Here is a 72,089-nt window from a genome sequence, read left to right as displayed (position 1 = left end):
TATAGTAGTTATATTCTTGTACATAGAAGCAGTATTATAGTAGTTATATTCTTGTACATAGGAGGCAGTATTATAGTAGTTATATTCTTGTACATAGGAGCAGTATTATAGTAGTTACATTCTTGTACATAGGAGCAGCATTATAGTAGTTATATTTTTGTACATAGGAGCAGTATTATAGTAGTTATATTCTTGTACATAGAAGGCAGTATTATAGTAGTTATATTTTTGTACATAGGAGCAGTATTATAGTAGTTATATTATAATACATAGGAAGAAGTATTATAGTAGTTATATTCCTGTACATAGGAGCAGTATTATAGTAGTTATATTCTTGTACATAGGAGGCAGTATTATAGTAGTTATATTCTTGTACATAGGAGCAATATTATAGTAGTTATATTCTTGCACATAGGAGCAGTATTATAGTGGTTATATTCTTGTACATAGGAGCAGTATTATAGTAGTTATATTCCTGTACATAGGAGCAGTATTATAGTAGTTATATTCCTGTACATAGGAGCAGTATTATAGTAGTTATATTCTTGTACATAGGAGCAGTATTATAGTAGTTATATTCTTGTACATAGGAGCAGTATTATAGTAGTTATATTCTTGTACATAGGAGCAGTATTATAGTAGTTATATTCTTGTACATAGGAGCAGTATTATAGTAGTTATATTCTTGTACATAGGAGCAGTATTATAGTAGTTATATTCTTGTACATAGGAGCAGTATTATAGTAGTTATATTCTTGTACATAGGAGCAGTATTATAGTAGTTATATTCTTGTACATAGGAGCAGTATTATAGTAGTTATATTCTTGTACATAGGAGCAGTATTATAGTAGTTATATTCCTGTACATAGGAGCAGTATTATAGTAGTTATATTCTTGTACATAGGAGCAATATTATAGTAGTTATATTCGTGCACATAGGAGCAGTATTATAGTAGTTATATTCCTGTACATAGGAGCAGCATTATAGTAGTTATATTCTTGTACATAGGAGCAGTATTATAGTAGTTATATTATAATACATAGGAGCAGTATTATAGTAGTTATATTCTTGTACATAGGAGCAGTATTATAGTAGTTATATTATAATACATAGGAGGCAGTATTATAGTAGTTATATTCTTGTATATAGGAGCAGTATTATAGTAGTTATATTCTTGTACATAGGAGCAGTAATATAGTAGTTATATTCCTGTACATAGGAGCAGTATTATAGTAGTTATATTCATGAACATAGGAGCAGTATTATAGTAGTTATATTCCTGTACATAGGAGCAGTATTATAGTAGTTATATTCATGTACATAGGAGCAATATTATAGTAGTTATATTCTTGTACATAGGAGCAGTATTATAGTAGTTATATTCTTGTACATAGGAGCAGTATTATAGTAGTTATATTCTTGTACATAGAATCAGTATTATAGTAGTTATATTCTTGTACATAGGAGGCAGTATTATAGTAGTTATATTCTTGTACATAGGAGCAGTATTATATTAGTTATATTCTTGTACATAGGAGGCAGTATTATAGTAGTTATATTCCTGTACATAGGAGGCAGTATTATAGTAGTTATATTCTTGTACATAGGAGGCAGTATTATAGTAGTTATATTCTTGTACATAGGAGCAGTATTATAGTAGTTATATTCTTGTACATAGGAGCAGTATTATAGTAGTTATATTCCTGTACATAGGAGGCAGTATTATAGTAGTTATATTCTTGTACATAGGAGGCAGTATTATAGTAGTTATATTCTTGTACATAGGAGCAGTATTATAGTAGTTATATTCTTGTATACAGGAGTAGTATTATAGTAGTTATATTCTTGTACACAGGAGCAGTATTATAGTAGTTATATTCTTGTATACAGGAGTAGTATTATAGTAGTTATATTCTTGTACATAGGTGGCAGTATTATAGTAGTTATATTCCTGTACATAGGAGCAGTATTATAGTAGTTATATTCTTGTACATAGGAGCAGTATTATAGTAGTTATATTATTGTACATAGGAGCAGTATTATAGTAGTTATATTCTTGTACAGAAGATTCTAGATTTTAAAACCAGGTCATTTACAGTATATTTATAGTCTGAAATGTTACTGTATTGTGACCTGCCAACCTCACCTAATTCATAATTCATTATCACGCAAGCACAAAACTGCAGCACATTTTATGTTACACGCAAACAGTGAACTGAGGTGAAAGTTGTTTTCTCTTCTTATGGGAGCTAAGAATATCTACACTTAGATTTCAACAGTAAAAAAAAACCTCACATTTATATCCATTTTATGACAGCAGTTTTTGTAGAACCATTTTCTATAGACCACCCAGGCATGGAAATCATACTTACCTAATCCCCTCTGCTGGCTCCTGGCTCCATTGCTGCCCCTCAAGCTCTATTGTTCTCCCTGCGCCAATGACTGGCTGCAGCGACGTAACCAGAGGATCTGGTAACTATGATTACCCCCGCGGGTTCGGCCACACTGAATAGGTCCTCCGGATAGCTGTAGCAAGTCTGGGCATGCTGGGAGTTGTAGTTTTACAACTGCTGGAGAGCCACAGGTTGGCCATCCTTTCTCTAGAGAGTAACAGAGCTATAAACGTCTATGAATTTAGAAATATGAATGAATAAATTAAAGGTGTCTGCACCGCCTCACTGCTTCTCTATGAGATCTCCACTGAAATGAGGAACAGAGCAGGGGAGCGAGTGAGCATGTCAGTCCACCACTGAATGCAGTAGAAGGTGGACCAGAAAGATAAACAGCAGGGGGCACCACCAGAGAGGTAAATGTAATGTGTATTGTGGGGATTCGCTCTGGTAGTTAGGATTAGCGGGTGCAGCACAGAGCGAAAGTAAAAGTTCTTGGTTCAAAACATCAGTGTTTATTTACACGTGAAAGCAAAACAAAAACGCAAGTTGCTTGGTGATCGTTCACACACATGAATAGTTCACCTTTTCTCCTGGGTGTTACTTCACACCCTGTTGGAAGTTCTGCCTTGTCAAGTCCACAGGCAGGCCAAGTCCACAGGCAGGCGTTAGGCGGCCTGTTCGCCCTCACAGGGGTCTGAGCCTTCCAGCCCGGCTCAAGCCGCGGATCCAAACACAGCCCTGAGATCACAGCACACAGACCTCCTGAGCTCCACTGTCAAATGGAGGTAATCCTCCTCACCTGGCAGTGCTGGCTGGTTTTTATGCCTGGCAAAATGTGGCCTGGCACATGGGGAGTAGTCACCCACCCAGCACTTTGACTACTCCCAGTAAGAGCCGTTCTGAATCGGCTATTACAGCCATACTAAGTATCAAGGTATCAAACAGCAACTGCTGCTGACACATAAAAACCGGCTCTTACTTCACCGAGGAACCTCGGTGACCCGAACCTATCATCCACGATGATTCCTTGTATCTTCTTACATACCACCCCCCTTTGTTCAACACATGCCATACAGTATACTCGGGACATGGCATCCACGTTTCCCTGCAATCTCTTCCGCCTGGTCATTCCAGTGAACCATCACTGACTTGCGTCCCTTCAATAACCCCATCAATGGCACAGCTAGCGTAGCAAAGTGGGGAATAAATCTCATGTAATAGCCTATCATTCCTAGGAATGACTTTACTTGTTTAGTGGTGACAGGTCGGGGCCAATTCCTTATCGCCTCTATTTTGTTTACTTGGGGTTTGATCACTCCGCGCCCAATGACATACCCCCGGTATTTTGTCTCCTCTAACCCTATCGCACATTTTTTTGGGTTAGCGGTTAGTCCAGCTTTCCGAAGGGAGTCCACTACAGCCTGCACTTTGGGCAGGTGACTTTCCCAGTCGGTACTGTGGATGACAATATCGTCCAGGTAAGCCGTAGCGTACCGATGATGTGGTTGCAACACAATGTCCATTAGCCTTTGGAAATTGGCAGGGGCGCCATGCCGACCAAAGGGTAACACCTTATACTGGTACAGCCCCTGTGGTGTAATGAAGGCCGTTTTCTCTTTGGCAGCATCCGTTAAGGGTAACTGCCAGTACCCTTTGGTGAGGTACAAAGCAGAAAAATACCAGGATTGTCCTAACTTCTCAATCAGCTCGTCGATCCGGGGCATGGGATATGCATTGAACTTGGAGATTTAGTTTAGTTTCCAGAAATCGTTACAGAATCGTAACGACCCGTCCGGCTTTGGTATTAAGACTATCGGACTGGCCCACTCACTTTTGGACTCCTCAATGTTGTCTAGTTTCAGCATTAGCTGCACTTCCTCCGAGATGGCTTGTCGCCGAGCTTCAGATACCCAGTATGGTTTCAACCAGATTTTGGCCTGAGGCTCAGTGACAATGTCATGCTAGATTATGAAAGTGCGTCCAGGGAGGTCTGAGAACACGTCCGTGTTCTTGCTGATGAACTCCCTGGCCCGAAGGCTGAGACCCTTGTGCTGCACAGCACGGCGCCCTCCGATGGATGCAGGAGGAAAGCATGGTAATTTACCTACCGGCGGGCATGACTAAACCGCCACACCTTACCTGTTATCATCCTAAAAAACAAGAATAACTGTATGGGTGTGTGGCACAGGGTAGCCTGCGGTGCAGCACAACAGCTTACAATCTTACAAAGTTCTACAGGATTACCCCTCCCATAACTGGTCTTGTAGCACGTGCCTGAGTATTCCTCCTGAGCAAAATGTCAGCCTGGCTTAAGTTTGTGGGAAGTTTATCAGCTCTCCAATGTGAAATGTCACTTTAAATTATGGAGTCTTTGCAATGAACAATAGCAACACTTGTGGCCTGACACAAACAGAGACCCTATCTGACTAACTATAGGCCTGGTCTCAGTCTCTAGGAGCCAACACTGTAATGAGGTGCGTGCACGATCTTACCGACCCGGGTCTGCTCTGCATCCGCTGGTGACTGAACAGAACAATTGCCTCTTCAACAAGCATATGGTCCCGCAGTGTATGTAGCTTTGCTCCTCAGCTCTCATCAGCGTTCCTGAAAGCAATCCTCGTTCCTCTGGACAGGATCAGGGTCTTGGACACGATCAGCTTCACTTAGCTGCAGCCCTGGTCACTGAGGGATGCTCTCACACCTGGATGCTGTCGGATCCTCTGCTGACACAGTTCCTTAGTCTCAGGTCCCTCTAAGATGGCTGCTCCCTTTCTCTTCCTCTCTAGGCTCTGTGTAACTCTACCTCTCATAAATATGGAAATATATGCAGTCTGTAGCTGTGTTTAGGAAACAGCAGCATTGTGTGGCCAAACAGCAGAATGTCAGACAAGATCATTTAATTTAATCTACACAGTGTTCAGACAAGGCGAGCTGTTTCCCCATCTCACATTTCACCCCACTAGAGGTTGTAGTCCTCGGAAAGCCTCCCTATACAAACTCATCCTGGGCATAGCGCTGTGGGGGCACACCAGCATTGGGCCTGGTTGACCTTCGCATAGTGATAGGGTCAGAAGCACTGGGGACGTCAGGCACATCTAATGGGGAGGAGCTGCTGACTACTCAACACTTTCCCTGGGTGGCAAACTTGCCACGGCCGGAGCCTCTGTGGGTACCGGGGCAGGCACAACCCACCATTTCTCCTCCTCTAAGGGGATTTCCTCTGTACTCTGAGCAGGAGGAGGCACACGGGCTTATCAAAATTACAACACCTCAACATGTTACGGTGCAAGTTTCATGAGGGCTCCCCAGTCCCTACTGGCTCTACCTCATAGATTGGCATGGCAGGGTCTATCCTCCTCTTCACCGTGTATGGGACCTCTTCCCACCGCCCATCCAGCTTCCCAGACAGCCGTTTGGCTTTGATCATCATTCGATTACTCGAGGCATGCCCATCTGTCTGCACTGGTCTTGAGTTAGGGTGTACCACTTGTCCCAGGCACTCCCCCACAACCTTGTGTATCACTCTCAGCCGGCGGCAGTGCTATTGCACCCATGTGGTGGTACTTCTCGGTGGTTGCTCCATTGGATTGGGCATGTGGAGGTCTTCAATCTCCCATCTGCTCTCCCAAACATGATATAAGCATATGTGGGGAGTATCCGGTGGTACTGTGTACCCTGTTGTTATAGGCCCACATCGGTTCGGGTAGGAACTTGGGCCATGTAGCCTTTTGGCTGTCCTCCAGAGTCCGCAGCATCTGGAGCAAAGTGCGGTTGAACCGCTTGCATGCCCCATTTCCCTGGGGGTGATACGGGGTGGTGTGTATCCTCTGTGGACACCTGGTCAACTGTATAAAGTGCTTGCAGACCGCTTCAGCAGCCTACTCTGTCGTCTGGTCTCTGGTGGGTACAACCACCGCATACTTTGTGAAATGATCTGTCATGACTAGACAGTACGAGTGTCCCGAGGTAGAGTAACCAATCTGTACATAATCGATCATAAGAAGCTCTAGAGGCGCTGAGGTCCAGATGGCCTGGACAGGATCCCACTGTTCAGTACTCTTACTCAGCACGTAGGGTCTCCACTTAAGACATGCCTCGGCCACCATATCTGCCAGATCTGGACAGTAAACCAGCCGTTGGAGCCACTTCAACGTTTTGTCGCTCCCGAAATGGGCACCCCTCTCATGGGCTTCCTGGGCGGCCTCCGGTCCCAATGACATGGGGATGACAATCTGTTGCCGGTACTGCAGCTCTGACTGTAAGTATATGGTCAGAAACAGGAGGCCATGGGTAACAGTCAGCTTATACCACTGCCTCAACAACTTTTGGCTCCCTGGAATCAGATGAGCCCGCTCTTCTGGCCGAAGCCAGATCTCGCAGCCATGTAGGACCTGTTGCAGCTTCTGGAGGTGATCCTCAAAGGAGGCCCCAAACACTACTATGTTGTCCAGGTATATCAATACCGACTCGAAGTTGAGATCCCCAGACAGTGCTCCATCAACCGCTGTAATGTTTCCGGGGCATTGGACAGGCCAAAGGGCATCTGAATGAACTTGTAGAGTCCCATAGGTAGGATGAAGGCCGTCTTTGCTTTGTCCTTCTTGGCCACCGGAACCTTCCAATACCCACTGGCCAGGTCAAGAGTCGAGAAGAACTTCGCAGGGTGGACAACAACTTCTCAATCCGCGGAAGGGGGTAAGCATCCTGGACGGTCTGGGCATTCAGCTTCCGATAATCCACGCAGAACCGGGGATTCCCATCTTTCTTCTGCACCAAGACTACTGGAGCAGCCCAAGGACTTTGACTCTCCTGGATCACCCGGTTTTCCAACATACTGGCGACCATATCCTTCACCTCCTGGTACATTTTAGGTGGGATTTGCTAGTAACGTTCCCTGATCAGTGCTGCATCGCCGCTGGAGATTTCGTGCTCGATGGCGGAAGCACACCCAAAGTCCTTATCATGTCTCGAGAATGACTCCTGAAATTTCCAAAGGGTGTCTTCATGCAACTTCTGTTGTCCTGGAGTCAGAGTCTTGCAGTCCACCCAAATCCAGGCCATGATCACTCGACCATTCCACTCCGCTGTCGGGGTCTCCCTTTGATGGACCTCTACAGCATAGGTCCAGGCTGATCTCCTATCTGGCTGTAGTGTAAAGCTCCTTCATCGAGGGATATCCCCTTCGGCCACATAAACTTTGGCCAGCAAAGTATTCCCAGGAACTGTTAACTCGCAGTCTTCAACATTGAGGCAGTGTATAGGCGCACATCCATGCTTCACAATAGCGAGGGCCCAGGCTACCAGTGGGCGGGTCTGCGTTTCCTCTTGGTAAGCAGGCTCGATCAGGACCTCCAGTCCATTCAGTTGTCATCCATCCCCCACTGGCAGCATCAATATTTGCTCTTGTCGAGATGGGATCTTTACCGGGGTCCTCCGCGGCACCTTCACGTGTGCAATGGGTCGACCGGACATGTTGCTCCAGCTCCTCACCATCTTCTGTAGAACCTTCTGGGTTGGCCGGTGTGTGGTGGCCCATTGCCAATACTTCGGCCCTTCTTTGGCATAGAATTTATGGTCTAGGTCTCTCAGCATATTCATACCTAACGTCACATCCATCCCTCTCCGGGACAAATGGTCCACCAGCATGACCCTCTTCTTGCCGACGTCTTGCCCAAACAGTCGGACTAGCATCGAGACTATCCCTCGGATGTCTATCTCTCTGTTACTGGCAGCTGTCAGCCTGATGACGCTCCCATCTTCCGGCTCCATCATATGTCCAAAGTGTCTTTCGAAGAACTCCAGAGGCATAAGGATGCACTGTGACCCTGTATCAACTAGGCAGCATACCTTCTGGCCTTCCAACTTGGCTTCCATAATGGGGCTGCTGGCATATAGGTTGTGTTCCTCATGCATAGGCCTTAGCTTCTGGTGTACCGCCGCAGGACGCCCAACTACTGCGGCGATCGGAAGTTTAACGTCGACTCAGACTTCATTTGTTCACGGCACTCTCTGGCCATATGGCTGTACTGTCGAGAAGCCCAGCAGAGGGGCCCTCTTTTGACGAGCCCCAACCTGAGTTATCCTGGGTGAAGTGGTACGGGGCACTGGGGTCATTTCCCGAGGCCAGGGAGATCCTGCCTTCATCTGGGACACTTCCAGCTGAAGTTCTCTCAATTCTGTCCTTAGGGTCTGGTCCACATCCTTTAAGGACTCTGAGTCTTCAGATGCAGACTGACCTCCTGTAGCATGGGTGCTACTCACTACTCTTGCCGCCACAGGCATGTGTGCAATGACCAGGAACGGGGTGCGCTGACGCCACTTATGCAGTGGGTCAGGATATGGGTGGATAATAGTTTGTAGTTTGTTCGTGACGCCAATTGCAGCTTGCGCAGGGTACTATCACAGGACCCTCCCAAGGTGTTATAACGCACGTCCCAGGTTAGGAATGCCAGAGTGGTGTAATGGCCTATAATGTCTTTAAAGGTGGTGATAATTGTGTCAACGGTGTCTCCTACCTGGGTACGGCTGGACTCCTGGCTCACTTGCAATAAATTTGAGTGTAGTTATAGTAGGAGTAATGGAGGAATTTTTCAGCAGAAATTATGTCCAGACCTTTAGATGAAGTTCAAACTTTTCTTTACTGACGATAACTTGTATCCAAGCAGTATACAGCTTTGGTCTTTGGTTCCAGCAGGTTTTAGCAATGATTGGCAGAAATAAATGCTTCTGCTTGATATGTTGGGAGCTTGCAGGATAAGGCTACTTTCACACTTGCGTTATTCTTTTCCGGCATAGAGTTCCGTCACAGGGGCTCTATACCGGAAAAGAACTGATCAGGCATATCCCCATGCATTCTGAATGGAGAGTAATCCGTTCAGTTTGCATCAGGATGTCTTCAGTTCAGTCGTTTTGACTGATCAGGCAAAAGAGAAAACCGTAGCATGCTACGGTTTTATCTCCGGTTTTATCTCCGGCTAAAAAAACTGAAGACTTGCCTGAATGCCGGATCCGGTATTTTTTCCCATAGGAATGTATTAGTGCCGGACCCGGCATTCAGAATACCGGAATGCCGGATCCGTCCTTCCGGTATGCGCATGCGCAGACTGAAAAAAAGGTGAAAAAATAAATGCCGGATCCGTTTTTGACGGATGACACCGGAAAGACGGATCCGGCATTTCAATGCATTTTTTCGACTAATCAGGCATTTTTAAGACTGATCAGGATCCTGATCAGTCTTACTAATGCCATCAGTTAGCATACATTTTGCCTGATCCGGCAGGCAGTTCCGGCGACGGAACTGCTTGCCGGATCTCTCTGCCGCAAGTGTGAAAGTAGCCTCAGTCGTCTGCTTGGTAGCTCTATAACTGTGGCAGGAATTAATCTTCTGCACTTTTCTGTACCTCTGCTGTATAGGGACAGACTAGCTGAGGAGGAATGGTTTATTCTAGGTCTCTGGACTTATCTCACAGATGATTTCTCAGGGGATGCTTTCTTCCTGGAATTCTGGAGGTGGCCTGCAGTTTCTGCTTTCTTTTCATCCAGTTGAGCTGCAGGGCTCAGACTGGGAATTTGATCAAGTCTCAGACCGAGACTTGGTCCTTGCTGTCTTCTCTATACAGGGGCCAACTAGAACTGGTTCTAACAGTTTTTTTCCTCCCTTGCTGCAGGAAGCTGGAAACCTCCACTAATCTTCAGCAGGGGGGCAGAATAGAACAGGATCGTTCCACTCTGAACAGCCATAACATTAAAACTATCTCTACCAATGATGCTGCCACCTGCTGGTGGACCTGTAAAATTGCAGGAAACATTGTATTTAACATAGGTTTTACTTGCACATTTGTGAAGACATAATCAAAATCACATCAGATGACAATATAACGGCTCCTAGAAGATAGTAGTGGGGTAGAGGAGTGTAGTAACACAACTCTGGGGTGTTACATGTTCTTTTCCTCTCTCTCCACGGCAGCTAGGTAGATGCTGTAGAATGTCATGTCGGGCGTCGTCCGGGTCATCTCTTGCAATTTTTCCTTTAAGAACTTGTTGGAGAGCCCCACTGTGAACTGGTCTCTTAGTAGCCGGTCCACCTTCCGAAAGGCTCCCATGGCCTCTGGGTCTCGCCGCTGTATTTCATTTAACGTCACCTGTAGGGCATTGGAGTACTGCATCAGGGTCTCTCCCTCTCGCTGTGGTCGGTTGAAGAAGTGGCTCTGCAGCTGCACTACTTTAGCATGCCCCCCTGGGCTCTCTCCAGCAGGGAGAATATTTTCTCTAAGGTGTCTCTCTCGGATTCGGGCCTTACCATCACTGTCCGTCTGACATCACCCTCTAGAGCCCCCAACACAACCTCTGCCCGCAGCTCGGGGGTCAGGGTACACATTCTAACCGCACTTAGCACCCTTTCAGTCCAGTCCTGCAACGTCATATTTTTACTGTCAAATTTTGGCAGATGATGCAACAGCGCCCCCACGGGAATGTACCCTACTGGTATGGGCATGGTGGGGGCAAGCTGTATCAGCGATGTTGGGGCAAGTTGGCCTTGCACTGGCGCACTGGGTTCTGGACTGGTACCATTGGCACCGGGGGAAGGTCTCCCACAGCGTTCCTGTCCATAATGGTGACTTTATCCTGCTGTCTACGCCAAGATGTAAGCCATGTACCGGGGTGGGCTCCCCAGGATACAGCGAAGTCACAAACGAGGAAAACAACTCCACCACCAGCTTTTGCCAAAACAGAATTTTTCCTAAATGTGGTAATGAACACAACCACAAATGCTGGAAACCTCCAATACATTTACATACACCCAGCCTGAAGGCTGAGATCCTTGTGCTGCACTGCACGGCGCCCTCCGATGGATGCAGGAGGTCATTTACCTACTGGAGGGCATGACTAAACCGCCACACCTTACCTGTTATTACCCTAAAAAAACAAGAATAACTGTATGGGTGTGTGGCACAGGGTAGCCTGCGGTGCAGCACAACAGCTTACAATCTTACAATCAGGGCCGTCTTTGCCGCAGGGCAAAAGGGGCAGCTGCCCCGGGCCCAGTTGCTCCTGGGGGCCCAAGGGAGCTCCGTTTCCCGACTCCCATTCACTAGTGCCAGGGGCGTTGCTAGGTTAAAACATTCGGGGCCTGGGCCCCGGATGTTTTGTCCCATGCCCCGAATGTCCTGCCTGCCTGCTAGGTGAAGGACCTGTGGGGACATAACAGGTCATGTGATCAGAAAAACAGGCTGTGATAGGATGACCTGGATGATGTCACCATCATGTGACCAGTGCAGGATTGGACCGGAGTGAAGAGGAGAAGGAGCCTAATGCTGATGTCTGTATATGAGGACTGGAGAGGTAAGTTAAGGGAGAGGCAGAGCAATGCTGGGAGTTGTAGTTATTTAACTAGGATGTATGTTGGGGCTGAAGGGAGTGATGTTATTTACATGGGACTGTATGTTGAAAGTGGATGGTGGGGGCGAATGATGTTTATGTACATGGGACTTAATGTTTGGGCTACGTTCACACTTGCGTTTAGGGATCCGCTTGTGAGATCCGTTTCAAGGCTCTCACAAGCAGCCCCAAATGCATCAGTTTAACCCCAATGCATTCTGAATGGATGCGGATCCATTCAGAATACATTCAATCGGCTCCGTATGGCCTCCCGTTCCGTTTTGGAGGCGGACCCCAAAATGCTGCAAGCAGCGTTTTTGTGTCCGCATGGCCTTGCGGAGCCAAACGGATCCGTCCTGACTTACAATGTAAGTAAATGGGGACGGATCCCTTTGCATTGACACAAAATGGTGCAATTGTAAACGGATCCGTCCCCCATTGACTTTCAATGTAAGTCAGGACGGATCCGTATTGGGACTTAGAAATTAAAATCTAATACAAACGAATCGGTCCTGAACGGATGCATTCGTTTGTATTATCGGTGCGGATCCGTCCTGTACAAGCACAGCAAGCAGCAGGATAACACTGTGGGGACTCCAGTTGGGGGATAATGATAGAATGTAAGGAAGCTAAGATGTCTGTGTGTCACACTCTGCAAAGACGAGGTGGCTGAGAGAAGTTGTCCAGACCGAGTGGAGAAGATGATGAGAGAGAAGATCTACAGAGAAGATGATGACAGAGAGGAGACGTCACCTGGAGGCCCTGGACGTGACAGGTAAGTGCTGCTGTATAGCAAGTACAGCAAAGTGCGGGGAGGGGGGGGGGGGGCGGGATCCAGGAGGGCCCAAGTAAATTCTTGCCCAGGGTCCAATCAATATTAAAGACGGCCCTGCTTACAATGCTCTACAGGATTCCCCCTCCCATAACTGGTCTTGTAGCACGTGTCTGAGTATTCCTCCTGAGCAAAACGCCAGCCTGACTTGAGTTTGTGGGAAGTTTATCAGCTCTCCAATGTGAAATGTCGTTTTAAATTATGGAGTCTTTGCAATGAACAATAGCAACACTTGTGGCCCGACACAAACAGAGACCCTATCTGACTAACTATAGGCCTGGTCTCAGTCTCTAGGAGCCAACACTGTAATGAGGTGCGTGCACGATCTTATAGACCCTGGTCTGCTCTGCATCCGCTGGTGACTCTGAACAGAACAAATGCCTCTCCAACAAGCATGCGGTACCGCAGTGTATGTAGCTCCTCAGGGATCCTGAAAGCAATCCTCATTCCTCTGGACAGGATCAGGGTCTTGGACACGATCAGCTTCACTTTGCTGCAGCTCTTGTCACTGAGAGATGCTCTCACACCTGGATGCCGTCGGATCCTCGGCCGTCGAATCCTCAGTCTCGGCTCCCTTTTTCTTCCTCTCCAGGCTCTGTGTAACTCCACCTCTCATGAATATGGAAATATATGCAGTCTGTAGCTGTGTTTAGGAAACAGCGGCATCTTGTGGCCAAACAGCAGAATGTCAGTCCAGATCATTTAATTCAGGGATGCCCAACCTGTGGCCCTCCAGCTGTTGCAAAACGACAACTCCCAGCATGCCCAGACAGCAGGGCATGATGGGAGTTGTCGTTTTACAACAGCTGGAGGGCCACAGGTTGAGAATCACTGATTTAATTGAATCTACACAAACAGTGTTCAGACAAGGGGAGCTGTTTCCCCATCTCACACAAACTGATGTTGTCCTTGGGCAGATTTTAACCCAGGACCTCAGCACTGCAAGGTAACAGTGCTAGCCACTGAGCCACCGTGCTGCCCCTAACCCTATGAGTGATTTTTTTTTTATATGCCTAGAAGCATTTTAGCTTCTATTTATGTGATTATTTATGTGATTATATCTATTTTCACTGTGTATTATAATATGTTAATTGGAATCAACACCAGACCATTGGTATAATGAATAAACATTATATGATATGGGTGAGTGACGCTTTGATGCTTATTCTTTCATTCACTCCATGTTTTAGTTTATTACTTCACTTCTGCATTAATGGGGTTGTCCAGGTTCTGTCCACCATTCACCATGAATGAGTGGAGCATCAGGCCTTTTTATGCTTGCCCTGCGCTGAATTGTGCAGGGTAAGGGTATTTTCTTGAGATCCAGTGACGTACCGGGGTCTCCATGGGTAAGCTTGGTGGAGGCTTCCGCCTAGCAGAGAGCCCGGTGACATCACCGGCACAAATGGGCGGGCTTTAGAGCTGCCCTAGCCTGTTTTTACAGGCTAGGACAGCGCTAAATCCTGCCCATTAGAGCCGATGACCTCACCGGGAACCTCCACCAAGCTTACCCTTTGCCCTGTGCTATACATAGAGCATAGGAGCATGAAATGAATGAGTGCAGATCGGCTTGTGTCCAGGTTCAGCTCTGAACCCGGACCACCCCGCTAAGCAGGCAGGTACAGATAAAGCCTGACAATGCGGAGCTGTTATTATTAGAGATGAGCGAACTTCTGTTTTAAGTTCGGCGTCTAAAGTTCGGCTTCCGGTTAGCGGAGAATCCCGATATGGATTCCGAATTCCGTTGTGGTCCGTGGTAGCGGAATCAATAATGACCGATTATTGATTCCGCTACCACGGACCACAACGGAATTCGGAATCCATATCGGGATTCTCCGCTAACCGGAAGCCGAACTTTAGACGCCGAACTTAAAACAGAAGTTCGCTCATCTCTAGTTATTAAGCAACACGTGCCAAAAACATTTCCACATGTGCCACCGCTGTAACAAGACGTGTGCCGTCGTTGCTTTATACAGTCACCGCTGACATTTTCAGTGAGGAATTGGGAAATTGTCCTTTAAGCAATTCTTCTTACAGACCTTCAAAGGTAGAGCAAAAATAACTATAGTCAACCATCATTTTACTCCGAGGCGTCATTATCCATACGTATGACGGCTGTTTTGGCTTCTGGTGGACCAAAGCATTAGACGGGAGGGGGAGCTGTGGGATCTGTTGGTGTAACTATGTATCAAAAGCGTCACTTGACACAAACACAGCAAACTTGTTACATATTTTTAGACCGAGCGCAAGAACAAGCGATGGCGACTGATGAATGACAACAGATTGATGGGTGTAGAGGTAAAGAACCGCTCCGGACTATCATTAAATCACCTCTCGGCAGAATTTCTGCTCTGAAGTATCGAGCTGCGCTTTGTAATTATATAGTAGGTATAACACAGACACCCACACACCTGGCGTGTCGGGCTCCCCAGGGGGACATGTCTCCTGTGCACGGTGAAAAGAAAAAAACTGAAACACTAAAAGCAAAATCTAATGCTGTCTATATCCAAGATCAGAGTCATGCGGAGGATGCGGCCACGCTGGCAGAATTGTGACACCAGCAGGATACACGAGATTTCTGCCATAGTAGTAGCTTTCTATACAAACTATTTGTACCCTGTCATGCTATAAAATGTAGCAGATTGCAAGTACATAATGTGTATATATACAAAATTGGAGAGATGAGAGGCCACTAGGCCACCAGGGATAATAATATACCCAGACTTGGGTAGCTAACTAGCTTTAGGTTACCAGGGATAATCTTGGCAAATTAGTAGGCACTAGACACCAGGATAACCTTGACAGATAAGAACCCACTAGGCCACCAGGGATAATATTATACACAATCCTGGACAGATAACTAGCTACTGAGCCACCAGGGATAATAGTATACTCAATCCTGGACAGATAACTAGCTACTGAGCCACCAGGGATAATATTATACACAATCCTGGACAGATAACTAACTACTGAGCCACCAGGGATAATATTATACACAATCCTGGACAGATAACTAACTACTGAGCCACCAGGGATAATGGTATACACAATCCTGGACAGATAACTAGCTACTAAGCCACCAGGGATAATATTATACACAATCCTGGACAGATAACTAGCTACTAAGCCACCAGGGATAATAGTATACACAATCCTGGACAGATAACTAGCTACTGAGCCACCAGGGATAATAGTATACACAATCCTGGACAGATAACTAGCCACTGAGCAACCAGGGATAATATTATACACAATCCTGGACAGACAACTAGACACTAAGCTACCAGGGATAACATTATACTCAATCTTGGACAGATAACTAGCTACTGAGCAACCAGGGATAATATTATACACAATCCTGGACAGATAACTAACTACTGAGCCACCAGGGATAATGGTATACACAATCCTGGACAGATAACTAGCTACTAAGCCACCAGGGATAATATTATACACAATCCTGGACGGCTAACTAGCCACTGAGCCACCAGGGATAATATTATACACAATCCTGGACAGATAACTAGCCACTAAGACACCAGGGATAATATTATACACAATCCTGGACAGATAACTAGCTACTGAGCCACCAGGGATAATAGTATACACAATCCTGGACAGACAACTAGACACTAAGCTACCAGGGATAACATTATACTCAATCCTGGACAGACAACTAGACACTAAGCTACCAGGGATAACATTATACTCAATCCTGGACAGATAACTAGCCACTAAGCCACCAGGGTTAATATTATACACAATTCTGGACTGATAACAAGCCACTAGGCCAACAGGGAAAATATTATAACCAAACCTAGCAGTTTAAATGTTACCAGATCCATGCAGTTTGATACACAGTGAATAGTTGCATGGAAGGATGGACCAGTATCCACACCACAGTGTAATAACCGGCATTTATTTTCAGCAATGGGGTTAGTCCTTCCATCTTCACTTGAATCTTAAACTCACAAGACACAAAAAAATTATAAAAAATTCCTCCAGACCCCCTGACCTGGGATTCGCATAGCTTCATCAGGGGCTTCTACGTGAAGCCCAGGTCTGTCGGGCTACAGGAATTTTTTATGATATGCAATTTTATAACCGTGTTTGTATAAATGCAAAAAAGTGGAGTATATTTGGAATATTTGGAGTGGAGAAAGGAGGTGAATGGCCACTTAAGAGCGTCCATGGCAGTGAATGATTCCGATATGTGCTCCCATGACTACTTTCTCGTAAGTAGGATACAGTGTGTGTCTGTGACCCCTCTGTGATAGTTCTGCACCACTGGAGGTTTTTTGTGTGTAGTCACTGGACCACCAGGGATAATATAATACCCAAACCATGACAGATAAGTAGACACTACACCACCAAGGAAAATATTATACACAATATCATATTAATAATAATAATATAAATATGCTATGATTAAGACCATTCACAGTCGAAATGCGTAAGCCATTTTACCGTAAAGTTTTCCATGTGTGTAGGCACTGATAAAGTATTTAAGAGTTTTAATTCATCTACCGGAGGAGGATTTTATGTTAATATTATATATGAACCTGGGCAACTGAGCAGCCACCAGGAATAAATAATATTATACACATCTATTCATGTATGGCGTTAAATCATATGGGGAACTCACTGCATACAGATGTATTATGAGAGCTGTATAAATCCCCATACTATGAGCTCCCCCTAGTGGTGGCTGCAGGTGAACAGAATGTTATCATTTCACTCTGTATGAAGGGAATCGGGGGATTTGGAGCTTGTCATCAATACAAAAAGCTCTCCTCAATTAACCCCTTTAAATCCAAATAAAGAGAGTGTAGAGGGAATATTTTGTCATCTCCAATGTGAGCACCAACATGCTTTGAAACCCCCTTTGACCCCTTAATGACCACCCACTGTCTTTTGTTTTTTGTCGCTGTTTTAGAGGGAGCTGAGCGCTCCTGCTCTACGAATGAAATGCAACTAATGGCTCAGGTTTTTAGAGGCTCTACAGCCACGATCGGAGGTAGCTCCAATCCCAAATGTTAACATTTTGATTGCTGTGACCGCGGTCTGATTGGGTCCCAGTGATCTGATTGAAGGCTGTATAAACCCTCTGCAGTCAGCCCTGGGGACCTAGAAAGGACCACAGGACTTGTAAATTCAGCAGGCCTGCTGTGAGGGCCCGCTAGTGTTACCTTAACCGCAGCCTGTACCATAGAGACACAGAGCATAATGTCTTGGCATACGGGAGTATGCTGATACATTGTAAGTATAGACAGTGTGGCGAAACTAACCTCGCCACTGGGTTTTGGAGGGGCCTGGTTGCCAGCCTCTTGCCCCAGGATTATGGGCCCTCTCATCAGCCATGCTTCCTTTGTTCACAAAGGACTTTTACTAACTTTTGAACCCCTGGTTTTATTCGTGCCATTTTGGGATATGTTAAATGTCTATGTGTACTGTAAAGGGTGGGACATTGTATGTTTGAGTGGTGATGTCTGTCCTATTGTCTCCACATGTATATTGGCGATTTCCCTTTGTCCTGAGAGATAATTGACTTACTCCTCGGTTAACTCCAGGACAGAGGACATTGTGTATTCTCCTGCCCGTGATAATTACATCAACCCATTGTACCATAATTATATCACAGGCAGTGGGGAGGATTTTGTGTGGGAGTGTTTTACTGTATTGTACGTGGTTATTGGTTGTTTTTACAAAACCCTGTGGGTGGTACTGATGTGTACCAATGTTATATAAGATCAATAAAACGCACAGCTCTGGGTGACCACTGCTTGACCCTCAACATGGAGCCTCGTCTCGTTCTTGGGGGGATTCACTGTATGCTGTTAGAGACTGATTGCTAGGAGTGTAAGCCCCTTGGGTGCGTTTCCTATTCGTCTGCTAGCAGCTATTTGTGAGGTTCCGTTCGGAGTTTGGAGCATTGCCTTGTATGCCGTTGCAATTGGTGGCAAGCGGCGGGATCGTTCTCACAGCCCGGAGGGACAGCTACAAAGAAACATCATTCCCTGGAATTACAATTTGAGGGCAACGCATGTCCCAGTACAGCGTCCCTGACAGCAGCAGGATGGAACCAGCAGTGGCATACGATGAGGAAGACCTGGATGGCCGGGATGCATTAAGGAAAGGCATCTGGTACCAGGCCCTGGATAATGTGCAATACCAGCGAGGCGAGAGTCTCCCCAGTGAAGAGCAGCGATTGCAGAAGCAAGTGGCCCTGCGGATGCCCTTCCTGGGAGAGAAGCCCCTGGAGGAATGGGTGAAGGAACTAGAGCACCGGGTATGGCAGGAGCTATGGCTGGAGGATGCCTACCAGGCGCTCTGGTGGTATATGGCACAGTATATACCCTGGACAGCTGAGCATGACAAGCCAGAGGGAGAGGAGTTTGATGGTCCTGGCTTGTTATGGGAGTCCTTTGCAGAGCCTGACTTTGGGAGCCCTGCACAGTCCAGACTTCAGGACATTTTCTACGAGAGGGAGGCTAGGCATGAGTGGGATGACCCCCATGAGGTAGAGAAATAACTGGCTCACCTAGCAACCCTGTAGTAGGAACTGGAGCAGGACTACAAAGATCTCTTCCACTCCATTGGGAAAGCTCAGCAGGACAGCAAGATGACAGACCCAGGTCCAGAGCCCTTCAGCTGGGAGGATACTGTGGAGGTTTACTGGGAAGAACCCCAGGTGGCCGGTGGAGATGGGACCGAGGTCTCTCCACCAGTCCTGCAGGGAATTGGGAGCCCAGTCTCCATTCCCCAGCGGCAGTGTGATATGCAGGGAATTGGGAGCCCAGTCTCCATTCCCCAGCGGCAGCTTAACGCACCAGGGGGAGACAGTAAGCCCCACAACCGTGCAGATGGGACCGTGGTCTCTGCACTCACAGCACAGATGGTAGGGACAGTCGGTCCTGTCCCCCAGCAACAGGGCTGTTTAGCCAAAACAGCAGCATGGTGGTCTATCTAAAGGGGAGACAGTCGGTCTCCCCCTCCAACAACCAGGCTACTTCCGTGGTAGCGCTGGCACCAGGGCAGAGTACCGCTGGTCTCTGCCCACTCAGCAACCCACCAAGGCAGTCTACCAGTCCCCCAAACAGCCATGGTGAGGCACCTGGACATGGACAAGTTTATCCCTTGCTCAAGTGTAGTAACCATTTATTGTGGGTGGGCTGTACTGCTGTTTCTATTTTGTGGGTGGGCTGCTGGATTAACAAGGGCACTGACCGGCAGAAGGTCAGATAACCTGTTAGTCTGTTTGGAAAAGGGGAGATGTGTGGCGAAACTAACCTCGCCACTAGGTTTTGGAGGGGCCTGGTTGCCAGCCTCTTGCCCCAGGATTATGGGCCCTCTCATCAGCCATGCTTCCTTTGTTCACAAAGGACTTTTACTAACTTTTGAACCCCTGGTCTAATTCATGCCATTTTGGGATATGTTAAATGTCTATGTGTACTGTAAAGGGTGGGACATTGTATATTTGAGTAGTGATATCTGTCCTATTGTCCCCGCGTGTGTATTAGCGATTTCCCTTTGTCCTGAGAGATAATTGACTTACTCCTCGGTTGTCTCCAGGACAGAGGACATTGTGTATTCTCCTGCCCGTGATAATTACATCAACCCATTGTACCATAATTATATCACAGGCAGAGGGGAGGATTTTGTGTGGGAGTGTTTTACTGTATTGTACGTGGTTATTGGTTGTTTTTACAAAACCCTGTGGGTGGTACTGATGTGTACCAATGTTATATAAGATCAATAAAACGCACAGCTCTGGGTGACCACTGCTTGACCCTCAACACGGAGCCTCGTCTCGTTCTTGGGGGGATTCACTGTATGCTGTAAGAGACTGATTGCTAGGAGTGTAAGCCGCTTGGGTGCGTTTCCTATTCGTCTGCTAGCAGCTATTCGTGAGGTTCCGTTCGGAGTTTGGAGCATTCCCTTGTATGCAGTTACAGACAGTAATCCCGTAATGAGATTATTTTATTTTAAAAAAATGCAATAAAAATTGTAATCAATTTTTTTAATTAAAAAAAGCTTGCAAAAAAAAATTTGTGATTTAAAAAAAAAAAAAAATCTCTTTTATTGCCCATACTTTACAAAATAGCAAAAAGATTACACTTATTAGGTATCCACACGGCCGTAATAACCTGAAAATTAATTTACCGGATTATTCGGTGTGAAATATGTACAGTATAAAGTAACGTGTGCAAGAAAAATAAAAAAAGCAATGTCCAAAAAACAAAATTACTTTTCTATATTTGGAACACAGAACAGATGTCTATAAATTATAAGTATTTTGTATGCACCCTCAAACAGCACCAAAAACATGGAATCTCTCTCGCCTAAAACTAGGCCTTATACAGACATGTCAGTGGAAAAAAAAAAGAACAAAAAAGTGTACGGCTGCTTAAAGATGGAGATGAAAAAAAAAATAAAAAATCAGGGGGTCATTAAAGGGATGCCATGATTGATGTAAAAACATGAAATAGAACACGGCAATCTCTTTCTAACAAAGCTAGAGCCAGCCCTGTACCTCACATGGATCCAGAGATCTCCCCATTCACTGCTCCTATTGCTCTGCTAGATTATCTTCAGCCTGGCAGCTCAGGGGGCGTGTCCTTTCTGCTGCAACTCAGGGGGCGTGTCCTTTCTGCTGCAGCTCATGGGCGTGTCCTTTCTGCTGCAGCTCATGGGTGTGACCTTTCTGCTGCAGCTCAAGGGGCGTGTCCTTTCTGCTGCAGCTCAATGGGCGTGTCCTTTCTGCTGCAGCTCAGGGGGTGTGTCCTTTCTGCTGCAGCTCTCTTCCTGTAACTGCCACAGCTCCTAACAGAATGTATGGCTTCTGGCAGTTGAAGATTTAAACTGAGCGCGTGCGGCCATCTCATTGAGTCCAACAAATAAATAAGAAAAGAACAAACAGCAGTTGACGCTATACAGATACAATTTATTGGCTATACAAATTTTTTTATTCCATGCAATTACAGAGGTATTCAGATCCAGGTGCTGTTTTGAAAAATGTAGAATATTTTTTTGTGAAAGGGGCTAAAAATCGGCCTTTGTTCCTGTGTGAAACTCTCTTTGGATCTCCTCCCTCTGCTCTATGCGCCCCCTTGTTGGGATTGTCATCTAAATATAGCCGTCGCCTGTAAAGTTGCTCTCTGACCTCGATTCTTCTGCTCAGAAACATATGGTAACACCCTATACCATACGTGGCATTTCTGTAGGCAACTGTCATAATACTCATAAAGTCTTATTTGTTATTGAGGACAGGTCGCAACGGGAAAGAGGAAAGTAAATATCCCTCCCAAAAATAAGTCACTAAGGTCTGACGCTCTCAGCCTGGAGAACATGGGTGGTGTAGACGCGCTCTACAGGCAATACTACTTTATGTGGCCCTACTGTGGGGCTCATGTATCAATAGGGTTCTTTATGGAAGCCATGCTGTACAGTTATCTCAGCATCCAGTATGGCAGTGGCTTGCTCAGAGTGGCTGCAAATGTTGCTTTCGCCCGTTGACCCAAGGGACACTCGGACATGTACAGAGGGAAAGTTGGAAAGGGGAGAAGCTCCAAACCAACCCATTGTCGCATGTCATTTTTGGGGAGGGATGGCAGTCGTTTTTTCCCCACAAAATGCAGAAGGCTTTCTTCTTCTCCATAGAACATGTCGTAGTGAGAGGCAGGGGTGACAAAAAACTGTCAATCCTGCCAACAAATTAAAAACTTTCCTTACCAGGCCAAGGTATCTGGAGACAGTGGACCATTTGTGCCACACTTATCTCAACAGAGGAAATCATGGAAGGCTGGCCATAGCGCTCTGTTCGGCCAATCTCTCCCGTCCTCTCCAGAAACATGCATACTCGCTTTGCCTTAGCATACATGTGTTCTCAATGGAAAGGATGGAGGAAGCTGCTGCCAAACTCCTCTGAATCCAATAGCTTGATCCTTCTCTCCCTGGACATCTGTTTATGGGGAGAGTCAGGAGGCCCCCATATTAGATGGTTGGCCATTTTCACCTAAAATTGGAGGGTTTGACAGAATTAGTCCAATGTGTATGGCTTGCTTAAAGGGTTGTCCGACCGACCACCCAAAATACATTTTAAAGAGGGTTGGGAAAGTGGTTAAATTTAAGAAACAAGGACACCTACTGGTGGGCCAGGAGAGTGACGCCCCATCCTTGGTCACATGCACCGCTGCATCCATTCATTGCCCTCAGTGGGGATGTGTATTTGAGAGGCATAGTATATTTTTATATATTTTATTATATTGCATTATATTCATTTTAGACATTATAATATTTTATTATATTATTTTTATATATTTAATTTTTTAGTATATTATTATATTATATTCATTTTAGATATTATTTTAGACATCACTATATTCCATGACATTATTTTAAATTGTACATTATGAAGTATGATATTATTTTTAGATATTTAATTTTTTAGTATATAAGATATTTTATACATTAGTACAGTCGTGGCCAAAAGTTTTGAGAATGACACAAATATTAGTTTTCACAAAGTTTGCTGCTAAACTGCTTTTAGATCTTTGTTTCAGTTGTTTCTGTGATGTAGTGAAATATAATTACACGCACTTCATACGTTTCAAAGGCTTTTATCGACAATTACATGACATTTATGCAAAGAGTCAGTATTTGCAGTGTTGGCCCTTCTTTTTCTGGACCTCTGCAATTCGACTGGGCATGCTCTCAATCAACTTCTGGGCCAATTCCTGACTGATAGCAACCCATTCTTTCATAATCACTTCTTGGAGTTTGTCAGAATTAGTGGGTTTTTGTTTGTCCACCCGCCTCTTGAGGATTGACCACAAGTTCTCAATGGGATTAAGATCTGGGGAGTTTCCAGGCCATGGACCCAAAATGTCAACGTTCTGGTCCCCGAGCCACTTAGTTATCACTTTTGCCTTATGGCACGGTGCTCCATCGTGCTGGAAAATGCATTGTTCTTCACTAAACTGTTGTTGGATTGTTGGAAGAAGTTGCTGTTGGAGGGTGTTTTGGTACCATTCTTTATTCATGGCTGTGTTTTTGGGCAAAATTGTGAGTGAGCCCACTCCCTTGGATGAGAAGCAACCCCACACATGAATGGTCTCAGGATGCTTTACTGTTGGCATGACACAGGACTGATGGTAGCGTTCACCTTTTCTTCTCCGGACAAGCCTTTTTCCAGATGCCCCAAACAATCGGAAAGAGGCTTCATCGGGGAACATGACTTTGCCCCAGTCCTCAGCAGTCCATTCACCATAGTTTCTGCAGAAGATTAATCTGTCCCTGATTGTTTTTTTTGGAGAGAAGTGGCTTCTCTGCTGCCCTTCTTGACACCAGGCCATCTTCCAAAAGTCTTCGCCTCACTGTGCGTGCAGATGCGCTCACACCTGCCTGCTGCCATTCCTGAGCAAGCTCTGCACTGGTGGCACTCCGATCCCGCAGCTGAATCCTCTTTAGGAGACGATCCTGGCGCTTGCTGGACTTTCTTGGACGCCCTGAAGCCTTCTTAACAAGAATTGAACCTCTTTCCTTGAAGTTCTTGATGATCCTATAAATTGTTGATTGAGGTGCAATCTTAGTAGCCACAATATCCTTGCCTGTGAAGCCATTTTTATGCAACGCAATGATGGCTGCACGCGTTTCTTTGCAGGTCACCATGGTTAACAATGGAAGAACAATGAGTTCAAGCATCACCCTCCTTTTAATATGTCAAGTCTGCCATTTTAACCCAATCAGCCTGACATAATGATCTCCAGCCTTGTGCTCGTCAACATTCTCACCTGAGTTAACAAGACGATTACTGAAATTATCTCAGCAGGTCCTTTAATGACAGCAATGAAATGCAGTGGAAAGTTTTTTTGGGGGATTAAGTTAATTTTCATGGCAAAGAAGGACTATGCAATTCATCTGATCACTCTTCATAACATTCTGGAGTATATGCAAATTGCTATTATAAAAACTTAAGCAGCAACTTTTCCAATTTCCAATATTTATGTAATTCTCAAAACTTTTGGCCACGACTGTATATTACATTATATTATTTAATACTCCATTATGTTAAATTTTACCTTACGGTGTATTATATTATTTTTTATGCTGTTTATTTTAGTAGATTATTAGATATTTTATTATATTCATTTAGATGTTATTTTATGCATTATTTTATATTATATTTTTTGATATTTCATCATGTTAAATTGTACATTACAATGTATTGTATATATTTCTGTATACTATTTTAATACATTGTACTACAGTATATTAATTTTGTGTTATTTTACACACACACACACATATATATATATATATATAACATTATATTATTTGGTATTTCAGTATGTTAAATTGTACATTATTGCATTGTATTATTTTATGTTATACTATTTTTTTGAGTATAGTATATATTTTCTTACATTGTGTTTATATTAATTTTATGATATAATTCTACTGTACTGTATTACATTATTTTATGTTATTTGATTCCTTTTTTTGTTTTATACTTATATTTTGTACAATACCATTTTTCTCTCATTAAAGTCGCTGACATGAGCTACGTATATATTTCATCTATTTCATCGGGAAGATTTACCATAACCTTTGGACTGTTATATGATCACTCATTCACATTGAAGCTTGAAAGCAAATTCCTGAGTCAGTGTCCGAGGTTTCTATTGACTGCAGCTCCACTTATCGAGGACTGGTCCTTATTTCTTGAATATTACTAAGCGGTGAAATACACGAGCAGAAAATGGAAAGAACACCTGGAAAACATAATGTGATTGAACTGAGACTGACAAAGTATAACCCGCTACTGGTGCTCGGTCAGTGATCACACCAGGTGGGGCCCCCTTTATTTTGGACTCTGCAGCCTGGTATATGATGAGGCAGGGTGACATTAATACTGGGTGGCACTGGCATCTCCCCTTACTGCAATACAGGCGGCCACTCTGGTAAAGTGACGGTCATACAGATGCTGGATATCCTCCTGTGGTCATTCCAAGCTCTTTCCACTCGGACCCATAGTTCAGACAAGGTGGTTGTCATCTGCTGTACATGGGAGATCCGTCACCCCATCCAGTCCCAGACATTTTCCATTGGGGAGAGATCTGGTGATGGAGCTGGCCAGGGGAGCTTCTGGAGAACCTGATGGAGCTGGCCAGGGGAGCTTCTGGAGACCCTGATGGAGCTGGCCAGGGGAGCTTCTGGAGAACCTGATGGGGCTGGCCAGGGGAGCTTCTGGAGACCCTGATGGAGCTGGCCAGGGGAGCTTCTGGAGAACCTGATGGGGCTGGCCAGGGGAGCTTCTGGAGAACCTGATGGAGCTGGCCAGGGGAGCTTCTGGAGACCCTGATGGGGCTGGCCAGGGGAGCTGCTGGAGACCCTGATGGAGCTGGCCAGAGGAGCTGCTGGAGACCCTGATGGGGCTGGCCAGGGGAGCTGCTGGAGACCCTGATGTAGCTGGCCAGGGGAGCTGCTGGAGACCCTGATGTAGCTGGCCAGGGGAGCTGCTGGAGACCCTGATGTAGCTGGCCAGGGGAGCTGCTGGAGACCCTGATGGAGCTGGCCAGGGGAGCTTCTGGAGACCCTGATGGAGCTGGCCAGGGGAGCTGCTGGAGACCCTAATGGAGCAGGCCGGGGAGCTTCTGGAGACCCTGATGGAGCTGGCTAGGGGAGCTGCTGGAGATCCTGATGGAGCTGGACAGGGGAGCTTCTGGAGACCCTGATGGAGCTGCTGGAGACCCTGATGGAGCTGACCAGGGGAGCTGCTGGAGACCCTGATGGAGCTGACCAGGGGAGCTGCTGGAGACCCTGATGGAACTGGCCAGGGGAGCTTCTGGAGACCCTGATGGAGCTGGCCAGGGGAGCTGCTGGAGACCCTGATGGATCTGGCCAGGGGAGCTGCTGGAGACCCTGATGGAGCTGACCAGGGGAGCTGCTGGAGACCCTGATGGAACTGGCCAGGGGAGCTTCTGGAGACCCTGATGGAGCTGGCAAGGGGAGCTGCTGGAGACCTTGAAGAACACGTTGTGTAGTGTGTGCAGTGTGTGGGTGTTATCTTGTAGGAACACAACATCTCCTAAGTCAACAAAGGCAGTAAGACTGGTTCTATGGGTTCTATGATGTTCTGGACATACAGAAGCCTGGTCAATGTTCCCTCTACAAATACAAGATGGGAACGGCCATGGTAGCGAATTGCGCCCCCCACAACATGACACCCGGTGTTGGTCCTGTCTCTACTCTATGTATGATAGCATTAGGCGCTCTCCACTCTCCTGAGAACTCTGATGCTGCCAGCATTAGCACCAAGGCAGAACCTGCTTTTATCACTGAACACAATTGCTTGCCATTCATGTCTCCAGTGGGCTCTCTCGTGGCACCAGTGCGGGCGCTCTTGGCGATGATGAGAAATCAGTGGAAAAGCTACTAAAGTGCAGCTTACCAAGCACAGCGCCACCCATTGGATAGTGGCAGTGCTTGGTATTGCAGCTTAGCTCCAGTCACTTGAATGGGGCTGAGCTGCGGCTAGTCCATGTGACCTATAAATGTGATGTCACATGGCCTAAACTCTCACTGTTCGCATAGCCGATCTCATATTGATGACCTATCACAAGGTTAAGCCATCAATATCAATATCCCAGAGAACCCCTTTATCGGACCTAAAGAAGATATTGTCTTTTTTCTGTCTGTAAGTCTTTGTGCAAAGTCCAGAAACAAATCGGCTAGAGAAGACATGGACATGTTGCTACTTGATTCTCTCCATCTTACTCTGGAGACCTTATAAGGGGTGGGCCTTAGCTTGTTCATCCTCCAGACTTCCTGTTTTGGGGAGAGCAGTACAAGCATACCTTATGTGGAGCTTTTATTATAGGGGGTAGTGTGAATATGAAGTTTTATTCTGCCAGATTCTGCTCCTGCAAGTGCCCAGGAGGCGGAGCTTTACTGTGAAGTGCTCTCTTTATTGAGATGCTTGACAGCCCCTCCCCTCTGCTCTGAGTGGTTGTGAAGCAGCTCAATGCAGAGAACACTTCACAGTGAAGCTCCGCCACATGCAGGAGCAGAACCTGCAGAATAAAACTTCACATTCACACTGCTCCTGAGAATAAAAGCTGCAGAAAAAGCACATTTCTTCTGCACTCCCCAGCTCCTACTTAGTGGAGCCAGATGCAGAGCAAGTTTAAAATTGCTGACAGCTTCCCCTTTAAGGTTAAAGTTTGTTGAGTTTTTATTTTATGCTTCACCATGTATAACTCTGGGCTTTCATGGGTCTATTGTCAAAGGGCTTTTAAAGCCAAGCAGTGTAGCTGTTATTGAGTAGAGTTACCCTTTAAATGCGATATCTTGCTTCAGTCCATGTAAAAGTTCTGTATGCAAGTGACTTTTCCAGCATAGAGATCAATGGAAGTTGCACGTGACAATGACTAACGACAAAAATTAGGTTGTTAGTGCTCCGGAAGCCTCCCCTGCCATCCGTCACATTGTTCCTGTACCTGCAGAGCTGTAGCACTAGAGAACAGTCGAGACAGTTACCGCGGATTGCCAGCGGTGCCTGCAATAAATAATACCGCCATATGGTGCCATAGAATTCAATGACAGATTTCTCTCATCTGCCGCCACTAGGGGGCGCTCACTGCAAACATGTTTTAGCATCTCCAATATAAGTACTGTATATAGGCATCCGGCTCCCCCTAGTGGCAGCTGCCAGCATCCTTGTACCTGTTTAGCTGACGGTACATGAGGGCCACAGCGGTTTTGCCTTTTATGTCACGACCGTCGCCAAACAGAGGTGGAAGTGATTTTTAATCTTTGTCAGCAATCCGGTCACATATGAGGAGCGCTGCTCCGGGAGACATTATACCGCAGCCTTTATCTATGCTAATGGATCCGCTCATTAAATTGATGCACTTTCTGAGACATATTCAGACGTAAATGCCATTTATAGAGCTAAAGTGCAGTCCCTGGGGGACGGGGACTGATTATCTTCTAACACCCCTCTTCTGTAATTGGATTTGAGTTCCAGTTCTCCATCACTGTCACTTCTGTGGATTTCCTGCACTTTTTGGTTCTCTTTAGTAATGTATAGTCATAGAGCATTGAGTACTCTGCTAATGGGGTGAATGCACTAATGGGGCACTACAGTCTATAGAATGGAGAACAGCGCCCCCTTTTGACTATTTTCTCATAAAACATTTTTTTTTGGGGGGGTTTGTGTGTTTAGGGCCATAGAGTCCTACAGGCACATCAATATCTTATGGCACGCCATCTAGTGCACGCAACCCAAGGTTTCGTCGCTCCGGCTTCTTCTTGGGCATATTGGGCAGGTCCTTGTATTCCAATTTTAAATAGACGCTCAATCCACGCCTAATATGTGCACAAAAAAAAAACCCCATCAAAACAGTGAAGCACTCTTATCATTATATTACTGATATCGGATGACGACAGCGACAATCACAAGACAGCGAGGTCCAGATGCAGAGCAGTTGTCGGACGGCAGCTCAATTCTCTGCTGGATCATAGACTTCAGTGCAGGTGGTGGAAGATGTATGTGGGCGCCCTCTGGTGGCCGCTCTTCTGTAGCGTCCAAGTATGGCTCACCATATAGCGTCATGAATGTCCTCTTAACATATGCAGCAAATTCGCCTCCCATAGGTGTCTTTGGTAAAAAAAAAAAAAAAGTATACCGCCTGTACGTGTTACTTTTTTTTTTACGAGATGCTTTTGTCATCGGTGCTGTAATGGCGGCCTGTGGGTCAGATGAATGGATGCGCCGAGCGCTTTCCTGGAGCATACGGTAAACAGGAACTCATGACTCAATGGAAAAAAAGAGCCAGGCAGAGCAGGAATAGGGCAAGAAAGGGCTAACAGGGCACTGTGTGACTGGCACTGTTATGGGGGCACCATGTGATTGGCACTGTTATGGGGGCACTATTATGGCCCCTGTCTGGCTGGCACTGTTATGGGGCCCTGTCTGGCTGGCACTGTTATGGTGGCACTGTTATGGGGCACTGCCTGGCTGCCACTGTTATGGGGGTACTACAAGTAATGTGACTGGCACTGTTATGGGTCACTCTCTGGCTAATACTGTCTTGAGGGCACTGGCTGGCACTGTTTGGTTGGCACTGTTTATGGGGGTGCTGTCTGGCACTGTTATGGGAGCACTGTTTGACTGGCATTGTGAGGGGGGCACCGTTTGGCTGGCACTGGTATGGGAGTACTATGTGACTGGCACAGTTATGGGGGCACTGCTATAGGGGCATATGTCTGTCTGGCACTGTTATGGGGTACTGTCTGGCTGCCAATGTTAGTGGGTACTGATTGGATGGCACTGGTATGGGGGCACTTCTATAGGGGCCCGGTATGGGGGTAGTGTGACTGGCACTGTTATGGCGCATATGTCTGATTGGCACTGTTTGGTTGACACTGTTATGGGGTACTGTCTGGCTGCCAATGTTAGGGGGTACTGTTTGGCTGGCACTGTGTGATTGGCACTGTTATGGGGGCACTGTTATCGGGCACTGTCTGGCTGGCACTGTTTGGTTGGCACTGTTATGGGGTACTGTCTGGCTGCCAATGTTAGGGGGTACTGTTTGGCTGGCACTGTTTGGTTGGCACTGTTATGGGGGTATTATGGCGGGCTATGTCATGTGGACTGTGAGGTGGTCCTGTTATGGGGGGCAGTGTAGCTGGCAGTCTTAGGGGTGGCACTGTTATGGGGACGCTGCAGACAGTAGTAAGGTGTATCAATTTTCTTTGAAACAACTTAAAGGAAAACTTCAGAAAAAGCTGTTAGTTATGTCAGTTCAGGGCCTAAGGGGGCGTGGCCTGGCACAGTCACCTCACTGGCGTTCTCATACTCCCTGTGTCATGCTCCGCCCCCTCAGGCCCAGCACCAGGTATAACTCATAATCATTTTGAGGGCTTGTTCACACGAACGTATGCGTTCCGTTCACTGGGGCCGCAATTTGAGGTCTGCAATGCACGGAGAACATTCGTGAGGCCTCCGGGATGGATCCAGACCCATTCAACTTGAATGAGTCCGCATCCCTCTATTCCGCAAAAAGATTGGACATGTTCTATCTTTGTGCGGAACGGAAGTACGGAACCCCATAGAAGCACTCCGTAGTTCTTCCGTGGGTTTCCCTTCCCTGCTTCCGTTCCACATGTCCGGATTTACGGACTCATTCAAGTGAATGCGGAATGCACACGGAACGGTGTCCGTTTATTGCGGATCCGCATATGCGGTCCGCAATACGGCCACGGAACCCATACGTTCGTGTGAACAAGCAGGCCTCTTGCACACAAACGTTTTTTATTTCCAGTTTACGTTCCGTTAGACCAGCAAAAAAAAAAAACGGAAGTTACTCTGTATGCCTTTCGTTTCTGTAATTCCGTTCCGTTCAAAGATAGAACATGTCCTATTATTATCCGCATAACGGACAAGGACAGGACTGTTCTATCAGGGGACAGCTGTTCCGTTCCGCAAAAAATGGAATGTACATGGACGTCATCCGTATTTTTTGCGGATCCGTTTTTTGCAGACCGCAAAATACTGAAAATGCCATACGGTCGTGTGCAAGAGGCCTTACCCTGAGTGCTCCAAATACCCACAGAATATGCCCTAAATCTCTTATAGGTGGGGGTGTCACCTCTGCTGTCAGAATTGGGGTCCCCCGCCTCGATTGCGGCTTTTTTCATTGACATCAATGGGAATTCTGGCACAACTTTCCCATAAAGCCAAGAAAGTTCAGTTCAGGATGGGGCCGCCTCATGTCATCCTCTCAGGGGGGCAAAATGGGGGAGCCAGGGACCCTAGTCTCCCAATAGGTTGTGCCCCGGACCCCCTCCTGCCATGTCTCCATAAGCAGGGGCAGTTTTAGGGGAGCCAAAGTGGGCAAGGGGTCAAATAGGGCAAATCCAAGTGCCCCTTGGAGCTTTGAAGAAAAATCTGCCATCAATAAGCCTGAATCATTCTTGAAATAATAATATAATACTGTCCAGTAAGTAACAACCAAGGAAGGGAGAAAAAAAAACACCATCAAGTCTCGAAAAACAAAAGTAGAAGTTGTAAGTGAAGGGTTAAAGCAGCCGGGCCCTCCCCGCCCCCTGATGACGGTGCCTGGGCTGTGTGCGCCTCTCCCCGTTCCCGCGCTTGGCAGACGCTCCCTTAGTGCAGGCAGCAGTGCCGGAGAATGCGGGGCTGGAGCAGCAGAGGAGCCGAGCGCGCACTCAGGGGAGGGAGCTCCGCCGCTCCGGGTATAAATGAAAGCAACATCTGGAGAGTGGGAGCGAGGACAGGATGACACAGGACTGCCGCCCCTGACCGCAAGGACACTGCAGGTAACAGGGGGACTACAGGCGTCAGCCAGCCCGGGGGGGGACTACAGGCGTCAGCCAGCCCGGGGGGGACTACAGGCAAGAGGGGGACTACAGGCGTCAGCCAGCCCGGGGGGGACTACAGGCAAGAGGGGGACTACAGGCGTCAGCCAGCCGGGGGGACTACAGGCAAGAGGGGGACTACAGGCGTCAGCCAGCCCGGGGGGGACTACAGTGCGGGCTTCAGCAACTTCACTGCGGGCGCAGGGCCGTCTTTTCGAATGGGCACGCTGGGCAGTTGCCCGGGGGCCCCACTTGCCTGGGGGCCCGCCTGCCCAGTGAACCCACCAGCCAACTTCCCAACCGTCATTTAGCAGCGTTGCCGCCAGGGCCGTCTTTACCAAGGGGCAAAAGGGGCAGCTGCCCTGGGCCCAGTTGCTCATGGGGGGGCCCAAGGCAGCTGCCTCTTGAGCCCTGCTAGCTACTGCCCCGGGTGTCAGGCTGTCGGCTACACAGGCATCATGATCGTACTGTGTTAATGATCTTAATTCTAGGACCTTAATGAGTTTTGATCTAGGACCTTAATGACATCATTACCATGTGACCAGTAACCTAGCAATTACTGGTCACATGGCTATGAAGTCATCACAGGTCCTATCAGGAGTGTTGCAGAAGTTAACTGTGGAGCTTTTCTGTGTAAAGATTACATCAGAAAAAGGTGACATGGGGTTGTTATTTTAATATACTGTAAACTACTGTATAGTGGGGTGCTGTGTACTGTGTGGGGGGCTGTATACTGTGTGGGGGCCTGTATACTGTGTGGTGGGCTGTATATTGTGTGGTGGGCTATATATTGTGTAATGGGCTGTATATTGTGTGGTGGGCTGTATACTGTGTGTGGGGGGGGGGGGGTGGCCTGTATACTGTGTGGTGGGCTGTATAGTGTGGGGGGCCTGTATAGTGTGGGGGGCCTGTATAGTGTGGGGGGGGGCTGTATAGTGGGGGGAGTGCTATACTGCTGTACTGTATAGTGTGGGGGGCTGTATACTGTGGGTGCGGTATAGTGTAGAGTGCTGTACTGTATAGTGTGGGGGGCTGTATCGTGTATAGTTTGGGGTGCTGTATACAGTGAGGTGCTGTATAGTGTGGGGGTCTATACTGCTCTACTATATACTGTGGGGTACTGTATAGTGTGGGGTGCTAAACTGCATACTGTGTGGTGCTGTATACTATAGGGTGCTATACTGCATACTGTGTGGTGCTGTATACTATAGGGTGCTATACTGCATACTGTGTGGTGCTGTATACTATAGGGTGCTATACTGCATACTGTGTGGTGCTGTATACTATAGGGTGCTATACTGCATACTGTGTGGTGCTGTATACTATAGGGTGCTATACTGCATACTGTGTGGTGCTGTATACTATAGGGTGCTATACTGCATACTGTGTGGTGCTGTATACTATAGGGTGCTATACTGCATACTGTGTGGTGCTGTATACTATAGGGTGCTATACTGCATACTGTGTGGTGCTGTATACTATAGGGTGCTATACTGCATACTGTGTGGTGCTGTATACTATAGGGTGCTATACTGCATACTGTGTGGTGCTGTATACTATAGGGTGCTATACTGCATACTGTGTGGTGCTGTATACTATAGGGTGCTATACTGCATACTGTGTGGTGCTGTATACTATAGGGTGCTATACTGCATACTGTGTGGTGCTGTATACTATAGGGTGCTATACTGCATACTGTGTGGTGCTGTATACTATAGGGTGCTATACTGCATACTGTGTGGTGCTGTATACTATAGGGTGCTATACTGCATACTGTGTGGTGCTGTATACTATAGGGTGCTATACTGCATACTTGGGGGTTTACATCCACTTTAATCATACAACTAAAAAAACGAAATAAATATAGATATATATATAAATGTACACACACTCTGGTGCTGGTGGGTAATGCTGGTGTGGGTACTGCTGGTGCTGGTGGGTATTAATGTTGGAGTGGCGTGTGTACTGCCTGGGTACTCTACATTGTGACATCACAAAAAAAAAAAATGTTTGGGTTTACATCCACTTTAAGTTATTAGTGCCCCTCAAGTTTTGACTGTAATATCTTATGTGTCCCCCTTATATAGCAATCTTAGAGTTGCCACTCGTTCGAGGAAGTGTAAAAAAGGTGAGGAAAAATAAAGTTTATTACGTGTTGGTGAAAATAACCTTTAGTGCAGAAATGAAACGTAATGTTTTGAGTGGAGCACAGAAGAGGAAAAAGGCTGCAGAGGAGAAAGAGAAAATGTGCAAACTTCCAAAACTAACATCTTGGCTCAATCCAGGTGCAACGTCAGCCAGTAGTTCTGCTCCTCCAGATGTAGCATCCACATCTACATGCACTCCAATTCCAGCAGAAATACCAATGGTATCATTACCTGATCCTACTGCTGGGGAAAATCCACAAGAGGAAATGCCCAATAAATATCGCCTTATTGATAATTTGCATTTTTATTCTAGTGCGTGATTGTGTAGACAGGGCCCCAGTGCACTGTATTGCCCGGGGGCCTATAATGCTCTTAAGATGGCACTGCGCGGGCGTCCTGGGGGTTAACCCCTGCATGGCCTCACCAACTTCTCTGCATCCTACAAGTAACCCCTGCATTGCTTCACTGAGTGCAGACCCCCATTACCCCGGATTAACCCCTGCATTGCTTCACTGAGTGCAGACCCCCATTACCCCGGATTAACCCTTGCATTGCTTCACTGAGTGCAGACCCCCATTACCCCGGATTAACCCCTGCATTGCTTCACTGAGTGCAGACCCCCATTACCCCGGATTAACCCTTGCATTGCTTCACTGAGTGCAGACCCCCATTACCCCGGATTAACCCTTGCATGGCTTCACTGAGTGCAGACCCCCATTACCCCGGATTAACCCTTGCATGGCTTCACTGAGTGCAGCCCCCCCATTACCCCGGATTAACCCTTGCATGGCTTCACTGAGTGCAGACCCCCATTACCCCGGATTAACCCTTGCATGGCTTGACTGAGTGCAGACCCCCATTACCCTGATTAACCCTTTAGTACCACACGTGACTCTGCCTTTTCTATACATGGTATTAACCCCTTAGCCCCACACATGCCTCTGCTCTTCCTATAGTATTAACCCCTGCAGCACAGTCAGTTCCCTACACACCTTCTGTGTACACATGGCTCTCCTAAGTTCAGTGCAAGCTTCCTATGCATTCAGTTAACCCTTTCCGTTTACCCATGGCTCCAGTAAAGGCACTGCACTCTTCGTAAACATCATATTACTACATTTAACCCTTACATGGCTGCACTAGCTTCAGTGTAACCTTCCTTTAATAGGAGTCGTGGGTTCACTTACTTTCTGTACATTATATTAACCCCTTTCTGCCACATACAGCCCTGCTATCCTCCCTGCACTCTTCTTATACATGATATTAACCCCTCACGGCCACACATAGCTCTATTATAGTCACTGGGCTCTTATACATTGTATGATTAACCCCTTACTACTACACATGGCTATACTCTTTCTATACATTGTATTAACCCCTTTTCATCTTCCACGGGTTCACTAACTTCTGTTCAAACTCACTGTACATCACATGGTGTCCTGGCTTCCCTTTATATACCTTCTGTACACTACATTTAACCCCTCCATGGTTTCAGCAACATCCATTCAAGCTTCCTATACATTGCGGTTATTCCTTACTCGCCACATGGCTCTGCTATGTCTATTACACTCCATACTTTCTGTTTATTTAACCCAGTCATTGCAGCCTTGACTCTACTAGCTTCCATAGACACCTCCTATATATTGCATTTAATCCCCCCCCCCTACCCTGTACATAGAGCACTACTACCTCCACTGTACATACAGGTACGGCTCTGCTAACTCTGCCCCTTTCCCATGCAGACATGCAGTACACATTCTCCCCTCCCCCCATGACCTATGGATTCTGGTGTGTCAAGTGTTTGTAAATATCCTTTGCAACTTTGTTTCCATTTGTTGCCCTTTACATTCCACTGGTATAAGGGGTCATGGGTGTCGGCTCCTGTCATATGGACTGCCCCATCTGTCTCTGGGGGAGGACTCCGACCCCTCCAATACAATATTTATTCTTGTTTCATCATAACCCATAAAGGATTAATGATCTGTTTATGTAGACAGTCATCGACCTCAAGAACTACGGGCAGTGACCCCCAAAAAGTTGTCTCTGATCGGCCTGGTCCACACATTGCAGCCGCTGAGAGATGTCCTGATTGATTGTCAAGTCCCATAAAAAATTAAAATCAATCTATAGAGGGACTGGTGAATGGTCTCGAAAAACAACGATCCAGCTACTTACAGTTTGACTTAGGGCTCATGCACACGACCGTATATATTTTGCGATCCGCAAAAATTACCGATGACGTCTGTGTGCATTCCGTATTTTGCAGAACGGAAATACGGAATGCACACGGAGTAACTTAAATTATTTATTTTTTTGCGAATCCATTGAAATGAATTGTTCCGTATACGGTCGGCAAAAAACAGACCCGGAAAGAAAATACATTTGTGTGAAAGAGGCTTTAGGCTACATTTACACGAATGTTTGTTTTTTGCGGACAGCAGAACACATACGGTCGTGTGAATGTAGCCTTATCCAAATCTTTTATATATATTTTTTCTTCTCCTATTGGAGATAGCGGTGCTATATTACCCCCTATTAACTTGTATGTGTTTTTGGGGGAGTCAGTAGTTATTGCCATCTGCTAGATAATTGATATCTGATGTCCATGGGGTTTTATAACTGGGAGAGCAGCAGTGCCAGAACAGAATCCGTACCTGTTTTTTGTACTTTTTTAGTATTTTTGCTTAATGATGGAATCCCCCTTTTAGGAAGAGCCAGATTTTTGTTTGCAATTTCTAAAAACCTCATATGCGCCACCGATCCTGCGTTCCCCAAAAACTATGTCTGACTAAGCTGTTTTTTGGAAAATCGGACCTTAGAGGGAAGAATTCTAAATATGGGTCCCAATGTGGGGGTCAGAGGGCCCCTGCCCCCATAGTTCTTTATGCATTACTCCCAATCCACCAGTAAGTTTGAGCGATGAAGAAATCTGCTTGTCCCCCTTTACATGCAAACTAATGGATAGTAGAAAGCTTCCAGCAGCAGTGGGCCCCCGAAACCTCCATATGGTAGGCCTCCGACTGTGATACCCCTCCACCAGGGGCGGCCCTACCCCTCCCACCAGGGTATCGCAGTCTGAGGCGTTCACACTGTATATTTTTGTTAGTAAATAGGACTCGCAACTTTGTTTCCAGTTTGGGAATTTAGGGAGGAGATCAGCAAAAACTGGGCCCAAGAGCTGACAATTAGCGTGGAATTAGGTTGTGGGTTCACCGTATGATCACCGTGGGAGTGTGTATAAGGAAAACTTCTGTGGTTAGTTTGGCCTTTTTTTTTTTTTTTTTTCCCCCATTTCTTGAGTGGAGTTGAAATTGCCACGGCTGCAAGTAATTTGATCAGTAGCTGCGGCTGAGCGAACCCTCCTCCTCCTCCGGTGACTGCCCAGCTGGTCCATGGCAAAACTGTGCAGGAGTCCACAGCTTTCCAAATTAAACAAACTGGCAAAGTTGGACATGCTCCTTGTTCTAATGATGCGGATGTAGCAGAGCTGAAGTGGTCACTTAAGCATTGGGTGGCTGTCCTGATACATCTGTATGTGGTTTCCTATAGGGAGCATTAATTATAGTCCTGAGAGATGATATAAGATTGTTGGCCCTGTTCTCAAGAGCTTACACTCAATATGGCCAAATGGAGCAGCCGGGGAGATAGGGATGCCCTGACAGCGATCCCTAGTGATTTACATCTTCCAGGCAGGAGGTCTTGCGTGGGCAACCACATAAAATTACTTCTCCAGGCTTATTTACTAGGGTTCATCCACACTGGGTGTAATTTGCAACAGAAAAATGCGCAGTGGATTTTCCCAAAATTTTGCCGCAAAGGGTTAAAGCCCGCAGCATTTGCTGCGCACGAATCGTGACAGCCGATCTGCAGCACTTCAGTCCCGCGTGGACTCACCCTTTAGTAATCACCCAAGCTGTACAGATCTAATACTTCTCGCAGCTGAGGGTTTGTTACAGTTCTAGACAATCCACATCAGCAGCACAAGTTTCTGTACTGTTTTGAACTCCAGGCTGCTACATTGTACCAAACCCTCAGTGTAGCAGGCCATGCCAACTAGGATATGTAAAAACACAACCATTTTCTATTTTTGTGGAAAAAATGCTGCAAATATCAGTAAACTCTATAAGTATGCATGACCTGCTAGTCCTGCACAGCTGAGGATTTGTTACTGCGTGCCAGTTGACGATCAGCCTAGAGCTTTGGGACAGAAGAGAGATTTGTGCTCACAGGGTGTCGTCTAGGCCAGATACAATGTAACAAAATTTCAGCTGAGATGTACAGTATTACATCTGTGTAGGCTTTTAGCCCCTGAGGGTGAATAGGAATGTGTACATTCACTGGCAGCAAGCAGAAATGTTGAAAATTGGGCAGAATCGATATACAAAGTATATTAGAAAGTTACGGATTGCATGGGTACACTGTTATATTGATTACGCTATACTATACCGTAACTCTCACCCTCAATTAAGGCAGTTTCTGGATGACAACCCTTTAATTTTCCCTGTTGCATAAGTCTGCACACCCCCATCACTAGACTTTCAAGCCTCGGTCGCCTCCAGCGCGTTCTCACAGCTGTGATCCCCAGAGCACATTTCTAGAATTACAATATTCCCCAAAAATCCGCTTTTCATCTTTTCCGTACAGCAGTGGCCACAAAAAGGAATGGGGGAGGGGGAATGGGAGTCATGGACTACAGCCCCCAATGTAGACCTCACCATTTCTGCTTTCCGCACAGACCAAAATGTATTCACTGCAGAATAAAATCCCAACTTTCCCAGAAACAGATGGATATAAATCAGAAATGATTATATAGGCTTTTTAACGACTTTACAGAAGAAGAGGACTTTCTGGTCCTGGGTGAGAACCACCATTACAGCACCCATGGGGTTAATCCTCCAGCTTTCCTCAGACCCTGAAGGGATAACTGAAACCATGTACAGCTGACACAGAAGTGTGTGGTTTTAGGAAAATAAAGGTAAAAAAAAATAGCTGTTTGTCAAATGGTCATGAGCTGATACTCAAGAATGTTGCTGAGTTTTAGTTATATAAAAATGGATGACCCCTTTAAGGACTTATTTCCCCTTATTCTTAAAGGGATTGTTCACTTTGTATACACATCACCGGCCAGCTCACTATGGGATTCTGCTGTTATAGCCCATACCTCTTCCCCCGTGACCACAACAGCCTTAGGCCTCCTGTGTGCGCCCCGTGGCCTTGCATGCCGCAATGCACAAACACTGACCGCGGGGCAGCCGCGGCGGATCGCGGACCCATTCACTTTAATGGGTCCGCGATCCGCTCGTTCCACAAAAAGATAGGACATGTTCTATCTTTTTGCGGAACGGAAGTATGGGACGAAACCACTCCGTAGGGTTCGGTTCCGCACCATTTCGCATCTCCAGATTTGCGGACCCATTGAAGTAAATGGGTCCGCATTCGTGATTCGGAATGCCCACGGAACGGCGCCTGTGTATTGCGGATCCGCAATACGGCAACGGGCAGCACACGTTCGTGTGCAGGAGGCCTAAAGAGGATGCAGACCCCCTTTAAAGGGGTTATCCGATATCTAAAATATCCCCCTCTCCCCCTGCCCGGGCCCCTGTTATGGATTATACTTACCTTCTCCCTGGCACCCGCGTCGCTCCCGATCCCTGCATGGCTGCCCCCATGTAATAACAATTCTGTATCCTCTATTCTTATGACTCTATATTGTGCCAATTCCTCAATTATTCCTGCTAAAAGCTAGGAGTTCGCAATGAAGTTCCAGATGGGTGTTACCAGTTTGAGGTGTGTCTCTGTGCAGTCTGACACTATCCATTTAGTGCTGCCAGTGTCAGGCTGTGCAGGGACACCCCCCCCCCCCTCCCCAACTGGTAACACCCAGCAGGACCTTCATTATAGATTGCTGGCCATTCATAACTTCTAGCAGGAATAATAGAGGGATGCAGCTACATAGAGTAGATGCTTCACAATGGTTATTACCCGGGGAATGTAGTTACTAAAACAGACATGTCATTAGAGCGGAGAGCTCCTCTTTAAAGCATCCTGGTCGTTCTCGCCATCTCTAACTCCCCCCAGGGTGGGAATTCTCCGTCTTGTAGTTGCAGATGTGACTGGTCGTGTACGCAGCAGATCTGACAAATACTGGATTCATCAATGATGTAGTGTCGGCTCTGAGTCATCTGAACTGATCCTAAAAATAAGTCTCTCTTGCGACATTTCTTCTACATTCTGGGTGCGATGTTTTCTGTTGCTAGGTGGGACTTGTGGTGAATGATGGGAAAGTAGTCCAAGTTGAGCCATAGACATTAGATGACTATTGTCCGGTCCTGCTGACTATTGAGCGTTGCTCTTATATGTGGGCGCCACCGTCAGCCATGTTTGGGGGCAAGGGGCACTAAGTAGGAGTTTGCGGCGTATCACCATGTCCGTGAATGGCGTCATGCGGTTTGCCATGCAGCCCCATTCAATTACATTACGTGCTACACAGCGAAACTGCCAAAGCTGCAGCCTGAAGGTCTGTGAATAACATGCCCCCCGTCTTTGCAGGACACATCTTTATCCCGCTGCCCCCGATCCACAGAAGTCCCAATTTCTTGCCTATTTCCATAAACTCCACCTACTTTGTGACAAGTTTTGTAAGATAGTCCTAAAAAAAAACAAAGCGGTATGGAGGCAACATGGAGTCTTTTCCAATAACTATGCATTGCACGGGGCTGGCGCGTTCCAAGAACATGGAGTTGTGCTGCAGTTTCAGTCGTCTGTTGATTCGGGTTGTCCTACGTGAATCGCGTGCGACAGATTTAGTTTCTTTGGACATATGCACAAGTATTAGTTTGGTTGACAACTATACCTCCCTAGTCCCGACAACCCCAACTGAAGGGTGTGGGTTTTCAATGGAGGAAAAGGGAAATAAGCTGCTGCCAGACATCTGGGGCGCCACTTATCCATAGTTACTAAGGCCTCCCTCACATGTCCGTGATGACATCCGTGACAAGATGGTCAGTGGTTCATCTGTGAAGGACCCTTCAATATGAAATCCAACATTGTCTAACGTTTTCAGTCAGGGGGATCCAGCGCATAAGGTCTTTGGCCGATCCCGTTGATGCTCAAGCTACTTTTCTCTCACTTAAAGGGGTTGTCTTGCGTCAATTTTTGGTGGCATATCGCGATAGTATGCCCCAAGTGACTGATAGGTGCAGGTCCCAGAGGTGGGACCTGCACCTATCTCTAGAACAGAGCCTGCAAAGTGAACAATAGTGCACTGTGCATGCGCACCCACCCTCCATTCTTTTCTATGGGAGTGCTGAAAATGGCTGAGCACATAGAACTGAATGGAGCAGTGGCCGTAATTGGGCGGTGCATTCTCCATTCATTTCTATGGGACTTCCGAAAATAGCTCAGCGCGCCGCTTGCCTATTTCCGGCACTCCCAGAGAAATGAATGGAGGGCAGCCTTGCATGTGTGGTGTGCTCCTCTTCATTTTGGGAGCTCCATCTTAGAGATAGCTGCATATCGCTAGGCTGTCCCACCAATGTTGAAGGTGAGACAACCCCTTTAAAGCAGGCCATACAAATACGAAAATAAAAAAAATTTGCATGAACGGTTTTGCGATGGAACGAGGAGAACCAACATCTGAAGGGGGGATGGGTCTTAAACTATTGGCCTCACTTATTGATGTGTGTAATGGAAAACTAGGCCTGGTTGCTCATAGCAACCAATCACAACACAGCTTTCATTTTGCCAGAGCTGTTTAATAAATGGGAGCTGAGCTCTGATTGGTTGCTATGGGTAACCAGGTTGTTGGTTGGTTTTTTTTTTTTTCTCATTGGACAGCTTTGATTACATGAGGCCCAATGGGGCAGATCTTTCATACTGAAGGAAAAACTGACCTTGTTGCCCATAGCAACCAATCACAGCACAGCTTTCATTTTACCAGAGCAGTTTAAGAAATGAGAGCTGAACTCTGATTGGTCACTGTGTAGGAAACGAGGCCAGATATTTTTCTTTTAATGAATTTGCCCCATTATGTTTATCACGCGGTCGACGCCAATTCCGGACGATTATTCACCATTTAGTCCCTGATCTGACGCTTCAGTCTTGTGTGGTCTTACCTAATGTGTAATATGTTCTCCTCCGTGTACTGTCAGGCCTAGCTAGTCAGGGATTAAAGGGTTACATTTTATTTTTTTCGTTTTTTAATGCGGAACCCACATGATGGCAGTTAAGTGATCGGTGGAAAAAATCTCTCCTGACTGATTAGATCAGATCTGGTGACGTTTAAAGGCACATCGCCTACTACATATTTCGTGTCCCTTCACGCTTACAGGTTAGATGTCAGCCCTGTCGGGGGTTGATTAATACTATAACAATGCGTTGACTGGGGGAGAGGTCATTGGGGTAGGGAGTGATGTCACTGATGGGTGTGGCCTAGGACAGGCAGGGACCTGAAAAGGTCAATAAAGGCTCATGACCATTTTTTCCATATCCGATTCAGTCAGAGATGTGGACCCGTTCACTTCAATGGGGCACAAAAGATGTGGACTGCACACCGTATGCTGTCCACATCCGTATGGCATCCGCGAAAATATAGAACCTGTTCTCCTATTGTCCACATTACGGATAAGCATAGGACTGTTCTATTAGGGGCAGGACATTACGTTCCGCAAAATGCAAAACAGCTATTACTCGCGTTAATGAACCTTTAAAGGGGGTTTTGTCCTCATGTATAAGGCCCATCAGAATTGCATGTCCAAAATCACAAAATTAATCTAAATATATATTTTTTAAATGTTAAACTATTTTTATTTTTTATGTCGGTTGTATTTTCTTCGCTCACCCCATGTTTTTGCTTCTTGCACACATTTCCTGTCGCAGAGAAGACGTGCTAAGCTGGCACCGACTGCGCGACTCGTGTTGAATCTTGCCCCGTTCGCACAGTCCGTGAGCGTCTCGCAGCTTCCAGTCTTGGCTCCCAGTCCGCTCTGCTGCTGGAGGAGCGTGGGCAGTAATACTAAGCGCCCCTGCTGTTTATGGCCCCTGTTCAGCATGTCAGATCCTGTTTTAGGGTGGGCGACAACTTGTAGAACGGCTGCCGACACTCGGCAGACTATAGGGGAACGGGGTGGAGTACTGTGGTCAATGGGAGCGTCGGGTGGCATGGTGTATGGCCCTTGTTCCAAAAACTTCCTGGACCTGGCATGATTGCGTAGCTGCAGTTTTAAAGGAAATTTCCTCCTAAGGACCCATGCACACAAACGTATTTTCTTTCCTCTTCCGTTCCATTTTTTTGCTGACCGTACACGGAACCATTCACTTCAGTGGGTCCGCAAAAACAACGGAAGGCATTCCGTGTGCATTGCGTTTCCGTTCCGCAAAAAAGTAGTGCATGTCCTATTGTCCTCAAATCAGTCCGAGGCCCCATTCAAGTCAATGGGTCCGCAAAAAATGCAAAATGCACACGGAACACATCTGTATGTCATCCGTATTTTGCGGATCCATACTGTAGAAATGCTATGCCCAGCCCATATTGCTCATGTGTTTGGTGATTAATAAGTTACTGTTTTACGATCCGCAAAAAAATGGATCGCATACGGAAACCATATGGATATGTTTTGTGGAATAACTGAACGGAAGAGGACTTAAATCAGAGAAGAAAAAAAAACTCAGATACGGAACAACAGATCCGTGAAAAATACACTGCAAAACAACGGTCGTGTGCCTGAGCCCTAAGGTTGTGTTCACACTGTGCGGCCAGACCTTGGTGGTTTCTGTGCTGCAGAAAAAAAGTGAACGAACCCTAAAAAAAACCTGTCAAGGTTCTGAAGAAGCTGGGTGACAACCAATATGGCTACCGTTACAGCGCCCACAGAGGTGGTCACTGATTTGCCCTTCAGGCTCTCTTCATTCAGTTCTTCCCATCCGTTCAAAAATCTCATGTCTGTAGCCAATTTAAAGGGGTTGTCCTGGGCATTTTGAGTTATTAGAAGGGGAGTGGGTTCCTCATTTGGGATCTTGGTCAATTAGCCAGGATGGAGAACTGTTCCTCTCTGGAGGACATAAAAAAGTAATACCCCATTTCTCCTGTGGTGGCGCTGCTGGGAAATTGAATACTTTGTTGCCTTGAAACCCCAGAGATCATGGGAGATCGCAGCAGCAGTAGATCCAATGATCACCTTTCTTTGGTAGAAACCTTTTTTTTTTTTTTTTCTGTGATACAATTCTGTTACTCTGTTGATGATCATGATCTTTATCTCTTTAATTTCACCCTGTACACCGCCCTGACAATTACACCCACTCATCCTAGCAAATCGGCACGTACACTCACTCAGGTTGCCAAATTTCTACATTGTAATATATATATTTATTTTTTTACTGAAACACTTATTTCATTGTATTCTACCCTCTTAATCTTAAATTCCCCTGTTTTTATAAAAACAAACAAACAAAAACTTTTGTGGGGGTAGGCAGTGAGTGATGTCACTAATGGGTGTGGCCTAGGACAGGCAGGGCCCTGAAAGTGCTAATAAATAGCCCTAAGGGGTTCAGTCCACATATAATATAGGGCCCATCAGAATTGCATGCCCAAATCACAAAATTCGTATACAATTTTTTTTTTTTTAAGTGTTTTTACATACTAAAGATCTCAGCTAGAGATGAGTAAATTTCATATTTTGAAATTCGTTCACACTTCGTTTGGTGGTAAAAGCAGAATTGCGTTATGGATTCTGTTACCACGGACCATAACGCAGTTCTATGACGGAATGCCTTTAGAGGCATACGGTTATTCATTCCGTCATAATAGAAGTCTATGGGCTGCAAAACGGATCCGTCCCATTTCCGTTATGCAGGGGAGTCCTCTCTTGACTGAGTCCTCCCCTGCATAACAGAAATGGGACGCATCCATTTTGCAGCCCATAGACTTCTATTAGTCTATGGGCTGCAAAAGAATTGCGTTATGGTGCGGAACGGAGTCAGAGCGGAATCACTAGTGAGTTCTTCCGTGGGTTTTCTTTCCATGCCTCTGCACCGCAAAAAAGTAGTGCATGCAATTTGCAGTCTGCAGTCCTTTAACCTCTGTTTTATTTTATGCAGCTTTAAAAAAACTAATTTTTTATTTTTTTTTGCAAATTCTAAAAATACTGTGTGTATGTATATGTGTGTGTGTGTGTGTGTGTAATATATATATTATAGACACACACACACACACACACACGCAAACTTTTAAATACTTAAAGGGAATCAACAAGGTAAGAGGAGAGAATATTTAAAAGAAGATTTGAATAGGAAAATAACCCCTCTTTCCTATTCTATTACTTTATTCATTCCCCCCCCCCCCCCCCCTCCCTTTTTGTCAGTTGTTTTGGACATTGGATTCATCAGGACTGGAAATAAATGATGGGTGGATGGTGGAGACAGAGGAAGAGATGATTAGTATTCTGTGCAGGCTCGGCCTCGGCCCCACTCGCGCCCCCCTTTCCCCCGCTCATGGTTTCACACAGGGAGCTTTTGTCTGGGGCGTACAGTAGACCTAAGTGACTCCTTCCACTTTCACAAGTTTGTGTCACTTTGCCTTTTGTTCCTGGGCTATAAAACAACAGGGTCTTGTTATCTCCTGGCCCCGTGGACTCTGCTCCTCATGACTCGGTCACACGGTCTCACAGATGGCGCAGACCTGTGTGGCTGTGGGTTTACATCAGGCTGCAGTTTTCAGATCTCCAGGATGGCACATATTTTAGGTGACTACCCTGATCTCCATGAGAGCGCCCGGTGTCCAGGCTGAATGCTTTACTAACACTTTCAAGGGAAAACCATAGAAAATCCAGATAAACGTAAAGTTTTTCCATTGGAATTTTACGTTGGGGAGACCTCAAAATCCTTAAAGGGGTTGTCCACATTTGACAGTCCTTTTATTTAGAAGAATCCCCTATCTCAGGATAGCCGTCAGCTGCAGACTGTGGGGGAATTTGTCAGCCAAAGCGTTCAGTTTTTTCCTGCAGTGCCTCCCCTGGAGAAATGAAGCATTACACCATTCCCATTAAAATCTGTGTGCTGTCTGTAATCTATGGACAGGTCGGGTCCTCCAGAGTGAGTACGCTCTTTGTAGCCCCGCTACCTAATAGAGGGGAGGTCCTGATGGGGTTTTTCACAAATGGACGCCCCCATTTAATAAAGACATATTTGGATAAGCTACAGTAGTGCATTAGGTAGATAAGGCAGTGGGGAGGGGGTTGTCCTCCTGGTGGAAACTTGTTACAATATTCCCCAGTAGGAGGCAGCACTGAGGACTGTCCTGATCATGCCCAATTAAAAGGACCAGCAAAAATAGATCATCGGTATTGCAATTCTATCCCATTTACGTCAATGTAGCTAAGCTGCAATGCCAGACGCTACCAGTGGGCAATAGTGGCGCTGTTTCTGGAAAATAGCACCAGTTGTACAACCCCATTAAATTTTTTTTACATTTATTGGATATTGTATATGTGCCCCCTCCACAGTAAAATATCTGTCATGGAGCTCCGTCCCTGCACTCTGCTGGGGGCGCGCAGCTGCATCACCGCACGCCACATACATGTCAGCATCATAACATGCAGAACTATATCCCTATAAAGATAATGAACATTTCTGCAGGGGGGGGGGGGGGGGGGTTAAGATCTCTGCTTGCTGTCATTAAATGGAAACCTTATTTATTCCAATAGGTTGAAAATATGTACCGAGCGAACACAGCTGAGGGTTGCAGTCTAGATGGTACTGGATTCCAGATTGATATGTTTTGCCTGCACTGATTGTGCCAAACTATCAGGACTGGAGAGAGGTTTGCCCTCCTGATGTGTTTAGCACACAGAGCATTGTCCAGACTGGATACAATTGTAACAAACCCTCCACTCAGGGAGGTATTCGGTTTTTGTCTGGGTTTTCAGTCCCTGAATGTTATCAGTGTGGATGGACTCCAGATGGCAGCCAGCAGTCTTCCAGATACAGCTTTGGGTGTGATTGGAGTAAAGAACGTGATATTGTTCATCTTTGGATACAACGTGGTTGGGGATGTGGGTTTGACGTGGAGGAAGATTTCTGCTGGAACAAGCGACCTCCCAGACGCTGGTGTCGTGCGCACAGCAGAGCCGGGTGCATGGAGCCCATAGGACGACGCAGAGTCTGTGATTTTGTAGAATGGAGCTAGAGGCGCGCCATGTGCACCGCTAGACATTCCGCACTGAGATTCATGATTATATGGGTGCTGCAGAGCTGAGTCTGTCTCTGGTGCTGCAGAGCTGAGTAGTAACCTTCACATGACTGTTTGTGTTTTGCGGTCCGCAAAAAAATACGGATGACGTCCTTTTGGCATCCATTTGTTTTTTGTTTTTTTTTTGCGGATCCATTGTAACAATACCTACCTATCCTTGTCCACCGGACAGGAATAGGACATGCTCTATATTTTTTGCGGCGCTGCGGAACGCACATACGGATGAGCACAGCATACTGTGTGCTGTCTGCATTTTATTTGTGGACCCGTTGAAATGAATGGGTCCTCATCCAATCCTCAAAAAAAACGGAACAGACACGGAAACAAAATACGTTTGTGTGCATGTAGCCTAACTGATACGAAATCTACAGACGACACCTTATGATGTAGCAGAGCCAAGTTTGTTAGTTGGCGCATCAGTGAATGAATACATTTCCTACTGTCGCAGTTCCACGGCTTAAATGAATCTCATTCCTTCTGCAACTTTCCAGCGTGCTTTGTGTTTCAGTTCCTTGCTATATTCAGGACCTCTGCTTGCTGTCAGTGAATGCGAAGGTATTCTCATTTTAGAATCTGGGGCCCCACTGAATCCCATTCAGGGCATCTTGCCCAAATCTTCCCTCCCCCCCCCCCCCCAGTCCCCGAGAATTAGCCCCGTGTGTGAGGCCCGGGCTGGTAGATGGGCCCCCAGAGACCACAGATGTCTTGTCCTCTAGTGATAACGAGCAGTTTCGGGGACTGTTGGTATTTGTGCAGGGATCCAGCTGTTCACACCTCCCAGAGCTTTAAAATCCGGTCCATTAGCAATTCACCACCAAAGGCAGCAGCCTGGCATGAAAACTGCGAGACAACAGCTGCCTGTGCTGGGTCCTAATTACTGCCACATGTTCTCCCATAAGGCTTTGCTGCTGCAGCGACGTGATGCGGCTTTAGTACTTTTTAAGTTTTTGTTTATTTATTTTCTTCAACATGTATTTAATTCCTCATTATCCCATATTTCCGTATTCCATCACTGACCTGTAGGCATCGCATGTGCTTCATCGATATGGCACCATGGAGCATGCCACCGCCGTATGGTTAATGACCTCACAAGGGTACAGTACACAGTCCATAGATTTTGAGGGGGTTGTCTCAAAACAGACATTTAGTGACCTATCGCCGGGATTTGCAATCAATGTCCAATCGGGGAGAATCTGACCTCTTTGACCCCCCCCTGTTTGAGGTCACATGATGAGCCCATTATAGATAGCGGCCTGTTGAACATTATGGGATTGGCACGAACCCAGTGAGATGAATGGAGCCGCGGTGTGTGCATGCTCGGCCGCCGCACCGTGTAGGGAGGCGCCGGAGCCCATTCTTGTGATCGGTGACACACCCAACTGATCAGGCTCTCCTCCCCCACTGATGTGCTTACAACTTGGCAAGACCCCATTTAAAGGGGGTTATCTCATGCAGACTGTTCAGGTACGGCTACTTTCACACCTGCGTTAGGTGCGGATCCGTCTTGTATCTGCACAGACGGATCCGCACCTATAATGCAAACGCTTGTATCCGAACTGATCCGTTTGCATTATTCTTTAAAAAAAAAAAAACGGATCCGTCCTGACTTGCATTGAAAGTCAATGGGAGACGGATCTGTTTTCAATTGCACCATATTGTGTCGGTGAAAACGGATCCGTCCCCGTTGACTTGCATTGTGTGCCAGGACGGGTCCGTTTGGGTCCGTTTGGCTCCGCATCGTCAGGCGGACAACAAAATGCTGCAAGCTGCGTTTTGGTGTCCGCCTCCAGAGCGGAATGGAGACAGAACGGAGCCAAACTGCTGCATTCTGAGCGGATCCTTATCCATTCAGAATGCATTGGGGCTGAAATGATCCGTTTTGGGCCACTTGTTAGAGCCCTGAAACGGATCTCTCAAGCGGACCCAGAAACGCCATTGTGGAAGTAGCCGCCTACTTCCACACTGGTGTTTTGGTGTCCGTCTGACGAAACTGAGCCAAACGGATCCGTCCTGACACACAGTGTAAGTCAATAGCGACGGATCTGTTTTCTATGACACAATCTGGCACCATAGAAAACGGATCCGTCCCCCCATTGACTTTCAATGGTGTTCAAGACGGATCCGTTTTGGCTACGTTAAAGATGATGCAAACGGATCCGTTCTGAACGGATGCAGACGGTTGTATTATCTGAACGGAAGCGTTTTTACAGATCCATGACAGTTCCGCACCAAACGCGAGTGTGAAAGTAGCCTAAACGGTTGTCATAGAAGGGGATCCTTTGGTTGAGAGCCAGTCTGGCCTCCCTGGCATGGCCGCCAGTAATGCTTCAGGGACAGAACTGGTGATAACGGCTGATTGCCGGGGACTAGCGCACAATACTGCCCCTTTAATGGCATATGCTATTGATATAACATTAGTGTCTCTGCTCCTTTAAATTGCACTTTTTTTTTTTTTTGTGTGTGTTTAAAGGGGTCTTCCCGTACTTGGATGTTGATGGTCTATCCTCTGGATCAACATGATATCAGTGGGGGTTTAACCCCCGCCACACCTGCTGACCAGCTATAGGGCTCATGCACACAACCGTATGTGTTTTGCGATCTGCATAAAATACGGATGACGTCCGTGTGCATTCCGTATTTTATGGAATGAACAGCTGGCCCCTGATGGAACAGTCCTAACCATTGAAATGAATGGTTCCGCATACAGTCCGAAAAAAAAAAAAAAACGGAACGGACACTGAAAGAAAATATGTTCATGTGTATTAGGCCTAACTGATATGAAATCCAGATGACCCCTTTAAGATGTAGCAGAGCCAAGTTTGTTAGTCGGCACATCAGTGAATGAATACTGGCGCAGTTCCACGTTGTAAATGAATTGCATTCCTTTTATAAAGAACGGACGGGGAAAGAAAATGTGTTACGTGTGCATGAGCCCATAGAGCAGGCACCCTCAAACTGCGGCCCTCCAGCTGTTGCAAAACTACAATTCCCAGCATGCCCGAACAGCCTACAGCAGGGCATTGTGGGAGTTGTAGTTTTACAACAGCTGGAGGGCCGCAGGTTGAGGATGCCTGCCATAGACCGCTCCATACACCGCGTAGAGGCGGTACCGGGTACTGCAGCTCAGCTCCGTTCATATCTTAAAATAAAACCTCCTTGGCTCTTATAGAGGTGTAAAATATCTAGTGAGAAGGGGTAGGAAGAACGGCGTCCTCTCGCTGTACTCCACCTACGAAAGCGAATATGGCGGTAATAGATGTCCGCTACTTCCCGTGCCTGAGGTGAAGCCTATGAGCAAACGTTTTGTTTTTTTCAATATTTGGTTGGAGTTCTCCTTTAAGGGAGGCTCAGTGGGTGATAAATTCCCTCTTTTTTTGTTTTCTCGTACAGCTGAAGGTTTGGCTCGCAGGAAGAACGAGAAATGGGTTTATTGATTTAGCGCGGTGCCATTTTATCAAACCTCCTCGGAGGTGACAGGCCCTGGGTTTTCAGTAACCGTCGGGGACATAAAGCGAATCCATTATATGTAACGTACGGTTTTGTTACATTGTTTAGTTTGTTTTTCTTATACAAAACATTGGACGTCACATTATGGTGTGAAGTCCTGAAAAGCCAGCGTCTTGTAGTGTTCTCCACTTTTACTTGCACTACGTTCACATCCAGAGCTGCAGTCACAATTCTGCTGGTTGCCTGTGGGTTTTCAGGCTCGCCTATCGGTGTGCATGGAGTTGTGGTGTCCTAGGTGGCTCCTTGCACATCCATGCTCAGGTCGGGGTCCTACCGCTGGGACTCCCACCAGTCACCCCCCCCCTCCGTTTCCGGAGACGAGTACAGTGCTCCGCTATTTCCAGAACTCCCATAGAGATGAGTGAAGTAGCGGTTTACATGCCCAATCTGCCGCTCTGTTCCCAGCAGTAAGACCCCCCCACCACTAATCGTTATAGCTAACAACTAGAATACCCCTTTAAGCTCTATTGAAGCAAGCTGCGGTACCTCACACCACCAGTGAGCAGATGTGGCGCCGTTCAGAAAGAAATCGGCTGTGTTTTACTAATTCTGGACAATGTGGTATCCACTAAACGTAGACCCGCCGTCTTCTCGCGATGTAAATTCTTGGAGGTCGAACGGCCAAAACGTAAAGGCGGGAAGTTTTGGACTCTATGGATGGAGCAAGTCTGAGACTTGATGGTCATATATTCAGATGTATGGGCAATGTTGGCAGAAGGACCCTGACTATGGTAGATGCAACCTATGGATTCTATCTGAAGCCACCTGAGAAGCCTCCATAGTCTTCTACATTCCAGGTGGTCGTAACCTCTGATACTTTAAGGATCCTTTCACCTTTTAATCCAGGACCTCTGTAAACATTCCTGGAATAGTTGTCTCCAGGGACAGCCCTGGTGGTAATCTTGCCAGATGTCTTATGAAGTGGAATCCTGCCTGGACCGGTCTCCACATCAATTAACGCCTCCGCCATCTTATCTCGCCCTGCGCGCTTCCCTCCAAGATCAGAACAGGTTTCCCCAGCGGCAGATGATTGAAGAAGTCTCTCCTGAGAGTAGGATGTTGGTTGTCTCTTGATGATCTGACTCCTAGTAGATGGTGTTAGATCTGGTGATAAATGGGGTGCAATGCTCTGCAGCTTGAAAGGCAATGGAGGATGCCTTAAAGGGCTATTCCAGGAAGCCCTGTAGATTCCCGCTACATACTGTATATACAATATTGTGTATGGGTAGCCATACATTTCCGCTGCGGCAGCCACTGGGAAAGGTAGAACCAATAGACAAACTCGGCTCTGCTAGATCTGCAATCTACTTGTTTCACATTCATATTTTATTTGTGATTTGGATCTGGCCAATTTTGTAACCAAAGAATAGTCATATTAAAGGGGTTGTGTCATCTCAGACTTTGGCATATCCCTAGGCTAGAAAGTCAGATGGGTGTGGATCCAGAACCGGGCCCCCGAATGTGAAGGAGAGCGCACCGTGCATATGGGGCATGCTCTCCTTTCATTTCTAAGGGAGTTTCAAAAATGGCCCATAGAAATTAATGGAGAGCGCACTGTGCGGCCACCGCTCCATTCACTTCACAGCGCCCGGCTATTTTTGGCAGCCCTATAGAAATGAATAGAGGGCAGCCGCACATGCATGGATGCTCTCCGCTTTCTTTGGGGGGGTCCTGCACTTATCAGACATTGGTGGCATATCCTAGCATTATGCCACCAATGTCTAAGGTGAGACAACCCCTTTAAATATGGATCATAAGGATAGGTCATCAGTGTCTTGGGGTCCAACTCCTAACCTTTCTACGACGTCTCGTCCATAGGTCCCAAGGCCTTTGTGCAGCTCAGTCCCATTCATGTGCTGTAATACCGAGCACAGCCACTATACAGTGTACGGCGCTATACTTACTATAATATGAAGAAGCCGCAGCGCTTGTCTGAGCCCCTTCAGACAGCCTATTGATGGGGGGTGTCTGTAATTGGACCCCCAACAATCAGATACCGATGACTTATCCTCAGGATAGGTCCCCAAATTTAAAGGGGGTTTGGGCCATCTTTATAAGTTATCCCTATCCACAAGATGGGGGTTAATTCTCTGATCTGTGAGACCTCCGAAACCTGCAACTACCTCTACAATGGGGCCAGTCTTGTGGCCGCCTCATTTTACCTCTATGGGAGTCCTGGAAACAGGAATTAGGAATTCCCATAGAAGTCAACGGAGCGAGCTGCGCAGTTGATGGACGTGGCCCCGTTATGAGATAGGTGTGGGACCCGCGCCTATTGGACATTTTATGACAGATGGGAATATCCCTTTAAATACAGAATGATTCTGGGATATGTTTGTCCAGCAAAGTAGCCTCCGAATTTAGGAAACCTTTCTTTCTACCCATGAGGTTTGTACGGAATATAAAAGGCGCTCTCTCTCGGCAGATAATGGGGCCCTCGTCCCTTTGTGCTGCAGCGGTAATTGCTTAATATTTACACTGATGGCACATAAGACATCCCTAAAAGACTGGTAATGGGAGCACACGCTGTGCCCGAGCTACGTGCCATAATAAAACACGGGCCCTTCTTAGGACAAGAGCGTTATCACAACCTGTTTACTGGCTGCTCCTCACTCTTCTGCCAATTATAGAGGGTACACATGGCCTTACTGACAAACCGCATGCTGTGCCCGCTCCGTAACCAGGCAGCCGCTGCACAGACTCCACGTGACTGATGGCATAGTGTCCGTGAAGAAGGGGACGGCGCTCATGTTATAGAGGGAGGACTGCAGCCACAGCTTAGTACATTAACCCCAGTACTGCAATGGCAAGCGCTTCTGGCTAATACTTTGAGCCATGCTGGTATAACCTGGGCATCTCCTGTATATAATTATATATGTACAGCTGGTATAAGTTATACATCTTCTTGTATATAGTGATATGGACCATGCTGGTATATCCTGGGCATCTCCTGTATATAATTATATATGTACAGCTGGTATAAGTTATACATCTTCTTGTATATAGTGATATGGAGCATGCTGGTATAACCTGGGCATCTCCTGTATATAATTATATATGTACAGCTGGTATAAGTTATACATCTTCTTGTATATAGTGATATGGACCATGCTGGTATAACCTGGGCATCTCCTGTATATTATTATATATGTACAGCTGGTATAAGTTATACATCTTCTTGTATATAGTGATATGGACCATGCTGGTATAACCTGGGCATCTCCTGTATATAATTATATATGTACAGCTGGTATAAGTTATACATCTTCTTGTATATAGTGATATGGACCATGCTGGTATAACCTGGGCATCTCCTGTATATAATTATATATGTACAGCTGGTATAAGTTATACATCTTCTTGTATATAGTGATATGGACCATGCTGGTATAACCTGGGCATCTCCTGTATATAATTATATATGTACAGCTGGTATAAGTTATACATCTTCTTGTATATAGTGATATGGACCATGCTGGTATAACCTGGGTATCTCCTGTATATAATTATATATGTACAGCTGGTATAAGTTATACATCTTCTTGTATATAGTGATATGGAGCATGCTGGTATAACCTGGGCATCTCCTGTATATAATTATATATGTACAGCTGGTATAAGTTATACATCTTCCTGTATATAGTGATATGGAGTATGCTGGTATAACCTGGGTATCTCCTGTATATAATTATATATGTACAGCTGGTATAAGTTATACATCTTCTTGTATATAATGATGGGGAGCATGCTGGTATAACCTGGGAAATTATATGTGATATGTTGAATTCTTTTGGGGGATGATCATTTTTGCTTTTTCCTTCCAGGTGTAACCATGGGGCCACCTTCCTGGTTCAGCATGCTATTCATCACCAGCATCGTTGCTGCAAGCAAGCCTTGTTTCCCGGGATGTTCCTGCGAAGTTGAAACTTTTGGCTTGTTCGACAGCTTCAGCCTGACCAAAGTGGATTGTAGTGGGGTTGGTTCCCACATCGTTCCGGTCTCTATCCCTCTGGACACGTCTTACTTGGATCTTTCCTCAAACAAACTGGAACACGTCAATGACTCTGTGTTGTCCGGTCCTGGGTACACAACGTTGGTCAACCTAAACTTGAGTTACAACCAAATGGTGAAAATTTCTTCTACAACGTTCTCCAAACTAAGATACTTGGAGTCTCTGGATCTCAGCCACAACCGGTTGGAGGCTCTTCCGGACCATAGCTTTTTCTATTCTCCTCTCGTGGAGCTAGATGTAAGTTTTAACAAGCTGGAGGAGATTAAGATTGGCGCGTTCACCTCTCAAAATAATGGGAAGGCTATGAATATTGACCTTTCCAACAATTTGATTAGCACTCTATCAAGGGGGTCGGATTCTCCTCTTCCAAACGTTCGGAGTTTGAATTTGTCGGCAAATAGGCTACGTTCCGTCCAAGGTCTTCAAGGAATCCCTTTACAGTCTCTTAATTTGGATAAAAACCCAATTTCTAAAATCGAGGAACATAACTTCTTGGGACTTAAAAGTTTAACCCATTTATCGTTGAGTAATATGCCAGATTTAAGAGAGATTGCTCCACGAAGCTTCAGCGACATACAGTCTCTCCTAGTTCTCGACCTCTCGAATAATCCCAATCTAGTATCTCTAAGCGAGGAGGTCTTCTTTGGCCTGAGATCCTTACAAGAGCTGAACTTGTTAAATTCTGGGGTGCAGTCCTTACCCAAAGATACTATTCATCACTTACCATCCATGAAAAGTATCACCTGGGGAACTGATATCCATTGTATAAAGACTATGAAAGAAGATCAATTCCATCTACAAAATGGCCTGGTCCGAAGGGAAGTTCTTGTCTGCCGTAACGATCGAGGTGCTGTATCAGCACAAGATGTTTTGTAAGGAAAAAAAAAAATACAAATTCTCATGTACAAGATCGATGCCTTTTTGAGAGATTATGTGCCTTTTTGAAAAAAAAATTGTCAATAATTTATTTATAAAATTTTTATGAGCAATATTACTTGACTTCTCGGTAGAGCGGATGCACATTTTGTACAGATTTACATAGAAGCAAATTCATGCCAATCCAATTTCCATTTTCTATCGATTCATCAAGCTTTTTTTTTTTTTTTTTTTTTTTTTTTTATATATGTACTCAAATAAAAAATGTTTAAATTTCCTTGATGTGTTATGATCCTAATGTAATGCACACAATTAGCCCAGGAGGGGGTACTTTCCCATTGAAAAGACACAGCGGTGTATGGCGGCTTTATTTTTCAGGCAATGCTCCATGGGGGGGGGGGGGGGGGGGGTATGCAAATTAATTCATACCAGCCAAACCAGTGCCACCTACCTGTAGGCAGCTGTTTCTGAGGTTCTGGTCCATGATCATTAGAGGATTTTACTGGTTAGCTGGATGAGATGCCTTAAAGGGGTTGTTTCACTTCAGCAAATGGCTTTTATTATGTAGAATGAGTTAATACAAGGCACTTACTAACGTATTGTGATTCTCCATATTACTTCCTTTGCTGGCTGGATTCATTTTTCCATCAAAATTATACACTGCTTGCATCCAGGGGTTTACGACCACCGTGCAATCCAGCTGCGGTGGTCGTGCTTGCACACTATAGACAAAAGCACCAGCCACTGTCCTGGAGAACCCAGCACTTTTCCCTTTAGTGTGCAAGCACGGCCACCACTGCTGGATTGCAGGGTGGTCGTAACCATGGAAACAAGCAGTGTATAATGCGATAGTAAAATGAATCCAGCCAGCAAAGGAAGCAATATGCACAATCTCAATACACTAATTGCCTTGTATTAACTTTCTCTACATGATAAATGCCCCTTGCAAAGTAAGAGAACCCCTATAAAATGGCCATAGACATGAGAGCTGTCAGCCGGCATTCGTCCGACAGATCTCTCTCAATCCTTGGCTCGGCTGAACATGTATATGTAGAGAATGGAAGCTGCTGGCAGGATTCTCTTGCTGCAGCTTCTCCCTCTGCTAACAAAGGGATTGGACAGTTGAAATCCAACATGCCTGATCCTTAGCATGAGGCCTCCATGACTATAGCTGGGCTCCCATCTGTAACGGCCAGATAGGAGAGAACGCCGATGCTGGCAGGTTAACTCCCTAAATGCCACAGTCAATAACGTCCGTGGCATCTAGGCAGAGGCTTCCTATCACCATCGGCCCTCATGAACATAATTGCGAGGCACCAATGCACTGCCATGGCAGCCAGAGACCTAACCAAGGCCTTCCACGACTGTATGTTTGTTACACTGTGCCACAGACACAGCTTAATAGAACACCTGTCACGGTTAGGGCTCGTTCACATGACTGTGGTTTGGTTCCGCATCCGAGTCACATTTTTTTGCGACTCGGGTGCGGACCCATTCACTTCAATGGGGCCGCAAAAGATGCGGACGGCACTCCGTGTGATGTCCGCATCCGTTGCTCTGCAAAAATGATCATGAGTCATGTCTAGTGTTGAGCGACCTTCTGTTTTAAGTTCGGCGTCGAGTTTATGGATTCTAAATTCCGTTATGGTCCGTGGTAGCGGAATCCACAACGCGATTCTTCGATAACCCGAACTTTTAGACGCCGAACTTAAAACACAAGTTCGCTCAACACTAGTCATGTCCTATTCTTGTCCATTTTGCAGACGAGAATAGGCATTTCTATAAAGGGCCGTCCGTCCCGTAAATTGTGGAAGGCACACGGGCGGCATCCGTGTTTTGCAGAGCCGCAATTTGCGGACCACAAAATACAGCACGTTCGTCGAACAAGCCCTTAAAGTGATGGGCTATAAAGTATACCAGTGCCGTATAAAAGCCAGGCTTCGTAGTGGGGGGGAAAAACAAAATAATGTTTATTTATATAAACCAAAATCTGTAAATAAAACAATATTGTCCATTTAAAAAAGTGGTTTTATTTTGTAAAAGTAGTAATAAAAACAAAACCCCTCTATGGTACCACTCGGTGTTCGTCACAACCTGTATAATAAAGATAACGTTATTTACTTTGCCCCATGAACAACATAAGAAGATGAAAAAAGCAAAAGTTAACGGAATTGTAAAAGTAATGCTGTAATAGTGAGAACAGAGCCTTCCATTCTTTGTTTTCTGACATTGGGGAATTACTTTCTGACGTCAGTGTTACAGCTCAAAGAGGAAACGCCAGTTCTGTGGAATTGACTCAGCACCTCGGGGTCTATCTGGTAAAGCCTGTATTGTACTGCCCAATCTTATGGCAGATAATTGCTGAAGAGAGTTTGAATGAACGCTCATTAGCAATTATCTGGCAGTGTAAGGCTACTTTCACACCAGCGGTTTTTGTGGATCCGTCATGCATCTGCAAAAACGCTTCTGTTACAATAATACAACCGCCTGCATCCGTCATGAACGGATCCGGGTGTATTATGCCTTCTACAGCCATGACTGATCCGTCTTGAACAACATTGAAAGTCAATGGGTGACGGATCAGTTTTCTATTGTGTCGGAGAAAACGGATCCGTCCCCATTGACTTTGTGTGTTAGGACGGATCCGTTTGGCTCCGCTTCGTCAGGCGGACAGCAAAATACTGCAGGCAGCCTCCAGAGCGGATTGGTGACGGAACGGAGGCAAACTGATATATCCTGAGCGGATCCCTTTCCATTCAGAATGCATTAGGGCAAAACTGATCCGTTTTGGACCGCGTGTGAGAGCCCTGAACGGATTGCAGAAACAGAAAGCCAAAACGCCAGTGTGAAAGTAGCCAAATACTGCCGCCAATTGCCTGATGAACGAGCAAACCACTATACAGCATAGGGAGGAGCAACAGCATAGCGATCTCTCCTCCTTAGGCCTCATGCACACAAACATTGTTGGTTCCCGTGTCCGTTCCGTTTTTATTTTTTTTTAGCGGATAGGATGCGGACCCATTCATTTCAATGGGTCAGCAAAAAACGCGGACAGCACACCGTGTGCTGTCCGCACCAGTATGCCAGTTCCGTTGCCCCACAAAAAAATAGTGCATGTCCTATTTTTTTTCTAGTTTGCGGACAAGGGTAGACATGATTACAATGGATCTGCAAAAAAAAAACGGATCCGCAAACCAAACAGAAAATGCCATTTACGGATCGCAAAGCGCATACGGTCGTGTGCATGTAGCCGGGTCCATTCACACGTCTGTAATTTGGGTCCGCATCCGTGGTGGTGCGGACCTATTCAATCTCAATGGGGCTGGAACCGCAATTCCGTTCCTGAAAAAAATAGAACATGTCCTATTCTTGTCCGCAATTGCGGACCAGAAAATACATTTTCTATTATAGTGTCGGCAATGTGCTGTCCGCAAATTGCGTATCGCACATTGCCGGTGTCTGTGTTTTGCGGATTCGCAAAACACTTACGGACGTGTGATTGGACCCTTATACTGAGGAGGAGATCACTGCATGTAATAGCTGCGGTCTCCTACGCTAGCAAGCAGGCGATTGCCGGGAGAGAAAGCTTCCCTCCCGACAAGTCTGCCACATTGAGCTGCGTAATACAGCCTCAACTTCTGTAATGAAATGATGATGATGATGTTGTCAGTGGTGTGGCTGCTCCGATGTGTCAAGCATTTGCCTCTTAAAGGGACACATCTTAAAAAAAAAATTATAGGACATATAAAAATTCTGTATTTATATGAAAAAAAAAAAAATCAGGTTTATTGTTATCTGGATATAACTATTTTGATGTCCTGGCTCTTTAACTTTTTATTTCTTTTGGACTTGTAGCACGGCAGAAAGTCTCACTTAAAGGTTATAGACCCCTTCTGGGGGATTTTGTTTATTGTATTTTATTAATTTTGGGCTAAAAAATTATTTCTTTATTAAACATTTCAGCCACTTCTGAGATGCAGGGTTAGAAATCAGTCTGTTTACAAGTTGTGAGTTTCCATTTTCTTTGAACCCCATGACGGCTCATGTGTAGCTCTCATCTCTGATCTCCTGACCTCAAACACTTTTTTAAGCCATATTTTGATCAGTTTGATAAGAATTGATCTATAAGGAGTGTTTCTGAGTAGGCTTGAGCGAATAAAGCAGTCGATTCATAAAAAAAAACTTTGGTGTTTAATGCTGCTTAAAATGTATGTATGGAAACCGCATTGCCAACAAAGTTGACAGCTTGAGTCGCTCAAGCCTATTTATGAGGTCAGGAGATCAGAGATAAGAGCTGCACATGAGCCAGTCATGGGATTCAGACTGTTTTTCAACCCTGTATCAGAAACGGCTGAACGTTTTTAATAAAGACCTATAAAAGAAACAATTTTTAGCCCAAAATAAGTAAAATAAAATCATTAAAAAAATTGCCTCCAAAGGTGTTCATAGCCTACAAGAGAATTGCGGACAGCGAACAACGGATCCTCAACATAGACATCGGCTGTGTGGACTCCAAGGTGATGATGCAGACCGATTGACTTGTGGACCCCTGCAAAATGGGGCCAAAGATGGGACATTTCCTATGTCTTGCAGGGGGGAGGCACAGATCGGAAACACTCGGAAGCGCTTTCGTGGGCTTTTGGGTCCATGCCTCAGCAAAAGATAGGACATGTCATATCATTTGCGGCTCACGGACCCATTCAAGTCAATGAGGCCACAATGCAATACGGGAATCACACGGCACGGAGCCCTTACGTTTGTGTGAATGAGCCCTTATGCCGAGGCCACTAACCGGTAATCAATAAGTCAAAAAACTCCTTTAAATGACTTGAACAAAAAGAACTATCTAGACAATTTTCACACTCTTTTGAACCCATTCCGCCATTTTTTTTTTTACTCTTTTTGCAACACAGCGCAGCCTGGCTTTATTATTAACCCCCTGCCATTGTTTATAGGGATGTGACTTGTGTAGACAACCCTGTTGGCAGAAGTGATTGCTTTCTTCTTATTTGCATTTTGCTGAGTAAATATCAGGCTGTGCACATAAACTTCAGACACAATGTCATTATCCCTGTTGGAGATTATGGTCAGTCAACACTGGCTCAAAAAAATCATCAGCAGATAAACTGTATTTGTTGGTGATAAAACAAATTCCCACACTCCGAAGAAAGAAGCTTAAAGGCTATGTACACCTTTGGCGGCAATTTTTTTTTATTTTTTATGATTGCATGTTTTTTGGCTAAAAATCATTTATTCAATTGACATTTAATAAAAATATTGAGCTGTTCTGTCACGAGGTTAAATGTTTTTGTAGCTTTTATGACTACTGGTGCTTTCACTTTGTGCCATTATCTAATAACCCTCATCTCTAAACTACTAAGAGGTCATAAACACTTGTTTAAAACACATTCTTATCAGTAAGATAAGAGCTGAGCTATAATGAGTGTTTAGGAGGTCAGAGATAAGGAGCCCATCAGCTAATGGTCTGACCAAAAAGACAGAAAATCCAAAGAAGCCAGTAGAGCATTTCAGCTTTGTACAGAAAAAAGGATGCAGTATTTTTAATAAAGACCAGTAAGATAGATTTAATGAGTTTTTAGGTCAGAGATAAGGAGTCCGCCTGCTCCTGGTCCGACTGATTTTCTGTGGGAAAGACAGAAAATCCAAGGGTGCTACTAGAGCATCTCAGCTCTGTACAGAACAAAGATGGCATATTTTTTTTATCTAAAAAAAAATATTTTAAGCTCAAAATTAGTACAATTTAATAATAAAATAAATGCTCCCAGAGGTGTACATATCCTTTAAGGGGCACTACATCACTATAAGTTATGCCTTGTGCAGGCCTGGGGGGGTGCCATTCAATGAATCCCTATGGCACGCTCTGCCCCGTCAGGCCCTGTACTACGTTTAACCCACTGTATGAGTTTTACCCAGAGAGCTCCTTTTAAATAATTCTGAAACAACAGCATCGACATTGAAAACAGTAATATCCATCCAGCATGGCTCATAAAGCCTGGATGGAAAGCTTCTGATGGAAACTACTTGATGTTCATAATGGCTATTCATCATGAATTGTATAGATAGCTGTCCACCTTATTCCTTTAATGTGGTCATCTTTCTTCAATCCCACATCTATTGTCACTGCTCTAGTCATAGTCAGAAATGTACATCAACGGTGCAGTGCTTATTTCTAAGATGTGCTCATTGGAGCCCTATATTTGTCACCTTTCAACTAGGATTCATGTTTATGTGACAAACAATTGCCACTAAAATCCAGCTCCCTATCTACAAGAATATAACTACTATAATACTGCCTCCTATGTACAAGAATATAACTACTATAATACTGCTCCTATGTACAAGAATATAACTACTATAATACTGCTCCTATGTACAAGAATATAACTACTATAATACTGCTCCTATGTACAAGAATATAACTACTATAATACTGCTCCTATGTACAAGAATATAACTACTATAATACTGCTCCTATGTACAGGAATATAACTACTATAATACTGCTCCTATGTACAAGAATATAACTACTATAATACTGCCTCCTATCTACAAGAATATAACTACTATAATACTGCCTCCTATCTACAAGAATATAACTACTATAATACTGCTCCTATCTACAAGATTATAACTACTATAATACTGCCTCCTATGTACAAGAATATAACTACTATAATACTGCCTCCTATGTACAAGAATATAACTACTATAATACTGCCTCCTATGTACAAGAATATAACTACTATAATACTGCTCCTATGTACAAGAATATAACTACTATAATACTGCCTCCTATGTACAAGAATATAACTACTATAATACTGCTCCTATGTACAAGAATATAACTACTATAATACTGCCTCCTATGTACAAGAATATAACTACTATAATACTGCCTCCTATGTACAAGAATATAACTACTATAATACTGCCTCCTATGTACAAGAGTATAACTACTATAATACTGCTCCTATGTACAATAATATAACTACTATAATACTGCTCCTATGTACAAGAATATAACTACTATAATACTGCTCCTATGTACAAGAATATAACTACTATAATACTGCCCCTATGTACAAGAATATAACTATTATAATACTGCCCCTATGTACAAGAATATAACTACTATAATACTGCTCCTATGTACAAGAATATAACTACTATAATACTGCTCCTATGTACAAGAATATAACTACTATAATACTGCTCCTATGTACAAGAATATAACTACTATAATACTGCCCCTATGTACAAGAATATAACTATTATAATACTGCTCCTATGTACAAGAATATAACTACTATAATACTGCTCCTATGTACAAGAATATAACTACTATAATACTGCCTCCTATGTACAAGAATATAACTACTATAATACTGCCTCCTATGTACAAGAATATAACTACTATAATACTGCCTCCTATGTACAAGAATATAACTACTATAATACTGCCTCCTATGTACAAGAATATAACTACTATAATACTGCCTCCTATGTACAAGAATATAACTACTATAATACTGCCTCCTATGTACAAGAATATAACTACTATAATACTGCTCCTATGTACAAGAATATAACTACTATAATACTGCCTCCTGTGTACAAGAATATAACTACTATAATACTGCCTCCTGTGTACAAGAATATAACTACTATAATACTGCCTCCTATGTACAAGAATATAACTACTATAATACTGCCTCCTATGTACAAGAATATAACTACTATAATACTGCTCCTATGTACAAGAATATAACTACTATAATACTGCTCCTATGTACAAGAATATAACTACTATAGGGGGGCGGAGCCTAGCCACGCTGCTGAATGGCCGCACGAGCTTGAGCTCCTCCAGCATTCCGGCTCATTTGCCCTAATTAAGCATATCATTTTGCCTTATTATGGGGAAACCTGGCAAAGACAAGGTTAGAGGAAGTGCAGAGACGACCCCGCGGCATTCCAAACAGCCAGAGATGGAGAAGTTTCTTCGGAAAACGCAGAGGCTTGTGACAAAGAAGGGCCCCAATATGGCGGAGTCAGGTGCGCATGACTCCGATATAGGAGACCTTTCTGATGCATGCAGCGGTTCTGATGTCTCGGACAGGAGACCCAGAGACCCACCTATTTCAGAGCGGACTCTCCGACGTGTCCTAGAATCAGCTCTCTCGCCTATTAAGCAGGATATATCAGATATAAAAGATGACCTGAGACATCTGGGTCAGAGGGTGATCGCATTAGAGGCTGCGCAAGAATCCATCATATTTTATGAGGAAAAGGCATCGGAGGTTCTGGTGGCCCATAAAGCTTTATTGAATTATGCTTTCTTAAAGCTTGAAGACCAGGAGAATCGTAGCCGCAGGCGCAACATTAGAATTCGCGGCCTACCAGAATCAATTGCGGCCGAAGCCTTACCGACAGTAGCGCGCAAAATTTTCTCCATGCTGCTTGATCCTGAAAGAGTGGCGGGAATAGTGGTGGAGCGAATACACAGGGCGCTGCGCCCCAGACCTAAGCCACAAGAGCCTCCACGTGACGTGATTTGCGGCCTGTTAAGTTTTGTGGACACCGCAGCCCTTTTGAAAAAACAACGAGAGATGGAGACACTTGAATATGAAGGCACCCCATTCCAGATGTTCCAGGATCTGGCGCCATCTACATTGGCGAAGCGGCGCTTGCTAAAACCCCTCCTGGATGTCCTAAGGAAAACATCTACGCCATTTCGGTGGCTATACCCCTTTGGGCTTGCTATCTCTAGGAATGGTAAATTACTTACCATACGGTCCCCTGCGGATCTCGCTTTGGTTTGGATCTCACTGGGTGTTCCTCCTGTGGATATCCCTTCATGGTTACCGGCCGACCAAGATGGCCCCCTACCTGTTCCGCCGCGTGTCTCGGCATGGCAGAAGGCCCCATCAGGCAGACCGGAGCGCCCGGGAAGAGGCAAGATGGAGAGGGCTCCCACCTGATCTATGCCGTTTACAGCTAAGTTTGTAAGCCTGTGATTTCGCAATCTTCTCCAGCCTTGGAGAAGTCTGTTTTTATAGAAGTGCAACGTTTCTATGCCTTATGCTGGACGCTATCTCTGAATTGAGAACTTTGTTCCCCACATGAAGGGCAATGTCCGGATAGATACCGGTGCTGGACGTATCTTCTGTTGTTGGTCTCTTTTTTGTTGTAGACCATAAGGTGCTTTACTTGCCCCCTCACCAGTCCAACCCTGTCTTGGATGGTGATAGGTGAAGCACTTACTTCTCTTCAGATTTATTACCAGTTTAATATGTTAATTGTTATTTTTATTTTATTTTATATGTTCCCCTCCCCCCCCTTTTTCCTCATCCTGCTCATATACACTATGCGCTCTTTGACACTTTCATGGGTATCTCGTGCTATCTCTCCCTTGAACATATGCCGTTATGTCTTCAATTGTAGTCGCCTCACTAAACGCACACGGGCTGAACGAGCCATGCAAAAGGTCTCAAATTATCTCTCTCCTTCTGAGGGATAAAGTCTCAGTGGCTTTTCTACAAGAGACTCATTTTAGAACAAGTAAAATCCCTAATCTTCCTCCTAGGAAGTTTGTTGAGTGGTTTCATAGTACACATGACTCTACCAGTAGAGGAGTTAGTGTTGCTGTACACAAAAACCTTCCCTTTAAGCACACCGCTATTTCCGCAGATCCTGAGGGCAGGTACATTTTTGTAAAGGGTGTAATTGGTGATTCTCCAGTTACATTCGCCAATCTATATGCACCTAATAGAGGCCAAGTACCATGGCTCGTTCAGACCCTTGTTTTACTGTCATCTTTCTCTGAGGGATTGTTAGTTTTGGGGGGCGACTTCAATGATGCCCTAGAACCGGCAGTGGACACCTCAGTGGGAAAACCATCTGTGTCCTATAAGCTCTTGAAAAGGCTTAAAACTTCTCTGAGAAAATTGAAGGTCCTGGATGTTTGGCGTACTATGAACCCCAATGGCCGAGATTATACATTTTATTCGCATGCCAAGATGTCCTTTCCCAGATTAGATTATTTGTTTTTATCTGATTCGCATATACATAATGTCTCTGGGGCCCGGATTGGTAGTATCACGTTATCCGACCACGCTCCTGTTATTATTAATTTTTCCCTGTCCGTTCCGCAGAGAAAAGAACGCTTATGGCGTCTTAACGACACCTTGATTTTGGATCCCACCCACGCTTGCAAAATTAAGGCCTCGATTTCCGAATTTTTTGCGCTTAACGATACACCTGAATCCCCGCCTTCTCCTTCCATATTATGGGAATCCTATAAGGTAGTTATAAGGGGGGAACTTATTGCATTAGGGGCCTATGTGAAGAAGCGAAGAACGCAGGCCTTAGATGTTTTGCTAACGAAGATTGCCCGCCTTGAATCCTCTCATAAGGAGTCACAAGCTAAACGCACCCTGACGGAACTTACTGAAGCTAGAGTGCAATTAAAAAAACCTATTAAATGTCACCTCTGCAAAGCTGGTCCTACGCTCGCGATTTAAAGCCTATGCACATGGGGATAGAGGAAACAGACTGATGTCAGCCATTGCCAAGAAGCAGTTCTCTGACTCCTTTGTTTCCTCTATTAAGGACCCCAAAGGTAAAATACATAAATCCACTCCAGATATTGCTAAGGCATTCTGTGCTTTTTATGAAGCTTTATATAACTTACCCTCCCCTGATGGAGCTACTGCCAGTGACCTCTCAGAAGCCACTGATAAGTTTTTGCAGAATCTAGATCTTCCCTCTATATCCTCTACCAAGGCATCTCAGCTGACTAGACCCGTTACTGACTCTGAGATTCATAAGATACTCATGTCCATCCCCTCGGGCAAAAGTCCAGGCCCGGATGGTTTCTCCATTTCTTATTATAAATCCTTTAAGGATGTTCTAATCCCCCGTTTCAGGGACCTGTGCAATTATCTTCTCACTGGTGGCTCTCTGGCTCCACACTCCTTATTGGCACACATTACTGTTCTACATAAGGAGAATAAGGATCCGACTTGCTGCAGCAACTATAGGCCGATCTCTCTGCTTAACAATGATGTGAAGTGGTGGGCGAAGATCTTGGCCACTAGGCTTCAGGATGTGCTGCCTGACATTGTTCATGAAGAACAGGTAGGCTTTGTCCATGGCAGACAGGGGTCAGAAAACACAGTACGGCTTCTTCATCTTGTGCATTGGGCCAAAAGATCCTCTAAGCCCTTAGTGTTGGTAAGTACTGATGCGGAAAAGGCCTTCGACAGGGTCAGCTGGCATTTTATGTCGCGGGCCCTGTCGAGGTTTGGCCTCCCAGACCAATTCATTACAGCCATTTATACTTTATATTCGACCCCCTCTGCCATGGTCAAAGTGAATGGAGCATTGTCACCACCATTTCGCATCACCAATGGGACGAGGCAAGGGTGTCCTTTATCTCCTGCGCTATTCATTTTAGTGATGGAGACCCTCTTATATAAAATTAGAGTGGACCCAGAGATTAAAGGCCTTCAGATCGGTTCCTATACACATGTTACTGCAGCATTCGCGGATGACCTTTTAGTCATGACCTCTAATCCCAAAGAGGCCTTGCCCAGGTTACTGAACATATTTGAAGACTTTGGGTTTATATCCAATTTTAAAATTAACTATGGGAAATCGATGGCACTCAACATTTCTTGCCCACAGGCAGTGATTAATGCTCTTAAACGTGCTACCCCATTCACTTGGGCCTCCAGAGACATTGCGTATTTGGGGACTCATATATCGGCCAACGTACAGGATCTGGCCTCCCTCAACTACATGCCGCTCCTACAATCTGTCCACACCCATCTAAAAAATTTGAAACTCCCATTTGTCTCCTGGGTGGGACGAAAGAATTACATTAAAGGGACACTGACAGGGCCAAAAAGCATATTAAGGTATATATATGACCGTACAGGTCTTATAAAGTGTATTAGAATCATGTAAGTATCCCCCCTGTCCACCTTATAACTACAGTAATGTGAAGTTTAATAACCTGCTGGAATCGGGTTCAATCTGCCCAAGGGGCGGTGTTTCACCTCAGCTTGCGCCCAGCCAGCCTCGCCACAACTGCCGTTTGAAGCCCCACCCAGCTCATCAATATTCACTTCGCTGGGCGGCTACTAGTGTCCCCGGCTATCTTCAGCGCATGCGCCCGGCACCCTCACTTGCTGGGATCGCATCGCGCCTGCGCACAGTCTCATTCTCAGAGGCAGCCTCTGAGAATGAGACTGTGCGCAGGCGCGATGCGATCCCAGCCAGTGAGGGTGCCGGGCGCATGCGCTGAAGATAGCCGGGGACACTAGTAGCCACCCAGCGCCGCCCAGCGAAGTGAATATTGATGAGCTGGGCGGCGCTTCAAACGGCAGTTGTGGCGAGGCTGGCTGGGCGCAAGCTGAGATGAAACACCGCCCCTTGGGCAGATTGAACCCGATTCCAGCAGGTTATTAAACTTCACATTACTGTAGTTATAAGGTGGACAGGGGGGATACTTACATGATTCTTATACACTTTATAAGTAGAGATGAGCGAACTTCTGTTTTAAGTTCGGCGTCTAAAGTTCGGCTTCCGGTTAGCGGAGGATCCCGATATGGATTCCGAATTCCGTTGTGGTTCGTGGTAGCGGAATCAATAATGACCATTATTGATTCCGCTACCACGGACCACAACGGAATTCGGAATCCATATCGGGATCCTCCGCTAACCGGAAGCCGAACTTTAGACGCCGAACTTAAAACAGAAGTTCGCTCATCTCTATTTATAAGCCCTGTCAGTGTCCATTTAAGACCTTTATCCTTCCCAAATTTTTGTATTTGCTGCAATCCCTCCCTATTTGGTTACCAAACTCATACTTCACTGAAGTCCGTAGGGTATTCACACGCTTTCTCTGGAATGGCAAATCACCCCGTATTGCTTATTCTGTTCTCACAAGAGACAGGAGGTTCGGAGGCTTTGGGATGCCAGATGTGAAGCTTTATTATACTGCTGTACAACTATGTAGATGTGTAGCTACTATGTCTCGCCAATCTAATTCCCTTTGCTCCCGTCTTGAAAATGTACTATTTACTAACCAAGATCTACTTTTTTTATGCTGTATTAGGCCTATCTCAGCCAACCATTACTATTCATCTCCGGTATGGAAGGGTATGTTGGTGGAGTGGTCCAAAATGGTTCAGTCCCGAATTTTTAATTTCCCAAATCCCTGTATGCCACTCAAACTACTACAAAGCCACATCCATCCTGCTGTGTTGAACCCCTCCGGGATTTGGTCTAAGCTCGCTGACATTTCTCTGCGAGATGTCCTTCTCCCGGATGGTAGTTTGAACTGGGATTCAGTATTAGGTCTCCCTGTGGTCAAAGCTGCACCCTTTTTCCATCTAGCGAATTTTCAAAGGGATACTAGAGTGTGTATCGGACCCTTTACTGGTAGTGTTTCCCCCTCCTGGCTTGAGAAGAAGGTTTTGACTACCAAACCCCCCCTTAGACCATTATCTCAGATGTATAAAGAAATACTTTCCTCTTTACCCCCGGAGCTACAGTATGTGGTCTCCTGGGAACGGGAGCTTTCCCTATCCCTTACAGAGCTGGAAAAAGCCTTTATCCTGCCTCATTCACACGGCTTCAATCGTTGTGTGAGGATTCAGGAGAATTCCTTTAAGCTCCTTAGTAGGTGGTACAAAACACCTGAGTTCTTGCATAAATTGAACCCAGAAGTCCCCGAAAAGTGTTGGAGATGCGGCATAGACACTGGCTCTCTGTCACATATTTGGTGGCTCTGCCAGAAGATTCAACCATTTTGGAAATCAATTGAGGCATTAGTCAACCAAATATGCAATACTAAGATATCACTGGACGCTAAGCTTATTCTGTTATGGTGCCCTAATAACTCTCTCACCCCCGCCAAACATGACCTTCCAACGATGCTGCTCACAGCGGCTAAATTACTTATTCCCTTTTTGTGGAAAAACGACTCCCCACCAACTCTTCTTATGTGGACAGATAAGGTGGATCAGATCTACCGTTTTGAGGAGCTAGCGCATTGGGAAAATAACTCGCGCTCTCGCTTCTTAAAATTGTGGTCTCCATGGAAAGTCAATAGAAACTTTACATAATAGAGCAGAAGTCTTTTACTTCCCTGTTTACCTTCCCCCCTTTCCCTCCTGATTTTCCCTTTCCCCCCTCTTTCCTTTTCTTTGATATCAGTTTCTGATCAATGGCAATGATAGCTTGTAATGTTTACACTTGGCATGTATGCTTGATAGTTATTTTGAGCCCTATTGTCATCATTGTACTGTCATGTGTGGGCCTTGGCCTTGATTTTTCTTTCAATAAAAAGAAATATGGTTAAGAATATAACTACTATAATACTGCTCCTATGTACAAGAATATAACTACTATAATACTGCTCCTATGTACAAGAATATAACTACTATAATACTGCTCCTATGTACAAGAATATAACTACTATAATACTGCTCCTATGTACAAGGATATAACTACTGTAATACTGCCTCCTATGTACAGGAATATAACTACTATAATACTGCCTCCTATGTACAGGAATATAACTACTATAATACTGCCTCCTATGTACAGGAATATAACTACTATAATACTGCTCCTATGTACAAGAATATAACTACTATAATACTGCCTCCTATGTACAAGAATATAACTACTATAATACTGCCTCCTATGTACAGGAATATAACTACTATAATACTGCTCCTATGTACAAGAATATAACTACTATAATACTGCCTTCTATGTACAAGAATATAACTACTATAATACTGCTCCTATGTACAAGAATATAACTACTATAATACTGCCTCCTATGTACAAGAATATAACTACTATAATACTGCCTCCTATGTATGAGAATATAACTACTATAATACTGCCTCCTATGTACAAGAATATAACTACTATAATACTGCCTCCTATGTACAAGAATATAACTACTATAATACTGCTCCTATGTACAAGAATATAACTACTATAATACTGCCTCCTATGTACAAGAATATAACTACTATAATACTGCCTCCTATGTACAGGAATATAACTACTATAATACTGCCTTCTATGTACAAGAATATAACTACTATAATACTGCTCCTATGTACAAGAATATAACTACTATAATACTGCTCCTATGTACAAGAATATAACTACTATAATACTGCTCCTATGTACAAGAATACAACTACTATAATACTGCTCCTATGTACAAGACTATAACTACTATAATACTGCCTCCTATGTACAAGAATATAACTACTATAATACTGCCTCCTATGTACAAGAATATAACTACTATAATACTGCCTCCTATGTACAAGAATATAACTACTATAATACTGCCTCCTATGTACAAGAATATAACTACTATAATACTGCTCCTATGTACAAGAATATAACTACTATAATACTGCTCCTATGTACAAGAATATAACTACTATAATTCTGCTCCTATGTACAAGAATATAACTACTATAATACTGCTCCTATGTACAAGAATATAACTACTATAATACTGCTCCTATGTACAAGAATATAACTACTATAATACTGCTCCTATGTACAAGAATATAACTACTATAATACTGCTCCTATGTACAAGAATATAACTACTATAATACTGCCTCCTATGTACAAGAATATAACTACTATAATACTGCCTTCTATGTACAAGAATATAACTACTATAATACTGCTCCTATGTACAAGAATATAACTACTATAATACTGCTCCTATGTACAAGAATATAACTACTATAATACTGCCTCCTATGTACAAGAATATAACTACTATAATACTGCCTCCTATGTACAAGAATATAACTACTATAATACTGCTCCTATGTACAAGAATATAACTACTATAATACTGCCTCCTATGTACAGGAATATAACTACTATAATACTGCTCCTATGTACAAGAATATAACTACTATAATACTGCCTCCTATGTACAAGAATATAACTACTATAATACTGCCTTCTATGTACAAGAATATAACTACTATAATACTGCCTCCTATGTACAAGAATATAACTACTATAATACTGCTCCTATGTACAAGAATATAACTACTATAATACTGCTCCTATGTACAAGAATATAACTACTATAATACTGCTCCTATGTACAAGAATATAACTACTATAATACTGCTCCTATGTACAAGAATATAACTACTATAATACTGCCTCCTATGTACAAGAATATAAGTTATAGGCAAATGGCTATTTGCCGCATTTGTGTGAGG

At 45.1% G+C, this 72,089-nt stretch overlaps 1 protein-coding gene across 2 annotated transcripts; it reads left to right on the top strand.

The window, feature by feature from the left end:
- Positions 1-31,781: 31,781 nt before the first annotated feature.
- On the top strand, positions 31,782-55,896 carry TSKU (tsukushi, small leucine rich proteoglycan). Of its 2 annotated transcripts, none has more exons than XM_040426428.1 (2): positions 31,782-31,952; positions 54,710-55,896. In XM_040426428.1, the coding sequence occupies exon 2, from the start codon at positions 54,718-54,720 to the stop codon at positions 55,771-55,773; it is 1,056 nt and encodes a 351-aa protein (XP_040282362.1). In that variant the 5' UTR covers positions 31,782-31,952; positions 54,710-54,717; the 3' UTR covers positions 55,774-55,896. The 2 variants fall into 2 exon arrangements, with proteins under 2 accessions (XP_040282362.1, XP_040282361.1); XM_040426427.1 differs by lacking the exon at positions 31,782-31,952 and adding an exon at positions 36,097-36,217.
- The last annotated feature ends 16,193 nt before the right edge of the window (positions 55,897-72,089 follow it).

Source organism: Bufo bufo, chromosome 3 (assembly GCF_905171765.1).
Source record: "Bufo bufo chromosome 3, aBufBuf1.1, whole genome shotgun sequence".
Taxonomy (NCBI): Eukaryota; Metazoa; Chordata; class Amphibia; order Anura; family Bufonidae; genus Bufo; species Bufo bufo.
The sequence above is the reverse complement of the archived record's forward strand: the minus strand, read 5'-3'. Positions and strand labels throughout refer to the sequence as shown.

Excerpts from the sequence above, each read along its gene's own strand:
- TSKU (XM_040426427.1), top strand. The coding sequence starts at position 36,112 with ATGATCTGTTTATGTAGACAGTCATCGACCTCAAGAACTACGGGCAGT. Across the intron at positions 36,218-54,709 it reads CATTGCAGCCGCTGAGAGAT|GTGTAACCATGGGGCCACCT; the intron begins GTCCTGATTGAT and ends TTTTCCTTCCAG.